Source organism: Nicotiana tabacum, chromosome 7 (genome assembly GCF_000715075.1).
Source record: "Nicotiana tabacum cultivar K326 chromosome 7, ASM71507v2, whole genome shotgun sequence".
Taxonomy (NCBI): domain Eukaryota; kingdom Viridiplantae; phylum Streptophyta; class Magnoliopsida; order Solanales; family Solanaceae; genus Nicotiana; species Nicotiana tabacum.
Genome location: NC_134086.1, coordinates 3,515,116 through 3,587,204, shown reverse-complemented (window position 1 = coordinate 3,587,204; position 72,089 = coordinate 3,515,116).

Sequence of the window (72,089 nt, the reverse complement as noted above, 5' to 3'; positions counted from 1 at the left end):
TCATCACTTGGGTCTATTCGTTGTTCCATATTACCGGGCATTGATTACTGATGTAATTGCTGTTGCATTATTGCTGACTGTTATTTCTACTCTTAATGTGTTGCATTTCTCCAGGTACACATTTGAACTTGTTCTTGGTGTAATTTCTCCAGTGGAATGAAAAGGCAGTTACTGTTTGACATTCATTAAGGTTTACTATTTTTTTAGTTTACTATGATACAATCAGCTTTATGATTTGTATGGTAAGTTTGTGCCTTAACACGCCTGTAGGGATTAGTTGGGTCATTACATGTTATATACAGCTTTGTAACCTGTGGACAATGGGTACCTGCATAATCAGGATTGTTGTTTGATCGATTTGAGTTGTTTTGAATGGTGATGGACTGTTAACTCTAAATATGTAACTCATTTCTGATAGAATCAAGTCCAAGGTGACAAATAGTAACTGTTCGAGTTAATTGCTCGCCCCACTAAAAATCAAAGGCAAATCACAACAAATAAGCACATATTCACGTTAGTCCAGGTCACATATGCTTGGTTTTCGAATGGGAAATTATCCATGACGCTGTATGTGATTTAAATCATTATTGGATAAGTGATTTGTTAGAGTGAGTTGTAGGTAATACTATTTCTACTCTAATAGGGATGAGCAAAAAATTGTGAGTTATGCAATTTCGGATCTTCAACGCACATTAATTAACTAGGACTACTTGCATTTTAGAGACGAACTAAGTAGAACACTATAGATTACTTTACGCTTGCCCTTTAATTAACGAACGAGATGAGCCTCGCCAAATAAAGCACCTAGATTGCGGGTCCCTCGACAATTTTATATATTAAATACTTAAATTCCGGGATGGGCCGTTTAGCGAATTTCCCGGCCTTATCCAAAATAACAATGCGTTAGTCTCTTTAGGCACATATTTTTAATAATTTACTTTCTTAAACTCGAGTGCACATTTATGTGACCCAAATCCACATCTCAACGAAGTCGAAATATGTCGATAATCATGGGTACATTGATTGTAACGTGGTTCGAGATGCATTTCCATGACGTTGCAATTCTTTTCTTAAATAATGAAATAAGACGAGTCTCGACAAACAAAATACATAAGCTGCGAGGCCCTCTATAAGTGTTTGTAAAAAATCCTTAGACTTCGGGATGGGCCATTTAGCAAAAGTTCACGGCCTTCCCCAAATGATGATACGCTAGTCGCTTTAGGCGTACCTCTAATAATTTACTTTCTTAAACTAGGGTGCACATTTGTGTGACCCAAATCCAAATCTCAACGGAGTCAAAATGTTTCGATAACCACGGGTAAATTGATGTGACGTGGTTCGAGACACGTTTTCACAATGTTACAATTCTCTATTAAAATAATAATGATAATAATAAAAGCGGTAAACAGTTAAAATTTGCACATAGGTTCAACATGTATTAAAATCAGATAAATAAGCCGAATATGACAGTTGAGCGATCGTGCTAGAACCACGGAACTCGGGAATGCCTAACACCTTCTCCTGGGTTAACAGAATTCCTTGCTCAGATTTCTGGTTCGCGGACTGTAATACAAAGTCAATCTTTTCCTCGATTTGGGATTCAACCGGTGACTTGGGACACCATAAATCTCCCAAGTGGCGACTCTGAATCTTAAAATAAAATCCCGTTTCGATTGTCCTTTAATTAGAAAAACTCCCTTTACGTCCCTTCACGGGGGTGCAGGTAAAAAGGAGGTGTGATAGCTCTAGCGACTCTGCTGGGGATTTAACCGATATTTCTGGTTCAGGGTTCAGAATTCGAGCTTAGATAAATTGTTATATTTGGCTTTGTTTATTATCTGATTTTTTACATGCTTGGGCCTAATGGGCTAAATGCTGCTTTTACCGGTTTGATATTATCTGAACTGTATATAAACTGTGCCGAAACCCTTCTCTTCTTACCTCCGGGGATGAGCTTGCTGGTCGAGACTCTCTACTCTGTTAGTGTCAATACCTGAAATAAGAAAGAGGCCGAACAAGTTACAAAGCCGGACGATCCCGCAGGTCCCTGGTACGTAGCCCCCTCCTCGACTCAAGTTGTCCGCTCGGGTACACAGTCTAGAACAAATACCCAGGTTATGAACCTAGAATAACTCAGCTTCATGCTGGATCCGTAGTAGGAACGTTTGTTTGCATCACGTGCATTTGACTTTGGAGGCTCAACACAGGGGTTGGGTTTGTCTAGGACAGGTGAACCAAAAATGAAAGCGACCATCCTGATGCATCTTACTTGCTTCTACTTGTGCATTTATTTGTTTCGGACTTGCATGTTGACCGGCTTTTGAGGAAAGAGAAATAGCAGTGTGAGGGTTAAAGAGAGTTAATCACCTGTTTTGGAAAAAAATCATCAATGTCCGAATAACGTCGAAACTCTGTCGAATTTTTGAGAAAACGAAAAAAAGAAAAGGGTTGTGTTTATGAAAAAAGGGTTTTATTTGCCATTGAAAAGAGTCTTGTTTTCAAAAGAAGTTTGTTTTATCTATCCGAACTACGCCGGTTTAATTCTCACAGGGTGCAGGATACGTAGGCAATCCTTATCGGGTCCAACCTCCCCTTTTACAAAAATAGCCAAAAAATGTCAAAATTTTAATTTTCGTCATAAATAAGTCGGGTGACGCCGTTTTTTGCCAAAATACCTGAATGTTCCCAAAGGGGACGCCGGAAGGCTGACTTTGCATAAACAGCCACTCATAGTCGTTTTTGGATTTTTGACCGGATAACTCACCCAGCTTTAAAATATTCGTTCCCGAAGTGCTGAAAAGCTGTGTGCGGAACCGGATTTTCCTTTTAATCTGTGAAAAATTAAAAATAGTCAATTTGCTGAGTCAAATAAATTTTATTTCTTAATCACCTTAATAAATGTGCAGGATGAGCACGATGTAAAATGAACCTTTTTCAATAATGACTAAAATCCCTTTCAAGTTGCGGTTATGGTGGGATGATTTAGGTGGTGAAGGGCAAGATGAGGTCAAGAAATATCTAAAAGGTCTTACGGGTTTATTGGAAATCCAACCTCGAAGGGATATCATAAGAGCTTTGGTCACCTGCTGGGACCCGACACATAATGTCTTCCATTTCTCCGATTTTGAACTCACCCCGACTTTGGAGGAAATAGCAGGGTACATCGAAAATGATGAAGTTCTGTTGAGGCAAAAATACCTGGTTTCTCCAAGAGCTGTCACTGTGCATCGGTTCTTAGATTCGTTAAAGATACCTAGGACGGTCCACAACCCAGATTTGACCGCATGTTTTTGTAATCCGCGCTTCATATACGATAGATACGGTCATGTCGGAGGATTCAACAACCCGGATAACAAGTTATGCAGCAAGAGTAACCGTCAGAAGTGGGACGAGCATAGACGAGTGGCTTTTATGATAACCTTTTTGGGCCTTTTGTTATTTCCAAGGAAAGATGGAAACATTGATCTGAAAATAGTCGGGGTTGTCAGTACTTTTCTCATTCAAGACGAAAGCACTCTTGCACCTATGATAGTATCTGATATCTTCCGAGCTCTCACAACCTGCAAGGCCAGAGGGAACTTTTTTGAGGGGTGTAACTTGTTGCTACAGATATGGATGACTGAGCATCTCTGCCACCGTTCCCAGCTCTTGAGTTATGGTTCCTTGAAGATAACTTCCATAGAAGAGTTCTACACAAGAATCAAGGGGGTCAGTCTACCCGAGGGAGTTATTTTAATTTTGATTTATTCTTTTCTTTTTGTACAGTTCTCTTTATACTGGTCTTAATTATATGGCGCGCATAAGGAATTCTCAGCCCAGTCTTAAAAATCAATCTGATTCTAAAATGATAGTTCAATAAGTAGATTGTGATTACGAATCAGAATATGATAATGAGAATGAAGACTTCGAAGAAATTAGTAAGGAGTTAATTCACTTCGAAGAAAAACCCAAACCCAAACCCAATTTGAATGACACGGAAGCCGTCAATTTAGGGGACACAAACAACGTCCGAGAAACTAAAATAAGTGTCCACCTCGAGCCAAAAATCCTGGAGGAGTTAATCAAAGCACTCATTGAGTACAAAGATGTTTTTGCGTGGTCATATGACAACATGCCAGGGTTAAGCACTGATTTAGTGGTCCACAAGTTGCCCACTGATGCAGCGTTCCCTCCCATCAAGCAAAAGTTCAGAAAATTCAAAACCGATATGAGTGTGAAGATTAAAGAAGAAGCTACCAAACAGTTGGATGCAAAGGTTATCCGGGTCACCCGATATCCTGTTTGGTTGGCTAATGTCGTGCCTGTGCCGAAGAAGGATGGCAAGATCAGAGTATGCGTCGATTACTGCAATATCAACAAAGCAAGTCCGAAGGATAACTTCCCACTACCCAACATCCACATTTTGATCAATAATTATGCCAAGCATGAGATCGGATCTTTTGTGGGTTGCTATGCTGGGTATCATCAGATTCTAATGGATGAAGAGGATGTAGAAAAGACGGCATTCATCACACCCTGGGGAACTTATTGCTACCGGGTAATGCCATTTGGTTTGAAGAATGCTGGGGCAACTTATATGAGGGCAATGACTACTGTATTTCATGATATGATACACAAGGAGATTGAGGTATACGTAGATGATGTGATCATAAAATCAAAGCATCAGGCCGACCACGTCGAGGATTTGAGGAAATTCTTCCAGAGGCTTCGCAGGTACAACCTCAAGCTTAACCCCGGCCAAATATGCATTTGGTGTTCCATCTGGAAAGCTGTTGGGATTCATCGTCATCCGGCGAGGCATTGAGTTGGACCCATCAAAGATCAAATCCATCCAAGATTTGCCACCGCCAAAGAACAAGACAGAAGTAATGAGTCTGTTGGGAAGGTTGAAATATATCAGTAGGTTTATTGCTCAACTTGTGAACCCATTTTTCGGCTACTGAAGAAGGATGCTGTGGTAGAATGGACGACAGAATGTCAGGAAGCATTTGACCAAATCAAAGGATATTTATCAAATCCACCTGTGTTGGTTCCACCTGAGCCGGAGAGACCGTTAATTCTTTATCTAACGGTCCTGGAGAACTCATTTGGCTGCGTACTGGGGCAACACGACATTACAGGAAGGAAGGAGCAAGCCATCTATTATCTCAACAAGAAGTTTACAGGCTATGAGGTTAAGTACACTCAACTCGAGAAGACGTGTTGCGCCCTAACTTGGGTGGCCCAGAAATTGAAGCATTATCTGTCATCATATACTACTTATCTCATTTCACGCTTGGATCCACTGAAGTATATTTTCCAGAAGCCTATGCCCACAGGGAGATTGGCGAAATGGCAGATATTACTCACAGAATTTGACATCGTCTATGTGACGAGGACGGCCATGAAGGCCCAAGCATTGGCGGATCACTTGACTGAGAATCCTATTGATGAAGAATACGAACCCTTGAGGATGTATTTTACTGATGAAGAAGTGATGCATATAGATGAGTTGGAAATGACCAAAGTACCAGGTTGGAAGCCTTCTTTGATGGAGCCGCAAATGCGAATGGAGTTGGAATAGGAGCGATACTTATTTCTGAAACAGGACATCATTATCCTGTTACGACTCAACTACGTTTCTATTGTACCAACAACATGGCTGAGTATAAGGCATGCATTCTGGGGTTACGGTTAGCTGTAGACATGGATGTCCAGGACGTCTTGGTCTTGGGAGACTCGGACCTCCTGGTGCATCAGATTCAGGGTGAATGGGAAACAAGGGATTTGAAGCTCATACCATATCGACAATATTTGCACGATCTGAGCAAGCGATTTCGATTGGAGTTCAGACACATCCCAAGAGTTCATAATGAGGTTGTCGATGCTTTGGCCACTTTGGCATCGATGTTGCATCACCCAGACAAAATTCATGTTGAGCCATTGCATATTCAAGTTCGTGATCAGCATGCTTATTGCAACATGATAAAGGAAGAAATGGATGGCGAACCATGGTTTTATGATGTCAAGGAATACCTCAGGATGGGGATATACCTGGAACAGGCCACCGGAGATCAAAAGAGAGCCATTCGGTGATTGGCAAATGGATTCTTCCTCAGTGGAGGAGTGTTGTACAAAAGAACCCCGGATTTGGGATTGCTAAGATGTATAGATGCTAGTCAAGCCACGACAGTTATGACAGAGGTACATGCTGGAGTTTGTGGGCCACATATGAGCGGATATGTGTTGGCGAAGAAGATTCTTCGAGCAGGGTACTATTGGCTCACTATGGAGCGTGATTGTATCAATTTCGTGCAGAAATGCCATCAGTGTCAGATACACGGAGATTTGATTCATTCTCCGCCGACAGAATTGCATACAATGTCAGCACCATAGCCATTTATTGCATGGGGCATGGATGTCATTGGACCTATTGAGCCGACAGCTACCAACGGTCATAGGTTCATTCTGGTGACCATCAATTATTTCACTAAGTGGGTTGAAGTTAAAACTTTCAAGTCGGTAACCAAGAAGGCAGTGGTAGATTTTGTTCATTCCCATATCATCTGTAGATTTGGGATCCCAAAAGTGATCATTACGGACAATGGTGCTAATCTTAATAGCGCTTTGATGAAAGAAGTATGTCAGCAGTTTAAGATTACACACCGCAATTCCACCCCATATCGTCCCAAGGCGAATGGAGCCGTTGAGGCAGCCAACAAGAGCATAAAGAAGATATTGAGGAAGATGGTAGAAGGGTCCATGCGATGGCACGAAACGTTGCCATTTGCATTGTTGGGATATCGCACTACTGTCCGCACTTCAGTAGGTGCGACTCCTTATTTGTTGGTATACGGAACTGAAGCAGTGATACCGGCAGAAGTAGAAATTCCATCCCTTCGGATTGTCTCTGAAGCCGAGGTTGATGATGACGAGTGGGTCAAAACCCATCTGGAGCAGTTGAACTTGATTGATGAAAAGAGATTGGCAGTTGTGTGTCATGGCCAGTTATATCAAAAGAGAATGGCCAGAGCATACAACAAAAAGGTGCATCCCCGGAAGTTTGAAGTGGGCCAACAATTGCTGAAACGCATCCTCCAACATCAGGCTGAGGCAAAGGGCAAGTTCGCCCCAAATTGGCAAGGGCCATTCATTGTAACCAGAGTATTGTCCGATGGCGCTTTGTGTTTAGCAGATATCGAAGGGAAATGCGTCAACATGGCTATCAATTCTGACGCAGTTAAGAGATATTATGTGTGATTTCTTTTAATTGTAATCGTTGTTTGTTTGTACTTGACATTTATCGGAGAATGAAATGACGGAGGCAATTCTTTCTTCTATCCAAACACTTTAACCTTTGCTTCCCCTTTTGAGCCTTATTTATTCTTTCATACCCCTCTTTTGGAATCAATAAATGAAATAAAGGAAAAAGAGAAGAGAAAAATAATGATAATAAAGACAAAAAAAAGTCACAAGAAAAACAAAGGAATTGGGAACTATGTTTGACCTGATTCCTCAAGAAAGGATACGTAGGCGCCTCATGGCTCGGTCATAGTGTAACAAAAAACAAAAAATAAATAAAAATTCCCCAAGCAAGAAAAACTGGGGCAGAAGTTGTGTTTATAATTTTGGGAAAGAAAGTTGATTCCAAGAGTTGTAATGTTTTATCCATCAAAATTATTTTGAACCTTTTACCCTTTTTCTTTTAGCCATACACAAAAACCCATATTGATGTCCAAAAAAGACCTCTCGATCAGTATCCGAGAAGTGCCAAATCATGCAAATGGAAGTCGGGAATAACACTCTAATCCCCAGCAGAGAAGAGGATCATAAGATGGAAATGAATTGGTAGCCGAAAGAATCCCCAACAGAGAAAGTCATATCGGTAACACTCCGATCCCCAGCTGGAAAAAATAAAATAAAATGAGAGAGTCTTATCGGTGAAAACCTTCACAAGCACCATAAGGCGATGAGAGTTGAGAGAAATGAGAGAGTATTATCAGTGAAAATCCCTCGAAGGGCGCTGTGAGGCGACAAGACAAGATTGGCGGAAAGGATCCGCATTTGGCAAAGAGTTGAGTGCCTGTTTATCCCCAGCAAGATGAGGCCGTCCGAAAGATTGATTGATATAAATAGACTGAGTTGATTAATCTGGAATGCACGACATGATCGTTGGGATCGGTTATATCATTTATATAAGTTCTTTTCTTTCTTTTTTCCCAGCATTTGTTCTGAAAGACTTCTTCTTTTTCTATCTTTTGAAATCATCATTTTTTTCATTTTTGGTCTAAAGACTTTATCTCCCCAGTAGTTTGTTTTTGAAAAGGATTTTCAGAGCTTATTACCAGTTGCCAAGATGGTGCAAAAACACAATGTGGATAGGACGGGCCAAAGATAATTCAACGGAACGAGAAAGACGTTCGTTGCAAGACCAAAAGATGGATGGGTCTAGGATTACAAGGGAAGTTGGAGAAAAATAGAAAAAACAACAGTGAAAAAGTTATGGATCAAACTCCAAGAGGATCCCCAGCAGATTTGCGAGATGCAGGAACAACTCCGACAGATTATCGACCAAGTTCTGCGATGGTCGGACAACACAGATTGGGGAAGTAAAAGAAAAGAAAAACTATCCCCGGCTGGAATATCATCCCCAGCAAATAATATCATCCCTAACAAGTTTTGTAATAAAGCGCAAAGCAGGGAAAGGAAGAAGGGAAAAACCATCCCCAATAGGAGTGGCACGACCACTCACCACATTTTAAACTAACAAATTTTTCTTTGATTTGAAGTAGGGAAAGGAAGTGTTATTGACAGCGGGAAGACATGGCCACAAAGAAGATTATCAAACTGGGGCAGAAAATTTTCTTTCATTGCGAAAATTTTCTTGAAATCAGATAGCCACTTGGGGAAGATGGAAGATAACACAAGTTTTGAAGGAAGTGGAATCCCCAACAGTTTACGGGAAAAGGCAATACAAGTTTTAAAGAAAGCAATCTTGGAAGAAGCAAGATAATCCAAGTTTTAAGGGTAGTGGTCCTTGAATCGGTGTCATCCCCACCATTGTTAAAGGGAGGAAAGTAACTAGTCTTAAAGAAGGAAGATGATTCCCCAGCAGTGTTATCCCTGGTAGGTTTCAGAGAAGTGAAAACACCAGCTTGAGGAAAGTAGTTCTAGTGGAAGGAAGGCACCAGATTTAAAGGAAGTAGTCTATGAAGAAGGAAAATAACATAGTTGTGAATAAAACACCGGTATTGCCCCCAGTAGTTTTTGGAGGAATAAGACACCAGTTTTGAGGGAAGTAGTTGAAAGAAGATAAATCAAGTTATTGAAGTCAGGAGCCCGCTTGGAGAATAGTGGTGTTATATTTTTAAGAAGTTGTTGAAGTCAGGAGCCCGCCTGGAGAATGGAGGTATTACATTTCAAGTTGTAGTTGAGGTCAGGAGCCCGCTTAGAGAATGGAGGTGTTATGTTTTAAGAAGTAGTTGAAGTCAGGAGCCCGTCTGGAGAATGGAGGTGTTATATTTTTAAGAAATTAGTTGAAGTCAGGAGCCTGCCTGGAGAATGGAGGTGTTATATTTTTAAGAAATTAGTTGAAGTCAGGAGCCCTCCTGGAGAATGGAGGTGTTATATTTTTAAGAAATTAGTTGAAGTCAGGAGCCCGCCTAGAGAATGGAGGTGTTATGTTTTAAGAAGTAGTTGAAGTCAGGAGCCCGCCTGGAGAATGTAAGTGTTATATTTTTAAGAAATTAGTGGAAGTCAGGAGCCCTCCTAGAGAATGGAGGTGTTATATTTTTAAGAAATTAGTTGAAGTCAGGAGCCCGCCTGGAGAATGGAGGTGTTATGTTTTAAGAAATTAGTGGAAGTCAGGAGCCCGCCTGGAGAATGGAGGTGTTATAATTTTAAGAAGTAGTTGAAGTCAGGAGCCCGCCTGGAGAATGGAGGTGTTATATTTATAAGAAATTAGTTGAAGTCAGGAGCCCGCCTGGAGAATGGAGGTGTTATGTTTTAAGAAGTAGTTGAAGTCAGGAGCCCGCCTGGAGAATGGAGGTGTTATATTTTTAAGAAATTAGTGGAAGTCAGGAGCCCGCCTAGAGAATGGGGGTGTTATATTTTTAAGAAGTAGTTAAAGTCAGGAGCCTGCCTGGAGAATGGAGGCGTTATATTTTTAAGAAATTAGTGGAAGTCAGGAGTCCGCCTGGAGAATGGAGGTGTTATATTTTTAAGAAATTAGTTGAAGTCAGGACCTGGAGAATGGAGGTGTTATATTTTTAAGAAGTAGTTGAAGTCAGGAGCCCGCCTGGAGAATGGAGGTGTTATATCTTTAAGAAATTAGTTGAAGTCAAGAGCCCGCCTGGAGAATGGAGGTTGTTATTTTTTCAAGTTGTAGTTGAAGTCAGGAGCCTGCCCGGAGAGCGAAGGGTTATGACAAAGATCCCCAGCATAGGTTAAAGTTCAGAAGTCGGAAGGAAGGAAACACTAGTCAGGAGAAGGCGGTTCAAGCTTCGAAGGAAAAATAATTCGAAGCTCACAAAAGGAAATAAGCAGTTCAAATTCGGCAATAAAAAGAAGACTACGAGTCAAGAAAGAAAGAAAGAAACGTCAAAGGAAACACCAATCACCAAGACGTCAAAACAACGAGAGACACAAGAGCATGGCTGAAGATCTAGATAAGATTTTGTAATTCATAGACTATAGTTTAGTCTAGCTTCTTGTTTCCTTGTAACATGGTGTAATAAGGAGATCAAAAAGCAGTAGTAATAGCATGCAACAGCAGTTACAGCAAAAGGAAGTCCCATGGTAGTCCCAGCTACCAAAACTTCCCGAACTACATTAACTTGATTCCTTTCTAGCCGGGGATATGTAGGAAACCTTTGAAGCAAAGGTTCGGTTACATCTTTTCAAAAATGCTTCACACGGAGTATCCCCAACGGGCAAAAATTGCTCGTATCCGCTCACTTTATCTTTGCACGAAAACCTTTTGTATTTTCGGACAAAGAGGGGTAGCTGTGAGCACGTGATTTTTGCCCTATGAGAACTACTCCCAAAAATTCAAAATAAAATGGTTTGGTGTTGTTTGTGATTTATTTATATTGTTGTCTGTACATGTTTATTTCTACTTTAATTAAGAAAAATACAAAAAATATGTGTTGCATGTGCATTTAGGAGTTAATTATGCATTTTTGGAATTAATTAAACCATGTCCTACTTTAAAGAATGAAAATCACAAAAAATATGAATTCCAGTAGTTTTGCCATTTTTATTGTTTAATTGTGCGATTTTATTTTTTGATATCGTGTGTTAATTGCTGTTAAGGGTTAATTAATATCTTTTAAAAATAATTTTGGTTTTACAAGTCAATTTAGGAATTTTTGGTTTTAGGAATTAAAAAAAAATAGAAGAGAAAGAAGAAAACAAGAGAAATTTCGGACTGGGCCAGTTTTGAAAAGGAAACATTCAGGCCCAACCGGCCGGTCCAAGAGGCCATACCAAATGACGCCGTTTCATCGCCAATCAATCTCGACCGTTCAATCATCCAATCCAACGGTCCAAGATTCCCCTCCCATAACCCGTCTCCGGCCCGACCCGCTTACCCCGAACCACACCCGCCCCAACTAAGCCTAAACGACCCCGTTTGGCTTAAAGTGGCTTAATTCAGACCGTTGGTTTCCATCATCCAATGGCCCAGATTAATCACCTGATTCTAATATATCAAAACACCCAAACCCCCTCTCACCCGCCTCATTTCCACCTCTTCATCTCCAAGAACCAGAGATCAAACGACCCTCCACCAAACCTTAGCTGCCCTCATACCTCATCGCCTGAAAGCCGGCGGCAACAATGTCGGTGACCACAAATCTAACACCAACGCACCCCCTGACCACCCTCGTTACGGATCTGTTAACCGTTTGCCTCGAATCAACCTCCAGCTTCTCGAATCTTCAATCGAAGATTCGAGCAGGACCTAGATCTACCCCAACCAGTCCCAAACTCATACAGGACATGTCCCTGACCCCCCTCGTCACCAAACCACCATTGGTTTGGTTCGAATAAGACCAGAACCACTCGAACCCCAAATCAAACCCCCAAGAACCCTAGAAAGCCAGAGGTTGAAATCTGTCCCAACTAAAGGATGGTTTGGGGTCTAATCGACTTTAGTCAAAGTGTTCTCAGTTGAGAACACTCGATTAAGGTCCGTTTGACCTCAAACAGTTCGAGTTTGAGTTCGAATCAGGGTCGTCTAGGTCCTGAGTTCTTGAGGTATTTTCCCTTTCCTGTTTGTTCCAGTTTGTGTTTGTTTATTCTGTTTATTTGTTTAGTTTAGTTTTATTGGTTTTTCAATTTCTTTTGTCGATTGATTCTGCCCATCTTCAATGACCCTTTATTTGGTCAAACTTTTTTTGGTCATCGTTAATGAATGTGATAAAACTATATAATCGATTTGAATGAGTGTCGCCGATCAGTTAAGTTTTATTATGAATCCCTGTTTCCATCAATACGATTCGAATCACATGTGTGCATGTTCGATTCTTATTTGCCGTATGTGTTGTAATTCGTGTAGTCGATTGAATAAGTGTCGTCGATTAGTTTTACATGCTTCAATTCTGATTAAATAACCTGATAATAATGTGATTCGTACTGCTTCAATTCTGACTGAATCAGGGTTCTTCTGTTGATGCCATTTGATCTGATTTAAATGCTAGTTTGAACGGTCATTTGAGTTCGAATTGAATTGGTTATAGCTGAAAGATGTAGTATAGATTAAAAGGTTTAAGGTAGGACATTAAGTCACAGGGGTTTTCAGGGGTATTTTGGGGTTTTAAAAGGGTTAGTGTTAGTGATCTGACCATGAGGGCACTTAATTGACCATTAAACTAATATTTTGTCTAGTAGTAGTGGCTTGGGAAATATAATAGCATGGGGATTAATGGAATATTATAAGTTGCTCATGCCTTTGGTTCAAGACACATGATAATGGTCTGTAAGAGAATATCTTGGGCAAAAAAATGGTGGTGGTATTAGTTTAATTGCTTTTGAGAGGGGGAAGGATATGTTTTTTGGCAGATAAATAGAGCAAGGTTTAGACATTGAGGGGGACAACCTTTTTTGGGAATAGGCAGAAAAGGTGGAGAGTCAAAAACAAATAGAAAAGTCCAAAGATTGGCACACACTGTTTGACTTTGAAAAAGATTGAGAAAACCTATTGTGGCATTAGTTTCCTGAAGTCAAATTAGAATTCTAGTTGATGAGTTGCATGTTTTCTAGCTTGATTTCTGATTGTGAGAGTCTCAGAGGTTCCCTGGTTGGTCTTCTAGTGATTTTGGGTTGATTTAGGCTTGGTTTTGAGTCAGTTCTGGTAACTCTGTTTGGTTTTACACACTTCTGGATTTCTGGTTCATCACTTGGGTCTGTTCGTTGTTCCATATTACTGGGCATTGATTACTGCTGTAACTGTTGTTGCGTTATTGCTGATTGTTCTTTCTCCTCTTCCTGTGTTGCATTTCTCCAGGTACACATTTGAACTTGTTCTTGGTGTAATTTCTCCAGTGGAATGAAAAGGCAGTTACTGTTTGACATTCATTAAAGTTTACTTTTTTTTTTAGTTTACTATGATACAGTCAGCTTTAAGATTTGTATGGTAAGTTTGTGCCTTAACCCGCCTGTAGGGATTAGTTGGGTCATTACATGTTATATACAGCTTTGTAACCTGTGGACAATGGGTACCTGCATAATCAGGATTGTTGTTTGATCGATTTGAGTTGTTTTGAATGGCGATGGACTGTTAACTCTAAATATGTAACTCATTTCTGATGGAATCAATGCCAAGGTGATAAATAGTAACTGTTCGAGTTAATTGCTCGCCCCCACTAAAAATCAAAGGCAAATCACAGTAAATAAGCGCATATTCACGTTAGTACAGGTCACATATGCTTGGTTTTCGAATGGGAAATTATCCATGATGTTGTATGTGATTAAAATCATTATTGGATAAGTGATTTGTTAGAGTGAGTTATAGGTAATACTATTTCTACTCTAATAGGGATGAGCAAACAATTGTGAGTTATGCAATTTCGGATCTTCAACGCACATTAATTAACTAGGACTGCTTGCATTTTAGAGACGAACTAAGTAGAACACTATAGATTACTTTAGGCTTGCCCTTTAATTAACGAACGAGATGAGCCTTTCCAAATAAAGCACCTAGATTACGGGGCCCTCGACAATTGTATATATTAAATACTTAGATTCCGGGACGGGCTGTTTAGCGAATTTCCCGGCGTCATCCAAAATAACAACGCGTTAGTCTCTTTAGGCGCATATTTTTAATAATTTACTTTTTTAAACTCGGGTGCACATTTATGTTACCCAAATCCACATCTCAACGAAGTCGAAATATGTCGATAATCACGGGTACATTGATTGTAACGTGGTTCAAGATGCATTTCCATAACGTTGCAATTCTTTTCTTAAATAATGAAATAAGACGAGCCTCGACAAACGAAATACATAAGCTGTGGGGCCCTCTATAAGTGTTTGTAAAAAATCCTAAGACTTCGGGATGGGCCGTTTAGCAAAAGTTCACGGACTTCCCACAAAATGATGATACGCTAGTCGCTTTAGGCGCACCTCTAATAATTTACTTTCTTAAACTCAGATGCACATTTATGTGACCCAAATCCAAATCTCAATGGAGTCAAAATGTGTCGATAACCATGGGTACATTTATGTGACGTGGTTCGAGACACGTTTTCACAACGTTACAATTCTCTGTTAAAATAATAATGATAATAATAAAAGCGGTAAACAGTTAAAATTTGCACATAGGTTCAACATGTATTAAAATCAGATATATAAGCCGAATATGACAGTTGAGCGACCGTGCTAGAACCACGGAACTCGGGAATGCCTAACACCTTCTCCCGGGTTAACAGAATTCCTTGCTCGGATTTCTGGTTCACAGACTGTAATACATAGTCAATCTTTTCCTCGATTCGGGATTCAACCGGTGACTTGGGACACTATAAATCTCCCAAGTGGCGACTCTAAATCTTTAAATAAAATCCCGTTTCGATTGTCCTTTAATTGAAAATACTCCCTTTACGTCCCTTCACGGGGGTGTAGGTAAAAAGGAGATGTGACACAGTCATCTAAAAAGTGTTCCCACCCCACTCTCATTCTAAACTGTCTGTGCACATTGGGGTTTAGGGGTAGAAGAACTCTGTCTATGAAAATCCTCTCCAAAATTAGTTTTCTTATCAGCCACCACTCCCTGAATTTGTGGTATGCCACCTGGCTCACGAATCTATCCTCCCATACTTCGGGTTTCCTAGTTTGAGAAATCCCCCCAACCTGAGGCTCAACCCCATCAAATATCTCCTCATCTCCTTGTACCTCCTCCTCACCTCCGTCTGCACTCTCCCCGGATAATGAAGCTATGGGGGAGGTAGAGTAATCACCACTGCCAGCTGCTGATCCCTCAGAAAACTCAGTGGGGACATGATCTGCTGCTTGGGCAGTGGGTGATGGTGGTGGAGTGTCATTAGTCAATCGGAAGCTGGAGACAAAATGAGTTGGAACTAAGTCGGAGTGGATCTCTTGGGAGGGCACATACTCAGTCCCCGACTGATCACAGGCTCTATCAGCTGCCTTGATTTTCTTTCTCATGTTCTTTATGTTTTGTCGAGCATGGGGAGTGGGTTTAACCAATCTCTGCTTCCCTCGCCGGGTTGTTTTGAGCCTTTCCCTCGTTGTTTAACCATTGTCTGCAAACACAATCATCTTACATTGTTAGTATCAACAGAAGCAGTGGAAGCATTGGTGCAGGAAGAGTTGTAGAATAGAAGCAGTCAGTTGCAAAAATAGTCAAGTGAGGACTACACAAAATGGAGTGCGGCCGCACAGGGACCACTGCGGACCGCACAAAAACAACTGCGGTCCACACAAGTGTGTGGCTCAGAATACCCACCCTCTGAATCTGACCAGTGCGGACCACACAAAATGGTACCAAGTCCGCACTAGGAAAAGACATCTTGCAGAATTTTATCACCGTGGTATGCACAAAATGGTACTACGGACCGCATTAGAATACCACGAACCGCACAGAATGGATCGCGGTCCACACAGGGTGCCTAGTCTTGACACTAAGTTATGGTTCTTAGATTTTGCAATTAAGTCCAATTTTCACCTAATTAAGGTCCCTACTCAATTACCCAGTTCATTCTATTCACCAAGCACACAAAAATTAACATTTAAACTAACCTAATCTATCAATCAGAGAAATACGGGAAGAAGAAGAAGTTACAGTCTATTAGAAATGAAAATAGAATGAAATTACAAAATTAAACACTTAGGAGTTGGGTAAAATGTTACCAGAATATGTGATAAAGTGTAATTGATCAATGCTAAGCAAGAAATACGTCAAGAGAGAAGATGAACATTAGTCTCGGGTCTCTAAAAGTTAAATTTTCGAAAAAGGTAATGATAAGTTAGGATTTTAGCATGTTTTATGCCCATACTTGCCTATGCTTTGATCATATATTGTTACAACATAGTCCTAAAAGGCTCACAAGTTGTACTTGATTGCAGGTTTGATTGACAAAGTGACGAAATGTCAAAGATCGGCTCAAAAAGGAGTGAAATCTTCTCAAGTATCAAAAACCAAGAAGTCTAAGGAAAGAAGGCCCAGTGCGGACCGCGCAAAGTCGAATGCGGCCGCACTGGGTGGTTCAAAGAGTTGGTAAATCAGTCCAGAGGTAGCGCGACCGTGGTATACATCTCGCGGTCCGCGGTGAAGGCTCCGCGGCCGCACTACTCTTTTGTGCGGTCCGCGGTCATGAGATTCAGAGAGATGAAGTTTGCAAAGCCAATGCCATGCGGTCCGCGGTCGTGATTGCGTGGATCGCACTAGCTAACTCCACGACCAAAGTCCATATTACGCGGTCCGCAGAGTCCAAGATCAGAGAAGCCAAAAGTCACAGTCTCAGAGCCCAGTGCGGCCGCGGTCCATTTAGTGTGGCCCGCACCGCTCAGGGGTATTTTTGTCCAGTTTTTCCAACCTAGTATAAATAGCACATTTTACCATTTTTTAGGTTATCATATATATTAGAAGTTGAGTTGCGCTCGTGGGAACATTTTTTGTATCCATTTTTGGCATCTTAGCTTCAAATTAACAATAGATTATTGTAGTTTAATTTCAGCAATTAACTAATATGTTTAGTTCTTCATCTATTTCTTCAATTTCTTTATCTAGCATGAGTAGCTAAAACCATTAGCTAGGGTTGTGGCTCAACCCTAGTGTGGGTAATTGATGGGTGTTGCCATCTAGTATTAGATTGAATATGGGTGTTTGCTATTTGGGTTGAATTTATGTTTTAATCTAGAATTGGTGGTTGCAAACACTGATTCAAGCTTTGTGGGTTTAACTCTTCTTGAGAAAGAGAGTCTATGACCCCAAAATTGGCCTAACAAGGAATGGGGATGGACTCATGAGAAATGATAGTCCCAATTAACGGGTTAAACCTCGAGAGAGTAATTACCCTACTTGAACCCTAGTTGCTTGATCTAATTTGCCTACCAATTTGGTCTCAAGAGAGTCAATTGGGCAAAATCACTCTCTTTACCGAGAGGTGTGAGAGTGGGTAAAATTGTGCAACGGTTATAGCATAAGCCCCAATTATGTCAATCGAACCTTAGTAACATCTACCCGTCAATTAGCCACGTAGATAGTGTCACGACCCTAGTGCCCTTCTTCCCATTAGATACAACTTAGCAAAATTCTCGTAGCATAAAGTAGTGTTAATCAATAGTTTCATAAAAATAGTGATAATTCAAAAACCCAAAAATGTTTGAAGTGACATTAGGAGTACAAGCACATCTCTAGGCTAGACAGACTATCCAAATCCACTACTAGCTCCATGAGAAAATCGATCTCGACCCTCATATTGGGTAAAAGCTATTGCGACCCGCTCTTCCTACCTTAGTGTAGCGTCGAGTTGGAAGCGATCACTTTTTGGCGACGTTGTCGGGCAGCTTACGGTGTTAACTATTTGTTTAGTTAGTTTTGTGTTTTGCTTCTCTTTCCTTCTTGTTTACTAATTTTTTTATGTTGATCAATTAGGTACCAATGGCTCTTAATGCAAATGACCCTCTCGGAAACGTGATAGCGGGGGAGGAGGTAGAAGATCTTGAGCAAGATGAGGTGCCTCTTGCACCTCAAGGACTACGGAGAGGCCGAAATGCCAATGTAAATGCAAATGAGAACAACAATATTCCAGACCCTTGTCCGCCACCGCCGAGAGTGGTTCCCAGGGTTTTACCAAATCAAGGATACGCCAGTGCTATTGTCCCTCCCCGAATTCGGGCAGGGAACTTTCAAATCACAAATGTTATGCTGACCATGATCGAGCAAAGAGGGTATTTCACGGGCGCCTCCGATCAAAATGCCTACAAGCACTTGAAGGGGTTCGTGGATACATGCTGGGGTAGTAAGCAGACAAACGTGTCTAAGGATGCATTGAGATTGAGGCTTTTCCCATTCTCTCTTCGGAGTAAAGCATTGGATTGGTTAGAAAGGCTCCCCAACCATTCCATCACAATTTGGGATGAGTTGGCGGATAAATTTATTGGGAAATATTTCTCACATAGTCATATGGCAGCTCTTCGGGATGAAATATTAGCCTTCAAACAAGGACCAACGGAACCATTACATGAAATTTGGGAATGGTATAGGACTATGTTGAAAGAGTGCCCGAATAACGATATGACCGAGGCGATGATTCAACAAACCTTTTATCGGGGCATCAACACCACAAATCAATTTGAACCAATTGGCCGGGGGAAATTTTATGAAACTTTCTTATGACGAGGCATGTGACATACTTGATGAAATGGCTGAGATTTCTTCGGCATGGCAAAGTAGAGCGAATATGCCCCAAGGTGACCCTACGGTTATCCATTTACACAAGGAATTGCACGATCATGGCCAAAGTATTGCCGACCTTACAACAACTATGAATCAATTGGCAAAGGCGCAATTGCAACAAGTCCAAAACCTATGCCAAGTCAATGCAATGGAAGGTGTTTCTATGTTGAAAAGGAGGCAAAGAGGACAACAACCTCAAGGTAATTGTGAACAATATGACAACAACAATGATGGTGGTGGTTATTCAAATGAGTATTATGATGATCAAAGAGAAGAGGTCCAATATGTCAATAACTACCAAGGGAATAGAGGCAACTCTCCGAATCAATAATAGCGTCCCCAAGGAAATTGGGGCAATCAACAACAAGTAGGCGGCAATTGGAACAACAATAATCCAAACAACAATTGGGGTAATCAAGGTAACAATCAAGGCAATTGGAACGAGAACAACAATAATTGGAGCAACAACAATAATCAAGGAGGGTGGAACAATAGCGGGAACTAAGGCAACCAGGGGCAAGGCTTTCAAAGGTCCCCCCATGTACCAATAACCGAGCAATCCACCCCCTTTCCCTTCTCAAGGTCCTAGTTCTTCCGGGTGTGATATGGGAAGAATTGAAAGCATGTTCAAGCAAATGATGAAAAAGAACCAAGATTCCGATACCTAATTGGCTTCTCATAATACATCTATCCGGAACTTGGAGGTGCAATTAGGCCAAATCTCTCAAGCGTTGAACACTTGTCCAAAGGGTGCTCTACCAAGTGATACAGTAGTGAACCCGAAGGGTTGGAATAATAATCATGTGATGGCGGTTACAACAAGAAATGTGAGAGGCAGTGATGTGAATGCCTAAAAGCAAAAGCAAGTTGTGGATAAATATGTTGAGTTGAGGGATGATGATGTACCTTTGGTTGTTGATGATGTGGTTAATCAAAATGTGAACAATGATGTGCATGTTGATATTGATGATGAAGCCAAGGTAGAGACTCAAGATGACGTGAACCTGTCTAGGGAACACGTGATTGTCATGCCCAAGCCGGTTGTACCAAAGGCCAAGGCACCTCTGCCTAGACCTCCTCCACCTTATCCTCAGAGGTTAGCAAAGCAAACGAGTGACAATCAATTCAAAAAGTTCATTGACATAATGAAGAGCCTAACAATCAATGTGCCTTTAGTGGATGCACTTAAGCAAATGCTGGAGTATGCTACGTTCATGAAAGATTTGGTAAAAAAGAAGAGGTCGATGGAGTGTGAAACAATTAAAATGACTCATCAAGTGAGTGCCATAGTGCATTCAATGGCACCCAAGCTTGAGGACCCCGGAGCTTTTACTATCCCTTGTACTATCGGAAGTGCGGATTTTGCCAAGGCTCTTTGTCACTTGGGAGCTAGTATCAATTTGATGTCGTACTCGGTCTTTCAAAACATTGGGTATCGGGCAACCTAGGCCAAATTTAATGAGACTTCAAATGGCGGATCAATCAATGAAGCGACCTTTGGGTATTATTGATGATGTGCTTGTCCGGGTGGACAAATTCATATTGTCGGACGACTTTGTCATATTGGATTGTGAGGTGGACTTTGAAGTACCGATTATTCTTGGTAGACCTTTCCTAGATACGGGGAAGGCATTGGTTGATGTTGAAGTGGGTGAGTTAAACTTCCGAGTGGGGGATGAGAAGGTGGTATTCCATGTTTGCAAATCAATGAGACAACCCAATAGTGTAAGCACGTGATTTTTGCCCTATGTGAGAAATACTCCCAAAAATTCAAAATAAAACAATTTTTCTTTGTGTGCAATTTTAAGAATTTTCGTGGCATTTTTGGATAATTATTTGTATTTGTCCGTGCATGTTTATTTGTTAAATTAATAAAAAATACAAAAATATGTCGCATTTGCATTTAGGATTTAATTCTACAATTAGGAGCAATTAAGTTTGTTTTACAAGAACAAAAAATCATAAAAATAATGTACGTTGCATTTTTAGCATTTAATGTCCAAATTGTGTGATTTTATCGTAATTGCTATTTAATTGTGTGTTAATTGTTATTAAGAGTTAATTTGCATTTTTATAAATTAATTTAGTTCTATAGGATAATTTAGGATTTTTAGAATTTAGTTTTAGTTTAAGAAAAAATAAAAGAAGAAAAAAGAAGCATTGGAAATAAGAAGAAAATCGGATTGGGCCACCTTTTAATTCAAATCAACCAGGCCTAAACCAAATAACCTCCACCGGGTCGACTCGACCCAGTCCGCCCCATAACCCAAACGAATCCCAACCCCCCCATTTTCATTTTATCATTTTCCCAACCTCAAAACCCTAAAAAAAACACCTGCCCCCCTCTTCTTCTCCTTCCCCAAACAAACCCTCCAACCAACGACCTCCCATGGCTGCCCCTTCCTCCTTCATCTTCTTCTACCTCTCCAACTCCAGCTCCAAACGACGTCTCCATCCATGCTGCCCTCCCCATCGTCCATTGCTTTTTCTTCTTCTTCGTTAGCTCTACAGCTCCCATGGCTGCCCTCGCTGCTTCTGCTCCCCCGCACGTCCCATGGCTGCCCCTTACCACCATTTACTCCAAACGACCACCTGCCACATACAGCACCAACCCACGACGAACAACACCCCGTCCCCATTGTCCCAAACGACCATATCCTAAACGACCCCTCCACCTCAAGCTCCCATGGCTGCCTTCGTCGAGCTCCAACCAAACATTGTTGCTTCTTCTTCTTCGCCATGGCCGCTGCCTCGTCGACCTCCAGCATCGCCCAACCAGCAGCAACCAGTTTGTCACGTCCAAACGACCATCGTCGCCTCCATCGCCCCAAACCAGTAGCAACTTCCACGACCAGCCACCAACAGCCAACTGCTATTTCCCCGTCGTCTCTGAGCTTTGCCATCATCGTCGCTTCTTCTTCCGCTTCCCATTCACAACAATGTAGCAATGAAACCACTCTTGAGGTTCCCGTTCAGCGTTGTTCGTCGAGTTTCTGTTCGAACCCGGACTTCAAACTAGTAGGTTTCCGTTCTCTTTTCTTTTAGTTTTCGTTCAGCGAATTCATCTTCCGCTCCTTTTCTTCTTTATATGATTGTGTTTGTGTTCCGATGGGTTGGTTTGAATTCAAACCCAGGTCTTTGTTTGTGTTAGAGATAATTCGTATTCATTTTTGTTTGAAGTTCGTTAGTTTTTCATCAAGTGATTTAATGTCGAGTGTTTATGTGCTGGTCTTTAGTTTTTGATTTAGTTTGAATCATTCATCTTTGTTATGATGTTGTTTGATTTAGTTTGAGTTCAACTGATGTTTAGTTTACTTATTTAAATCTACTTGTTTGTCCTGTTAAGTTTATTGATATGAATCTGACTCTGTTGTTAATTCATGAATGTTGTCGATTAGGAGTTTGTTTGGCGAGTTCGTTTATTGTAACGACCCAACCGGTCGTTTTGAGCTCCGACACATCATTCAGCAGTTTGAGGCCATGAGAGGCTTCATCTCAGGTATATTGACTTGTGTGTACGGTCAAAATTAAAATTCAGGAAGTTTGGAGTCAAATCTAAATGGAAACTCTCATTTTGAAAGCTTAAAATTGAAGAAATGAACTAGGATTAGAATTTTGAGTAAACGACCTCGGAATTGAGATCTGAAAGTTCCAGCATGTTCGTATGATGATTTCGGACTTGGGCGTGTGTCCGGATTTGGTTTTGGATAACCCGTGAGCATTTCGGCGTATATTGTGGAAGTTTGTATTTTAGAAGAATTTCATAAATTTGGGTTGGAAGGCATTTCAGAGTTATATATGTGTGTTTGGGATTCCAAGTCTGGGAATAGCTCCGTATGGTGATTCTGGAGTTGCGAGCGCGATCGGAAGTGAATTCGGATGTCCGGAGGTCATTTTGAAGTCATTTGGCTAAATATAGAAATTTGAAGGTTTTTGAGAAAATTCGACCGGAAGTGGAAATTTTGATATCGGGGTCGGAATGCGATTCCGAAAGTTGGTGCAAGTCCGTAATGTCGAATATGACTTGTGTGCAAAATTTGAAGTCATTCGGACTAGTTTTGGTAAGGTTTGAGACACTTAGTCTCTTTTAAGGAAGCTTAAGTTGGAAAAGTCAACCGGATATTGACTTATGTGTTAGAGGGCTCGAAATGTGAATTTTATGGTTCGGATAGCTTCGTTAGGTGATTTGGGACTTAGGAGTGTGTCCGGAATATTTTTGTGATGACCGGTGTAGAATTAAGCTTGAATTGGCGAAGTTAGTATTTTGGCGAATTCCGGTTGATAGGTGAGATTTTGATCCGAGAGTCGGAATGGAATTACGAGAATTGATGTAGCTTTGTTATGTCATTTGTGATGTGTATGCAAAATTTCAGGTCATTTGGACATCGTTTGGTCGGGTTTTTGATCGAAAGTGTATTTTCGGAAGTTTTTGGAAACTTAGGCTTGAATTCGATGATGATTTGATGTTTTAATGTTATTTTGGGTGTTTCGAAGGTTGGGACAAGTTTGAATGATATTGTGGGACATGTTGATATAATTGGTTAAGGTCCCGAGGGCCTCAGGTGGATTTCGGAAGGTTAATGAAATGAAATTCGGACCAAAAAGAAAAGAAAAAGCTGCAGAAATTTCTGCTGCAATTTTCTGATTCGGGGAGCCTACTTTAGAAGCTCATATCTCGGGATATATAAAGAGTTATATGGTGTACAACCTATAGAATTAAAGATCTTCGAGTATAGTTTCTAAATCTTCAATCCGTTTGTCATTTGGATACTTATACAAGACGTTATGGGTGTTTAAACAAAAGGTGTCCGACAAGGAAAATTTTTAATAGGATGTACAACTTGTATAGCACAAGTGCAAGGTACAACTCGACGAAGCATGGACAGATTCTTTTAAACACGGATTTGGCTTATTTCTTTCATTTCTTTCATTTGGCTTGGATTATTTTGGAGAGAATTTCAAGGGAGATTTCATCAAGCATCAAAGGTGAGTTGTTTCTACTTATTTCCAAGTTAAATACATGAATTAGAGCTGAAAACTCAAGTAAATTATGGACAAAAATGGTGGTTTAGGGCTTGAAACTTAAGAGAATTAAATGGTGATTTGAGGGGTCAAATGAACTCCGATTTTTGTGAATTTGGTATGTATAGACTCGTGGCGAGATAAGGGTCGTATTGATGTAAAATTTCTGAATTTTGAGACGTGGGCCCGGGGCTCGGGTTTTGCTAATTTCGGGATTTTCGACATTTTTCGAGTCTTTTCGATTGGGTTATATTCCCTTAGCCTATTGTAACGTATTTGTTGTGGTTTTGACTAGATTCGACGCGCGAAGAGGTCGATTCAAGAGGAAAGGGCATTGCGGACTAGTCTACGACCGGTTAGAGGTGAGTAATAAATGTAAATGCTGTTCTGAGGGTTTGAAACCCCGGACTTTCACATCGTAACGCTATATTGAGGTGTGACACGCACTCCATGGCGAGTGCGGGGTCGGATACTATTGGGGATTGTGACTTGGTCCATCCCGCGTGATGTTTATACTATACTGGTGATTGATACACATACTTCATTGATATTACCGGGCTTGATGCCATGTTTAGGGTCTTGTGCCGATTTGTAAAATCCTTAGAGGATTGATATTACTGCTTAGCATAATTTGCATATCATTTAATTTCAGTCCAAGGTTTTAAATGTTGTTTTGCAAACTCAGCCACAATTCTAAGTGTTGAAAACTTAAATGATATTTTTAAATGTATTCCGGGCTGGGAACTTCTGTTTTGTAAATGCCCAAGGGGCTTATTATATTATTTTCTGGACTGATTATAAAGTGACTTGAAACAGTGGTAACAATGACACTGTGTGATATACTTGAAACAGTGGTAACAATGACACTGTGTGATATACTTGAAACAGTGGTAACAATGACACTGTGTGATATACTTGAAATAGTGGTAACAATGACACTGGATGATATACTTGAACAGTGGTAACAATGGCACTGTATGATATAAATTGGTCAGGTAACAATGGCTGACCGATCAGGTAACAATGACTGACCAAGATATTGCGCTTGGGCTATAGGAGCCCCTCCGGAGTCTGTACACACCCCCAGTGAGCGCCGTCGACGATAAATAAATATGAATGGCTCGGGCTGCACGTCGCAGTGGGTACTGGAATGTACCATCATATGCATTGCATTGCATTCATTCATTTGTTCATTATTTGTCGTTGTGATATTTCTGGAGATATTTATCTGCTTTTGCTGGTGCTATCTGATCCTTGAGTGTTGGGGCCCGAGTGGCTGACCAGGAACGAAGATATTGCCCGAGGGGCGGGTTTCTGTGCATAGTGACACCGATGGCTGGAATTATTTTGCAACTATTAAAAAGATTATTTTCAAAAGAGGTTTAAAATTGAGTCAGATATTTTATAAAGGATTTTCATGGAATTACTGTTTTCAAAAAGGGTTGTACCGTCTTAGATAGCATGATGAAGTGTTCTTACGTGATTTCTTATCGCTCAGTTATTATTTACTCTTATTACCACTGAGTTGGAAGTACTCACTTTACTCCCTGCACCTCGCGTGCAGTTGCAGGTACTGTTCACCCGGTAGCGGGTTATTAGCGGACTGAAGGTATACTATTGTAGCTGAGCAAGGTGACCGTCAGCGTTCACGGCACCGTATTTCTTCATTGATTCTAAATTCCATTCTGTATATTGCTGGTCTTGTATTAGTATTTAGATCTTTAGATGCTCGTGGCTTGTGACACCCCGATTTCGGGCTGAGTCGGGATGGTTTCCATTATTCTATCATGTTTACTTCACACTTGTGATTATATTATCTGCGAATTAGACTTATTCCTACTAAGTAATTATAAATAGATGTATTGTTTTGTCGTTGGCTGGCCTTGTCCCCACGAGAGGCGCCATCACGACCGGGTTGGGATTTTGGGTCGTGACATTTATTCAGAGTTTGTTTGTTAATTGGATCGTTGATTAGGTGAATTGGTTATAGCTGATATGGTTTTGGTACAGTTTGAAAGGGATGGGGATAGAATGGTAAATTTCAGTAGTTTCAGGGGAATTTTTGGGATTTTAAGTTTTAAAAAAATGATTAATTTGAGTGCTCTGCCCACTAAGTACTAATAATATTAAATTAATACATTGTTTAATACGTAGTGGGGGACAAGACATGTGGTAGTGGGAATTAATGTATTTGTTTAATATAGTGGGGGACAAAGCATGCGGTAGTGGGGAATAAGGGAATTAAATAAAGAAAAGACATGTGGTAGTGAGAATTAATGTATTTGTTTAATATAGTGGGGGACAAAACATTAAGTAGTGAGATTCAAAAGGGGGATGGTGAGAAGATGATGTGATTAATTTAAGTGCTTCAAGTTTGGCTATAAATAAGAAGAGGTTGACACAAGTTAAGGGGGTCAGAATTTAAGGGTAAAACATTAACTGATCTTTCAATCTAAAAAAGGGTGTTGCTGGAATTCTGCTGGTTTTATTAAACACTATTACTGGGTTGTTCTGTTTCCGTTACTGTTGTTGTTGCTGTGTTGTTGCTACTGCTCCTGCTGATCCTTTTCGTTGTGGTCCCTTTCCAGGTACACATTTCTGAGATTAGTTCTGAGGTGACTTCAAACTACAAAAATGCTGAATTAAAAGGCTTAACCGATTGCCTATCAAAGTGTGTTCAATTAATGTACTAGAATGTACATTAGGAAATATTATATATGTTTATGCTCATCTTAGACATGTATTTACATTGTACAACTATACTGAAAATTGGACTGTACTTAGAACTATTCTAAGTAGTTTGAACTGTTTTCTATATGCCTATGGGTAGTTGAATTGATAGATAGTCATTACTAGAGATTATTTTGATTTAGTTTAATTAGTGAAGTATAACTCTGAATTCATGCAAACCGGAATAGAAATGAGTCAAAGCTTGTGAATTTTTAATCACGTTAGTAATGGAGATCTATAAATATTAGGCAGAATAAAAAATGGCCAGTAATTTCGTAGAATCAGTAGGCCCACTATATTTTAAGTTAGGATCGTAGTAGTAATTGCTAAGATCATTAGTCCAATAAGCATGAGTTGAGTTCAAACAATACGAGTTAACGATTAAGTTTAACAAACTTTCGAATAAGCATTAGTGATTAAGGTTAATTCCAGTTTCAAATAGTTGTAAACAATTAATTCCAACGGTTCAATTCATGGGTCTAAATTAGTTAGAGGACAATTAGTTTATTTTGGTAATATTATTTGTAAATTCCGTATTCTATTTATAATTTCAATTTTAGTAATATTCAATTATATTATAAGGCATGAAACAATCTCCCTTTGTCTTGATTGCAATTTTCAGTTTGCACTTGTCTTAATCTGATAAATAAGTAGCGGAATGTAATTAATTAGAATTTTTCTCTTTTTTTAGAGACGAACTTAAATAGAAAAATGTAGTCACTTTAGGATTATCCTTTTAAAATAAACGAGATGAGCCTCGCCCAATAAAACGCACAAGTTGCGGGCCCCTCAATAATTGGTTAAGAATTGTATAGACTTCGGGATCGGCCGTTCAGCAAATTTCACGGCCTTACCCAAAATAATGATACATTAGTCGCTTTAGGCGCGCCTTTAACAATTTACTTTCTTAAACTAGGGTGCACATTTATGTGACCCAATTCCAAATCTCAACAGAGTCGAAATGTGTCGATAACCACGGGTACATTGATGTGACGTGGTTCGAGATACGTTTTTCATAATGTTGTAATTCTCTGTTAAAATAATAATAATAATAAAAGCGATAGAGAGTTTAAAGTTTGCACATAAGTTCATAATTGTATAAAATCAGATAATTAAGCTAAATACGACAGTTGAGCGACCGTTCTAGAACCATGGAATTCGGGAATGCCTAACACCTTCTCCCGGGTTAACAAAATTCCTTATCCGAATTTCTGGTTTGCGGACTGTAATACAGAGTCATTCTTTTCCTCGATTCGGGATTAAAATCGGTGACTTGGGACACCATAAATCTCCCAAGTGGTGACTCTGAAATAAATAAATAAATCCCGTTTCGATTGTCCTTTAATTGGAAAAAACTCCCTTCCGCGTCCCTTCACGGCGGCGTGGGCGAAAAAGGAGGTGTGACAGCTCAGGCGACTCTGCTGGGGATTTTACCCAGAACCACTGGTTCAGGGTTAGAAATTCGAGCTTAGAATAATTGTTATTATTTGGCTTTATTTACTATCTGATTTTATTACATGTTTTGTCCTAAAGTGCTAGAAAGTGGCTTTTTACCGCTTTGATATTATCTGAACTGTATATATAAACTACTATGAAATCCCTCTCTTCTCTCTCTTAAGGAGTGCACGCTGGTCGTGACTTCTTTCTGTTAGTGTCATATCCCAAAATAGAATGAGGATTCGGAGGAGTTGCAAAACCGGATGATCTTTTGGTTACCGGTACGCAGTTCCTATCCTCGGCTCGAGTTGTCCGCTCGGGTAAGCCAGGTCTAGAACAAACACCCAGGATAAACCCAGTATAACAAAACCTCATGCCGGATCCCTAGTAGGAACGCTTATTTGCATCATGTACACTTGACTTAGGGGACTCAACACAGGGGTTGGGTCCGTCTAAGACAAGCAACCTGAAATGAAAAGACCATCCTGCTACATCCTGTTTGTTTTACGCATTTATTTGCCCTAGACTTGCATGCTGACCGGCTTCTAAAAATACTGGAATAGTAAAAAAAAAAAGAAAAAAAAAAAGAAAATAGCAGTGTAGAGAGATAATTACCTTTTTTTAAAAAAAATTAAAAAATAGCAAACTCTGCCAAAATTTTGAGAAAATGAAAAAATGTTTTTTTTTAGTGTAATTTATTTAAACAAGTATTGTTGTCAGAATTAGTTTATTGTCATGGCCTGAACTACGCCGGTTTGATTCTCACAAGATGTGAGATACGTAGGCAGCCCTCATCGGGTCCAACTTCCCCTTTTGCAAAAATAGCCAAAAAATGTCAAATTTTAATTGTCAACATAAATAAGTCGGGTGATGCCGTTTTTTGCAAGAATAGCCGAATGTTCCCGAAAGGGACGCCGGAAGGCTGACTTTGCATAAACAACCACTTTTGATCATCCTTTAGAGTTTTGGTCGGTTGACCCTCACAGCCTTAAAATCTTCATTCTCGAAGTGCTGAAAGGTCGTGTTCAGAACCGGATCTTTCTTTTAATCTGTGAAATTTTTTTTTTTTAAAAAAATAGCCAATTGGTTGATTCAAATAAATTTTATTTTTGGTTAGTCACCTTAATAAATGTGCAGGATGAGCACAATGCAAAAGGAACCTTTTTGTTTTCAATAAAGATTTATGTCCACTAGATCATGGAAGATTTGAAGGATCTGCAAAGGGGCCTTGCACCGAAGCCCGCGGCAAGGCCGAACGATGCCTCGCGGTCACCAACCTTTGGAGCTTTAATGTATTCATAGTTCGAGTCAATGTTTTGTTTTTAGAGTCTGTTGTCTGTCTGTATATTCTCTTTTGCATCAAAATGTGTGAGTAGTTTTTTAATCCATAATTGGTTTTACTTCGGGTTTGTTCTCCTTTCCAACAAAAATGTCTAGTTTGTATTATAATGTTTCAATAAAAAAAATGGAAAATTCCCAAAATTTGCTTTCGCATTTATGTGGCAGAACTACGCCCGGTCTGATTCATGCGGGGACATGATATGTAGGCAATCCACATAAGATTCGACCACCACTAAAAAAAAGAAAAGGCCAAATCTATAAAAAAAAGGACATAAGCCGGAATGACGCATGCAGTCGAAGCAAAGACATGTTAGAAATGGTTAAACTGCCTAGGAACATTGCATTCCCCAATGTGAAATTGCAATATGTGTTAAACTCTAACGCTAACAAGTTTGTTGTTTATACCAAAGAGATATTTCGAAACAGTTAGCTCGTTAGAACGTTCTGACAGATTACCATTACCACACAAGATCTAAAGGGCCAATTCCGGAAAGTATGTCTGGTTCGGACAAAAGTGTTGAGGAGGAAAAGACGAAGATGCAAATGATGAAGGAGGAAGTAGACAGGTTGAGACAAGAGATAGCTGGGATGCACTTAGCTTGGGCTAGGGGACAACATCACCAACCCTTCCCCTACTCCTACCCTCTCACCAACTCGGACTCCGGAACACCCTTCCACTAGTCCATCAACGAGCTTCCCCATCGCCCAATACTATCAGGGAGAAACTTCCTATAATCCCCAAGCTCCACCACCCAAACAAAACCTTCCTCCACCAACCGTTCCTATTTTTGTGGCGCCTCCACCCGCCACATAGCAAAAATCATCCGATGAACCAGTGTTTCAGGTTCACGACAATCAATACTATCCTCCCGAACTCACCTTCAAAGCACCCGAGCAATACACTTACACCCTTCCCCTTCAGCTCCCGATAGAAACTGAGAGGCCAGCTAAGAATTCGGAGCAGGACGAAGTGCTCCGTAAAGTGAAAAGCCTGGAGCAATCCTTCAGGAATATGCATGGATTGGGCAACCAAGTTAGTGTAGCCTACAAAGATCTGTGTCCTTTCCCCGATGTTCAATTGCCGGCATGTTTTAAGATGCCAAAGTTTGATCTATATAAGGGACATGGTGATCCCATGGCACATTTACGAGGCTTCTGTAGTAAGATGAGAGGGGCAGGTGGAAAGGATGAGCTGCTGATAGCTTATTTTGGTCAAATTTTAAGCCGATCCGCACTAGAATGGTGCACGAGGCAGGATCCTAGCAGGTGGTATACCTGGGACGATCTAGCACAAGCATTTGCAGGTCACTTCCAGTATAACCTTGAGATCGTCCCTGACCATCTCACACTGTTGAAACTTGAGAAAAATCCCGGAGAGAGCTTCAGGGAATTCAGATTCCGTTGGAGAGAACAAGCAGCAAGAGTCGATCCACCAATAAGGGAAGGTGAAATGGTGGACTACTTCTTACAAACTTTGGAGCCAACTTACTTTGGTCACCTGGTGACGTCAGTTAGTAAATCTTTCAACAAAGTAATAAAAATGGGAAGTATGATTGAAGAGGGACTCAGGTCCAACAAGATAATGAGCTATTCGGCAATCGAGTCCATAACTCAGGCTATCCAAAGTGGCACGGGAGGTGCGCTCGGAAAGAAAAAAAGGGAAGATGTCGCAATGGTCGAGGCAGGTACTTGGTCCAGATTCGGAGGTTCCCCCCCCTCACTACCAGCCCAGACCCCATCACTCAAATTACCCACACATGCCATATGGCCTTCCATAGCCCTACTACCCACCATCAGAGCCACTCTTTTCCGCCCATCACGCCCAAACCTGTCCCCGAGCTCCACATAATCCACCTCAGTATTATCCTCCGAACAATGTCCGGTCATATGTCTAACCACCCGGTCACTCCCTATGGCGAGCGCCAGTACCACATAATGCATTCTTGCCTTCACAACGTTTTCGAGCACCCAACGACCCTAGAAAACAGGGGCAGGGAGGGGAATAAAGGCAAAGAAATAGTTTCACGCCAATTGGGGAGTCCTACACAAGCTTGTTTGAAAAGTTAAAGCATTCTGGCCTGATTGAGCCGCTCCTCGGCTATACTCCAGACCCATATGCAAAAGGCTTTGATCCTACTGTACGATGCATGTACCACTCTAATGTCCAAGGACATAGCATTGAAGATTGTCGTTCTTTGAAAAGGTAAATAGAAAGAATGATTCAAGAAGGGGTAATTGTGATCAATGACAATGACAAGGAGCATGCGAATCCTCTTGGGAATTTGCGGACTGAAGTTAATGATATTGAAGTTGTTAATGGTTTTGGCAATATTGATGTGGAACCCAGTGGTTAAGATGTCGTGCTTGGTATTTGGAAAGACGCTTCATCTCTTCGCTAGCTGGAGAGAAGTCTTGGTGGTTCATTTTGTTATCACTTCTCTTGTTCGGATTATTTGCAGGGTTGCAATCCAGGCATTGTCTTGTGTCAAACCCTCTTATCCTTCCATTTTTTCATGGTGGTTTGTTTAGTGTTGTCTAGGATTGTTTTAGGTTTGTTCCAAAGTTGTACCGCCGTTGTTTTGCTTGTTTCGTTATACGAACCGTTTTACCGCTTGTCTAATGCAAATTCCGGTCTTTTGTTACCTCCAGTCATTTTCTTTGTTTAGTTCTTTTTATCCTTTTGTTTTGTCCTTCTTCAACGTCAATTCTAGTGACATGACATGCGCGCATAGTTTGGGCCTAATCTTAAGAATTAATTATAAAGCCATTGGGAGATGATCGGGACACTTAAGGGAAATAAGAATAGCTTGAGATCATTTGAAGCCCGAGCCATGTGAAACTGGGGCAAGTAAAACATAAAGAAAAAACCATAAGAGCAAGTTAGCCATATTGACAAGGGGGCCGTTCATGGTAACGAAAGTGAGAGTATTGCCCAACGGTACTTTTAAAATAACAAATAAAAAGGCGAATGTGTGGATATGGTTATCAAGTCCGACACAATCAGAAGAAGTGGCGAATATTTTAATGGTGTTGTTTGTGCTTGACATGTTTTGAAGATTGGAATGACGAAGGCATTTTATTCTTCTATCTAAACACTTTATCCTTCGTTAATACTTTGAGCCTTATTGGTTTTCTTTCATACCCCTCATTCGGAATCAGTAGAAAAGATTAGAAAACACAAGCATGAAAGATAAAGAAAAAGAAAAAGAAAGAGGAAAAGAAAACAACAGAAACAACGAAACGACAAAAGAGAATGGAGAAACGAGAAAGAAAAAGAAAAGAAAAGAAAATAATAAACAAGTGGAAAAAAGGGAATTGGGAACTACGTTTGACCTGATTCCTCAAAGAGGATACGTAGGCGCTTCACGGCTCGGTCATAGTGTAACAAAAAATCAAAAATCCCTAAGAAAGAAACTAGGGCAGAAGTTGTGTTTGATGTAAAGAAATCTGGTTCTGAATGTTGTAAATTTTGAACCCAAATTGATTCGTTTTGAGCTGCTAATACCCTTTCTTTCTAGCCCTATCCAAAACCCCACGTTACGGTCCAAAGAAAGACATTTTGACCAGTCTTCGAAAGATGCCAAGTCGTGCAAATGGAAGTCGAGAATAACACTCTGCTCCCCGACATAAAAGTAATAAAATGAGAGAGTCGTATCGGTGAAAACCTTCACGGGCACCTTGAGGCGGCTATAAGTTGAGAGAAAAACCAAAATGAGAGAGGCTTGATAGTAAAAACCCTTCGGGCACTACAAGTCGAATAAAGATTAAGAATCATACAGGAAAGCACCAGACGAAGATTGTGAAAGGCGATTAACAACGAAGGATAGGCCACATATGCATGTCATGGCCAATGGAGTTGGCATACACATCTGATAGGTTTTACTTTGTAGTTTTTCTCGTTAGGAGTCATCTTTTCCTTTGTCTTTTACTCTGTTCCTTTTAGCTTTGTCATTTCCTTTTCTTGAGTCTCTTTGGTCAGAACAAGTGAGAAATGATTTCAAAATTTGCCATCAGCTTTCCAATTATGCAAGACGAGATCTGACTAGTACATCAAAGGGGTATAAGTCAGGAAAGAACAAGCGCAATGAGCTGGTAATAGTCAACGTGCTTTGAGGTTCGCGCAAAATACCCAAGATTGGTCCATATCAATTCAGGGACAGTGCAACAAAAAGAGGGCCATGGGGATTGAACCGAGGGTATATTCGATGATGAGATTGATAAAAGGATGGACCAGCGTCAAGAAGGATATCCCCAGCAGAAATCGAGGGTTATAAGGCCAAGGCCAGCGGAAAATCAAGAAATAACAATGTGGAAAGCGGTGGACAGAATTTGGAAATTCATAGGAGACTCAATGGTTGGGGAAATGCCAGTTCACGGACAGTACCACAAAAAAAGATATTGGGTCCGCACCGAGAAAAGGTATTTCAGTAACACAGACGATGGAGGGAGTGGTTAATCAATGAACATGCAAGATCTTCAAATGAAATCGGCTGTCATGAAAATACGTGAGATCAGATAAGGAGACTGGTAAAATGGTTAAGAGGTTTGTGAATAAGGATTCGTCAAGAAGGTCGGAAGGTATCAGCCCAGTTCAAGATGGTCAGACAACGCATAGATGGAAAATGGTTGATGGCATCCCCAGCAGAAGTATCACAACCAACCACCACGTTTTAAACTGACCGAATTTTCTTTGTTTGAAACAGGGATGGAAGCTATGTTCATATCAAAGCTTGGAAGGTTGAAATTTTCAGGTGTAATGCCCCAATTCGGCTTATGCAAAGGCTATTGAGAAGATCACACATCACCACCAGGAAAAGCATTTCCTAGTCTGGGTTTTCAAGTTATATTTTGTTGTAGGAGATGCACTTCCTAAATTGAGATTTTACCCTTAGGAGACGCACTTCCTAGTTTGGATCATATGAGTTTTAGTCACTGAAGTTCTCACTTCTAGGACACGCACTTCCTAGTTTCGGTCATTTAAATTCATTCCTAGGAGATGCACTTCCTGGTCTGGTTCATTTAAGCGCATTCGTAGGAGACGCACTTCCTAGTTCGAATCATTGAAGTTTCACCCCTAGGAGACGCACTTCCTAGTCTAGGTCTTTCGGGTTATATTTTTGCTTTAGGAGATGCACTTCCTAAATTGAGATTTTACCACTAGGATACGCACTTCCTATTTGGTTCATTTAAGTTCATTCATAGGAGACGCACTTCCTAGTTCGAATCATTGAAGTTTCACCCCTAGGAGACGCACTTCCTAGTCTGGGTCTTTCGGGTTATATTTTTGCTTTAGGAGATGCACTTCCTAAATTGAGATTTTACCACTAGGATACGCACTTCCTATTTGGTTCATTTAAGTTCATTCGTAGGAGACGCACATCCTAGTTCGAATCATTGAACTTTCACCCCTAGGAGACGCACTTCCTAGTCTGGGTCTTTCGGGTTATATTTTTTCTTTAGGAGATGCACTTCCTAAATTGAGATTTTACCACTAGGATACGCACTTCCTATTTGGTTCATTTAAGTTCATTCGTAGGAGACGCACTTCCTAGTTTGAATCATTGAAGTTTCACCCCTAGGAGACGCACTTCCTAGTCTGGGTCTTTCGGGTTATATTTTTGCTTTAGGAGATGCACTTCCTAAATTGAGATTTTACCACTAGGATATGCACTTCCTATTTGGTTCATTTAAGTTCATTTATAGGAGACACACTTCCTAGTTCGAATCATTGAAGTTTCACCCTTACGAGATGCACTTCCTAGTCTGGGTCTTTCTGGTTATATTTTTGCTTTAGGAGATGTACTTCCTAAATTGATATTTTACCACTAGGATATGCACTTCCTATTTGGTTCATTTAAGTTCATTCATAGGAGACGCACTTCCTAGTTCGAATCATTGAAGTTTCACCCCTAGGAGACGCACTTCCTAAGAGGTCTTTCGGGTTATATTTTTGCTTTAGGAGATGCACTTCCTAAATTGTGATTTTCTCCTAGCAGACACACTTCCTAGTCTGGTTCATTTAAGTTCATTCATAGGAGACGCACTTCTTAGTTTTAATCATTGAAGTTTCACCCCTAGGAGACGCACTCCCTAGTCCGGGTCTTTCAGGTTTTATTTTTGCTTTAGGAGACGCACTTCCTATATTGAGATTTTCTCCTAGGAGACGCACTTCCTAGTCTGGTTCATTTAAGTTCATTCGTAGGAGACACACTTCCTAGTTTGAATCATTGAAGTTTCACCCCTAGGAGACACACTTCCTAGTCTGGGTCTTTCGGGTTATAATTTTGCTTTAGGAGACGTACTTTCTAAATTGAGATTTTCTCCTAGGAGACGCACTTCCTAGTCTGGTTCATACAAGTTTTACTCGTAGGAGACGCACTTCCTAGTTTGGTTCATTCAGGTTTTTAGCAAACGCATTTGCTCGTCAAAATTTTGGGTTTTACTCATAGGAGACGCACATCCTGGCCTAGTCATTAGTTTACTCTCACCATTGCATCAATAGTATAAGTGGTTTACAATATTGCTAACAATTCACAAATCTTCCTAGTGCAAACTGGGGCAGAAAATTTCCTTTGTTTTGTCTATTTTGTAGCAGTCAGGAGCCCCCCTGAAGAATGGAATGACACTTTATTTTCAAAGTTGTTGTTGAGGTCAGGAGCCCCGCCTGAAGAACGGAATGACGATTTATTTTCGAAGTTGTTGTTGAGGTCAGGAGCCCCCCTGAAGAACGTAATGTCGATTTATTTTTCGAAGTTGTTGGTGAGGTTGGGAGCCCGCCCATATCACAGAGGAATGCAATTGAGTCTTTACATTTTGAGTTGAAGAAGTTGGGAGCCCGCCCATATAACAGAGGAATACATTTCAGTCTTTACATTTTAAGTTGAAGAAGTTGGGAGCCCGCCCATATAACAGAGGAATATATTTCAGTCGTTATATCTCAAGTTTTGAAGTTGGGAGCCTGCCCATATAACAGAGGAATACATGGAAGTTTGAAGTCAGTAAAGCGGAGGAATACAACCGAAATCCCCAGCGGGAAACAACAAAAATTCCCAGCAGAGGAAGGAAGTTCAAGATTCGATGGGAAAATAATGCAAAGCTCACGAGAAGGAAGTAAGCAGTTCGAGATCGACAGTCAAGGGAGAATACAAGACAAATCAGAAGTAAAGAAATACCCGAGGAGTCGCCGAGACATCAAAGCAACAAGAAACACAAGAGCACGGCTGAAGATCTAGATAAGATTTTGTAATTCATAAACTATAGTTTAGTCTAACTTCTTGTTTTCTTTCAGCATGGTGTAATAAGGAGGTCGGCAAGTAGTAGTAACAACATACAGCAACAGTAACAACAAAATTGCAGTCCCATGGTAGTCCCAGCTACCAAAACTTCCCGAACTACATTAACCTGATTCCCTTTTAGCCAGGGATATGTAGGAAACCTTCGAAGCAAAGGCTCGGTTAAATCTTTCAAAAAATTGCTTCACACGAAGTACTCAGATGGGCAAAAATCGCTCGTATCTGCTCACTTTATCTTTGCACGAAAACTCTTCGTATTTTCGGACAAATAGGGGCAGCTGTAAGCACGTGATTTTTGCCCTATGTGAGAAATACTCCCAAAAATTCAAAATAAAACAATTTTTCTTTGTGTGCAATTTTGAGAATTTTTGTGGTATTTTTGGATAATTATTTGTTTTTGTCCGTGCATGTTTATTTGTTAAATTAATAAAAAATACAAAAATATGTCGCATTTGCATTTAGGATTTAATTCTACAATTAGGAGCAATTAAGTTTGTTTTACAAGAACAAAAAATCATAAAAATAATGTACGTTGCATTTTTAGCATTTAATGTCCAAATTGTGTGATTTTATCGTAATTGCTATTTAATTGTGTGTTAATTGTTATTAAGAGTTAATTTGCATTTTTATAAATTAATTTAGTTCTATAGGATAATTTAGGATTTTTAGAATTTAGTTTTAGTTTAAGAAAAAATAAAAGAAGAAAAAAAGAAGCATTGGGAATAAGAAGAAAATCGGATTGGGCCACCTTTTAATTTAAATAAACCAGGCCCAAACCAAATAACCCCCACCGGGTCGACCCGACCCAGTCCGCCCCATAACCCAAACGAATCCCAACCCCCCCATTTTCATTTTATCATTTTCCCAACCTCAAAACCCTAAAAAAAACACCTGCCCCCCTCTTCTTCTCCTTCCCCAAACAAACCCTCCAACCAACGACCTCCCATGGCTGCCCCTTCCTCCTTCATCTTCTTCTACCTCTCCAACTCCAGCTCCAAACGACGTCTCCATCCATGCTGCCCTCCCCATCGTCCATTGCTTTTTCTTCTTCTTCGTTAGCTCTACAGCTCCTATGGCTGCCCTCAATGCTTCTGCTCCCCCGCACGTCCCATGGCTGCCCCCTCACCACCATTTACTCCAAACGACCACCTGCCACACACAGCACCAGCCCACGACGAACAATACCCCGTCCCCATTGTCCCAAACGACCATCTCCTAAACGACCCCTCCACCTCAAGCTCTCATGGTTGCCTTCGTCGAGCTCCAACCAAACGTTGCTTCTTCTTCTTCGTCATGGCCGCTGCCTCGTCGACCTCCAGCATCGCCCAACCAGCAGCAACCAGTTCGTCACGTCCAAACGACCATCGTCGCCTCCATCGCCCCAAACCAGTAGCAACTTCCACGACCAGCCACCAACAGCCAACTGCTATTTCCCCGTCGTCTCTGAGCTTTGCCATCATCGTCGCTTCTTCTTCCGCTTCCCATTCACAACAATGTAGCCATGAAACCACTCTTGAGGTTCCCGTTCGGCGTTGTTCGTCGAGTTTCTGTTCGAACCTGGACTTCAAACTAGTAGGTTTCCGTTCTCTTTTCATTTAGTTTTCGTTCAGCGAATTCATCTTCCGCTCCTTTTCTTATTTATATGATTGTGTTTGTGTTCCGATGGGTTGGTTTGAATTCGAACCCAGGTCTTTGTTTGTGTTAGAGATAATTCGTGTTCATTTTTGTTTGAAGTTCGTTAGTTTTTCATCAAGTGATTTAATGTCGAGTGTTTATGTGCTGGTCTTTAGTTTTTGATTTAGTTTGAATCATTCATATTTGTTATGATGTTGTTTGATTTAGTTTGAGTTCAACTAATGTTGAGTTTAGTGATTTAAATCTACTTGTTTGTCCTGTTAAATTTGTTGATATGAATCTGACTCTGTTGTTAATTCATGAATGTTGTCGATTTGGAGTTTGTTTGGCGAGTTTGTTTATTCAGAGTTTGTTTGTTAATTGGATCGTTGATTAGGTGAATTGGTTATAGCTGATATGGTTTTGGTACATATTGAAAGGGATGGGGGTAGAATGGTAAATTTCAGTAGTTTCAGGGGCATTTTTGGGATTTTAAGTTTTAAAAAATGATTAATTTGAGTGCTCAGCCCACTAAGTACTAATAATATTAAATTAATACATTGTTTAATACATAGTGGGGGACAAGACATGTGGTAGTGGGAGTTAATGTATTTGTTTAATATAGTGGGGGACAAAACATGCGGTAATGGGGAATAAGGGAATTAAATAAAGAAAAGACATGTGGTAGTGGAAATTAATATATTTGTTAATATAGTGGGGGACAAAACATTAAGTAGTGGGATTCAAAAGGGGGATGGGGAGAAGATGGTGGGATTAATTTAAGTGCTTCAAGTTTGGCTATAAATAAGAAGAGGTTGACACAAGTTAAGGGGGTCAGAATTTAAAGGTAAAACATTAACTGGTCTTTCAATCTAAAAAAGGGTGTTGCTGGAATTCTGCTGGTTTTATTAAACACTGGGCTGTTCTGTTTCCATTACTGTTGTTGTTGTTGTTGTGTTGTTGCTACTGCTCCTGCTGATCCTTTTCTTCCTTTTCCTTGTGGTCCCTTTCCAGGTACACATTTATGAGATTAGTTCTGAGGTCACTTCAAACTGCAAAAATGCTGAATTAAAAGGCTTAACAGATTGCCTATCAAAGTGTGTTCAATTAATGTACTAGAATGTACATTAGGAAATATTGTATATGTTTATGCTCATCTTAGACATGTATTTACATTGTACAACTATACTGAAAATTGGACTATACTTAGAACTATACTAAGTAGTTTGAATTGTTTTCTATATGCCTATGGGTACATGAATTGATAGATAGTCATTACTGGAGATTATTTTGATTTAGTTTAATTAGTGAAGTATAACTCTGAATTCATGCAAACCGGAATAGAAATGAGTCAAAGCTTGTGAATTTTTAATCATGTTAGTAATGGAGATCTGTAAATATTAGGCAGAATAAAAAATGGCCAGTAATTTCGTAGAATCAGTAGGCCCATTATATTTTAAGTTAGGATCGTAGTAGTAATTGCTAAGATCATTAATCCAATAGGCATGAGTTGAGTTCAAACAAGACGAGTTAACGATTAAGTTTAACAAACTTTCGAATAAGCATTAGTGATTAAGGTTAATTCCAGTTTCAAATAGTTGTAAACAATTAATTCCAACGGTTCAATTCATCTAACAACGTGGGTCTAAATTAGTTAGAGGATAATTAGTTTATTTTGGTAATATTATTTGTAAATTCCGTATTCTATTTATAATTTCAATTTTAGTAATATTCAAGTATAGATTAAAGCATGAAACAATCTCCCTTTGTCTCGATTGTAATTTTCAGTTTGCATTTGTCTTAATCCGATAAATAAGTAGCGGCCTTTTCAAGCACGTAATTAATTAGAATTTATCTCTTTTTTTAGAGACGAACTTAAATAGAAAAATGTAGTCACTTTAGGATTATCCTTTTAAAATAAACGAGATGAGCCTCGTCCAATAAAACGCACAAGTTACGGGGCCCTCAATAATTGGTTAATAATTGTATAGACTTCAGGATCGGCCGTTTAGCAAATTTCACGGCCTTACCCAAAATAATGATACGCTAGTCTCTTTAGGCGTGCCTTTAACAATTTACTTTCTTAAACTAAGGTGCACATTTATGTGACCCAAATCCAAATCTCAACAGAGTCGAAATGTATCGATAACCACGGGTACATTGATGTGACGTGGTTCGAGATACGTTTTTCACAATGTTGTAATTCTCTGTTATAATAATAATAATAAAAGCGGTAGAGAGTTTAAAGTTTGCACATAAGTTCATAATTGTATAAAATCAGATAATTAAGCTAAATACGACAGTTGAGCGACCGTGCTAGAACCACGGAATTCGGGAATGCCTAATACCTTCTCCCGGGTTAACAAAATTCCTTATCCGAATTTCTGGTTTGCGGACTGTAATACAGAGTCATTCTTTTCCTCGATTCGGGATTAAAACCGGTGACTTTGGACACCATAAATCTCCCAAGTGGTGACTCTGAAATAAATAAATAAATTCCGTTTCGATTGTCCTTTAATTGGAAAAAACTCCCTTCCGCGTCCCTTCACGGCGGCGCGGACGAAAAAGGAGGTGTGACAAATAGCACGGATGTGTGTTCATTTGTGGACATTGTCATAGCTGTGATAGTGGATGACACATGTTCCATGATCCATGTTGAAGATCCCCTTGAGGCCGTGCTTCTTAATATGGATGTCAATGATAATGCTAGTAGAGTGGAGTGCGTGAATCCATTGCATGGTATGGGTTCATATTCATATGAGCCTAGGAAGCTATCTTTGGATCTTGAAAACCGCAAAACTCCACCAACAAAGCCATCAATTGAGGAGCCTCCGGTGTTGGAGTTGAAGCCACTTCCTTCACACCTCAGGTATGAATTCTTGGGTTCAAATTCTAATTTACCAGTTATTATTTCTTCTTGCCTGACTAACATGCAGGTTGAGGCCACTTTGGCGGTTCTTCAAAAGTGAAAAAGGGCAATTGGATGGACTCTAGCTGATATTCGGGAAATAAGCCTCGCATTTTGCATGCATAAAATCATCTTGGAGGAGGATACAAAGCCTTTTTTGGAGCATAAAAGAAGATTAAATGAGGCGATGCAAGAAGTGGTGAAGAAAGAGGTTATCAAGTGGTTAGACACTGGTGTGGTTTATCCTATCTCTGACAGTTCTTGGACTTCTCCTTGTAATGTGTGTCGAAGAAGGGTGGTATGACTGTGGTGACCAATGACAACAATGAACTCATTCCTACTCGCACAGTCACCGGGTGGAGAGTATGTATGGATTACCGGAAGCTAAATAAGGTGACCCGAAAAGATCATTTCTCATTGCCATTCCTTGACCAAATGCTAGATCGTTTTGCGGGGCGGGCTTTCTATTGCTTTCTGGATGGTTACTCGGGGTACAATCAAATTCTAGTTGCCTCGGAGGACAAAGAGAAGACCACCTTTACATGTCCTTATGGCACATTCACTTTCTCTAGAATGCCATTTGGATTGTGTAATGCTCCGGCGACCTTCCAATGTTGCATGATGGCTATTTTCACCAACATGGTGGAGGATATCTTGGAGGTCTTCATGGATGATTTCAGCGTGGTTGGGGATTCTTTTGAGGAGTTCTTGGTAAATTTGGATAGAGTGTTGGCCTGATGTGAAGACACCAACCTTGTTCTCAATTGGGAAAAGTGCCATTTTATGGTAGAAGAAGGTATAGTATTGGGTCACAAAATCTCGAAGCGAGGAATTGAGGTTGACAAAGGCAAGATAGAGGCAATTTCGAGGCTCCCTCCCCTACTTCTGTCAAAGGGGTGAGGAGTTTCCTTGGGCACGCGGGTTTCTATCGGAGGTTCATAAAGAATTTTTCTAAAGTGGTACATCCATTGTGCAAGTTGCTAGAGAAAGATGCAAAGTTCTTGTTTGATGAGAGCTGTATGCAAGCATTCGAGCTTCTTAAGCTCAAGCTGACTTCTACCCCCATCATTACCGCACCAAATTGGAGCTTGCCTTTTGAGATCATGTGCGATGCTAGTGACGTTGCGGTTGGGGCTGTTTTGGGCCAAAGGATCAACAAAATGTTTCATCCGGTGTACTACACAAGCAACACCATGAATGAGGCTCAAAGGAACTACACATTCACCGAGAAGGAGTTATTGGCTATTGTTTTTGCTATGGAAAAGTTCCGTCCTTACCTTATGGGGGCCAAAGTTATTGTGCACATCGATCATGCCGCCCTTAGGTATTTGATGACCAAGAAAGATTCAAAAGCAAGATTGATGAGATGGGTTCTTCTTCTTCAAGAGTTTGATTTAGAAATTATTGACCGAAAAGGGAGTGAGAATCAAGTGGCGGACCACTTGTCCCGTTTGGAGAGGAGGGGAGGCCTTCCGATGGCCTTGAGATCAATGATTTATTTTCCGATGAACAACTCCTTGCGGTGTCAATGAAGGATATATCATGGTTTGCCGATGTTGCTAATTACCTTGTGACTGGAATAATCCTGTGTGAGCTCTCTTCTAACCAAAGGAAGAAGCTCAAGCGGGATAGTTTGGATTTCTATTGGGAGGAGCCATATTTGTTCAAAATTTGCACGGATGGTGTGATTCGTAGATGTATCCCGGAGGAAGAACAATTGAGTATCTTAGAGGCTTGCCATTCTTCACCCTATGGTGGCCATCATGGTGGGGTGAGGACCGCCTCGAAAGTTCTTAGTTGTGGATTCTTTTGGCCCTCCTTGTTCAGATATGCGGGCGATTTGGTTAAGAGATGTGATGAATGCCAAAGAGCCGACGGAATTTCTAAAAGGGATGAGATGCCTCTCAATATAATTCTCGAAGTGGATATTTTTGATGTTTGGGGCATCGATTTCATGGGTCCTTTTGTGAGCTCTTGTGGGAACACTTACATTCTCGTAACGGTGGACTATGTCTCAAAATGGGTTGAAGCCATGGCTTTGCCCAATAATGAAGCCTGGAGTGTTGTGGCATTTTTGAAAAAGAGTATCTTCACAAGGTTTGGCACTCCTCGTTCTATCATTAGTGATGGGGGTCTCACTTTTGCAACAAGGCTTTTGACACGTTGGTTTCTAAGTAAGGTGTTAATCATAAGGTTTCAACCCCCTATCATCCTAAAGCTAGTGTCTAAGTGGAAGTCTCCAACAGAGAAATTAAGTAGGTGAACTAACTTGAACAATTGTGCAAAAAAATAAACCCTAACTCAGTGCCTAAAAAAATTTACCTTCACGACGTTAAATCAGGCGCTGCTTGGGAGGCAACCCATGTCTTTTTCTTTTTGTTTTCTATGTTTTTCTTGGTAGTGTAGGTTTGATTTTTTTTGAGCTAACTGATTGTGAGATATTGCAGGGATTGAGTTGATGCAGTGCAAAATAGTTTGAAAAAAGTTGAACAGTCTCTGAAGTTTGCCAGTGCGGCCGCATCGCACTTTGTGCGGTCTGCACTAGTGATGGTCAAAAAGTGGTGCTCTCTGAAGTTTGCCACTGCGGCCGCATTCCATTTAGTGCGGTCCCCGGTGCACCTCCGCGGACGCGGTCTGTTTTGTGCGGTCCGCGGAGGTTGCCTACTCAAGCTTCTCTTGGAAAAACCCAGTGTGGTCCGCGGTCCGTTTTGTGTGGACGCGCTGGTAGGTAAGGCTGGGTCCCATTGCTTTTTATAAATAGACCCCAAGGGTCTCCATGTACCCTTTTCGAACTCTTTACACTCAGAGACATAAAAATATTGTTCATAACATCTTGTGACCATGCTTCTTGCTTAAGATTGACTAATTACATTTCATCTTCTCATCTGATAATTTTTCACTCAGTCCTTGTGCATTTACTTGATTAATTTTATTTTATTTTATCACCTTTAGCATATAATTTCTTTTTCTTCTCGTTAGTTTCTTCTTCTTTATTTAGTTGTTAGCTTAGGATAGTTTTAAATGTTGGGTTTGTTTGCTGGATATGCATAATGGTTGGGCAAGTTAGTAGGGACAAAGTAGGTGAACTAACTTGAACAATTGTGCAAAAAAAATAAACCCTAACTCAGTGCCTAAATGGAACAACCACCGCGGACCGCGGTAGCTTTTATGCAGACTGCGGTGCTTTTGTGTTTGAAACTTGACTAGTACCCAGTGCGTCTGCATTGCATTTTATGCGGTCCGCGCTGGCCCACCGCGACCGCGGTGCTTTTTTGTGCGAGCCACGGTAGATTCATAGAGGTAGTGTTACACGTCTCACCTCAGCGCGAACCACAGTTGCGTTTATGCGGTCTGCAGTACCCCCAATGCGACCGCATTAATTTTTATACGGGCCACGGTGGGGAGATTTAGAGAGATGCTTTTCAGGGCCTTGTCCCTATGCAAACTGTGGTCGCCTTTGCGCGGTCCGCGGTGCCCCTAGTGAGGCCGCACTCTTGTTTGTGCGGGCCGCGGTGCTCTGTTCTGCAACTATTTCTGCAACATTTAATCTGCCGTCTGCAATTCAATTTTAACACTTGTTTCATTGCCTGTGCTGATACTAACCATGTTAGATGTGTATGCTTGCAGATAATGGTCAAACAACGATGCAAAGGCTCGAAACAACCTAACCGAGGTAATTCCTCCTAGGGAGGGAAGCAAAGGATGGTAAAACTCACTCCCCAGGCTAGGAAAAACATAAAAGAAATGAGGAAATCAATCAAAGCAGCTGATAGAGCTATTGAAAACTCAGGGAGTGAGTACGAGCCCTCCCGGGGGATCTCTTCAGATTCAGTCCCTTTACACATCCCGTTTCCAGAGAGCGCCATACATAGAGACATTCCTCCATCTTCACCCAATGCTCGAGCTTCAATCAACATTTCTTCTGGGTCATATGAGGGCTCAACGGCAGGTAGTGGGGGTGAATACTTTACCTCTCCTACAGCGTCACTATCTGGAGAGGGTGCTAAGGGTGATAAGAGAGATGGGGAGTTACCTGGGGGTGGTGTGCCTCAGGTTGGGGGTGTTGAATGGACTAGGAATCCCGCTGTTTGGGAAGATAGATTTGTCAGCCAGGTGGCATTCCACAAGTTTAGGGAATGGTGGTCATCACGAAAGTTTATTCTTGAGAGGAGCTTCATTGACAGAGACCTTCTACCCCTACACCCCAATGTACATAGATAGTTTCAAGCTCGAATGGGTTGGGAGCACTTCAAATATAATTGTGTGAAGGCAAATGAGCACATGGTCAAAGAGTTTTATAGCAATGTGGCCCACATATTGAAGGGCACTAAGATGACCAAAGTGCGAAACAAAAATGTGGTATTTACCGGGAAGGCACTAAATGAATACCTGGGGTTCAATGACGAAGACGAGTCCCTTTACAATGAAAAGTTGGCAATGGGCGAGGAGGTTCGTCCGTGGTTAGCTTCATACCTGGCAATCCCGGGTACGGTTCCAGAGTGGTTGCAAGCAGGGGCCAAAATATTACAGAAGACCTTCAACTTTGAGGCTAGAGGGTGGTTGACTTTTGTGTGCAGTCGGCTTGACCCCACTACCCATGATCAGACTATTCCATTTTCCCGGGCTGCTCTTGTTGCATCTATTATGGCGAGATACCCTAACAATATGGGCAATGTGATGTCCTGTGTGCTTTCTACGGTGGGGTTTGAGCACGACTGGAACTACCCATTTCCCAACACCCTTACCATGTACTTTCGGGACCTAAAGGTGGAATGAGACCTTTTGATATCAAGGTCAACCATGTGGCTCCATTTTCCTGGTACATTTTGAAGGGGTCAGACAACCCCAAGGACAAAAATACAAGCCGCCTGCTTCTTCCCCAACCGGCTAGTCTGAAGAGCCGGTTGCAGTAGAGGCCTCCACTGAGCCTACCTCCACAGTTGCTAACATACCTTCCGGACCTTCCACTACTGCTGGTCCCTCTACTTCAGCTAGCTGGGGGATTCCATCTTTCCGGGCCCATCCTATCAATGCCCACCAGCTGAGCCAGACACTTCATAGTTTGAACAACTAGATGTCAGGTGCGTCGTTCAAGTTGTCCACCTTGACTTCTACCATTGCGGCTCAGTTAACACCTCAGACAGCTCAGTTTCCACGGTCCATTGAGGACACACTGAAGAAGATCATGGACAACCAGGAAAAGATTATGAGCACTCAGTCTACCTTGTCTAAGGTAGTGGACTCACATGACAAGGCTTTGAAGGAGCTTGCCGGGGAGCACAAGAAGATGAGAAAGATAAGGGCTTCCAAGGAGTCAGTGAAAGAGCTGAGGGAGGATGTTGACAAACTGAAGGCAGACCAGCTGTCTTTAGACTTTCTATTTGGGGATCCAGCCCCAGCAGCAGCACCAGTAGCAAAGCCACAGCAGGAGCAGACTTAGAGGCTTACTAAGAAGAAGAGGAAGCTGCCTAGTGCAGACGAGGCGATCATCCGGTTGGCAGACCCATAGAAGGTTTCCTCCAGTCAGCCATAGGTTGCTCCAGATATTCAGCCCGTACAGGTCCAGGCCCTAGTCCCAGCAGCTGAGCAGCAGGAGACCGGGAACCAATCTGAGGTTCCCGTACATACAGAGGACCCAGGGACCACTCATGTTCCCATGCATACAGACGAGGCTTAGGGAGCTCCTATATCCTTTCATCTTGATTTTTGATGCTTATTTGTTTATTTGGCATTGGGGACAATGCCAGCTTTCATTTGTGGGGGTGCGCCCTACTTTTTATCTGGATGATTGTATATATTAATTGACTTAGTTTTTGTTTCTGTTGATTTTCTATTTGGTCTATATATAACTTTACATTTAGTTACTTTTATTGTACTTTTTATCTTCTCTTTGGTCTGTATATAATGTTACATTTTTGTATATATTCATCCCCCATTGTATATTCTAACCCCCTATTGTAAATATTCACTCTATTTTCTATTTTCGTACAAATTTTTCATTTTTTAGCTTAGTGGATAGGCTCGCAACCTTGTTATTTCGTTTTTGGCGCTTTTAACAAGCCCTTGGTTTTCTTAATACCACGGTTCTTTCCAAGGGTAGAGTATTGTGCGAACCGGGTGGCTCTTCCCGATGATGGATGGCGTGACACCTTTCTTAAGAGTTTGAGTCCGTTTTTGATAATGATCCATTCTTATTGAGGGCAATTGTTAGTCTCGATTGATGCTTGTTGAGGTTACTTTAGGACAGCTGGAATTACTTGAATTTTCCTTTAAGGGGTAGGTCTTATTTTGTTTGCTTGAGGACAACCAAAGATTTAAGTTTGGGGGAGTTGATAAGCTAGGATTTTAACATGTTTTATGCCCCTACTTGCATATGCTTTGATCATATATTATTACAAAATAGTCCTAAAAGGCTCACAAGTTGTACTTGATTGAAGGTTTGATCGACAAAGTGACGAAATGTCAAAGATCAGCTCAAAAAAGAGTGAAATCTGCTCAAGTATCAAAAACCAAGAAGTCTAAGGAAAGAAGGCCCAGTGGGACCACGCAAAGTCGAATGCAGCCGCACTAGGTGGTTCATAGAGTTGGTAAATCAGGCTAGAGGCAGCGCGGCCGCGGTACATATCTTGCGGTCCGCGGTGAAGGCTCCACGGCCGTACTACTCTTTTGTGCGGTCCGCGGTCATGAGATTAAGAGAGATGAAGTTTGCAAAGCCAATGTCATGCGGTCCGCGGTCGTGATTGCACGGACCGCGCTAGCTCCCTCTGCGGCCGCGGTCCATATTACGCGGTCCGTAGAGTCCAATATCAGAGAAGCAAAAAGTCACAGTCTCAGAGCCCAGTGCGGCCGCGGTCCATTTAGTGCGGCCTGCACTGACCCCACAAGGGTATTTTTGTCTAGTTTTTCTAGCCTAGGATAAATAGAACATTTTACCATTTTTTAGGTTATCAGATATATCAGAATTTGAGTTGCGCTCGTGGGAACATTTTTTGTAGCCATTTTTGGCATCTTAGCTTCAAATTAACAATAGATTCTTGTAGTTTAATTTCAGCAATTAACTAATATGTTTAGTTCTTCATCTATTTATTCAATTTCTTTATCTAGCATGAGTAGCTAAAACCATTAGCTAGAGTTGTGGCTCCACCCTAGTGTGGGTAATTGATGGGTGTTGCCATCTAGTGTTAGATTGACTATGGGTGTTTGCTATTTGGGTTGATTTTATGTTTTAATCTAGAATTGGCATCTAGGATTCATGCTTTGTGGGTTTAACTCTTCTTGATAAAGAGAGTCTATGACCCCAAAATTGACCCAACAAGGAATGGGGATGGACTCATGAGATATGATAGTCCCAATTAACGGGTTAAACCTCGAGAGAGTAATTACCCTACTTGAACCCTAGTTGCTTGATCTAATTTGCCTACTCATTTGGTCTTTACAGAGTCAATTGAGCAAAATCACTCTCTCTACCGAGAGGTGTGAGAGTGGGTAAAATTGTACAACAGTTATAGCATAAGCCCCAATTATGTCAATCGAACCTTAGTAACATCTACCCGTCAATTAGCCACCTAGATAGTGTCACGACTCTAGTGCCCTTCTTCTTATTAGATACAACTTAGCAAAATTCTCGTAGCATAAATTAGTGTTAATCAATAATTTCATAAAAATAGTGATAATTCAAAAACCCTAAAATGTGTGAAGTGACATTAGGAGTACAAACACATCTCTAGGTTAGACAGACAATCCAACTCCACTACTAGCTCCATGAGGAAATCGATTCCGACCCTCATATCGGGTAAAAGCTATTGCGACCCGCTCTTTCTACCTTAGTGTAGCGTCGAGTTGGCAGTGATAAGGTAACAGGAGACCCTTGAGGTCTATTTATAGAGAAGCCCCTGGAGCCTAGCCTCACCTACCAGTGCGGACCGCACAAAACGGACCGCGGTCCGCACTACCTTTGTTTAGAACAAGCTTGAGAAGGCAACCTCTGCGGTCCGCACAAAACTGACCACCGCCGCAGAGGTCCACCGCAGACCGCACACAATGTAGTGCGGACGCGGTGGCAAACTTCAGAGAAGCCTAATCTTAACCACACCAGTGCGGTCTACACAGAATGTACTACAGCCGCACTGGAAACTTCAGAGACCTGTATATTTTTCCATCATGCCTTACACTGCATCAATATAACCCTGCAACATCTCATAACCAATTAGCACAAAAATCAATTCTACACTACAAAGAAAATCAAATAAAACAAGACGAAAAAAATATGGGTTGCCTCCCAAGAAGCACCTAATTTAATGTCGCGGTACGACGCATGTTACCATATCACTTGAGATGAAGAAGCGCCACCACGTAGCTGTCATAAAACTTTTCAAGATAATGCTTGACCCGGTGCCCATTAACTCTGAAAACTTCACCATTTTTGTTCTTTATATCAAGAGCACCAAAGGAGGTCATGAACACAACTTCAAATGGCCCACTCCACTTTGATTTAAGCTTTCCCAGAAATAGACGTAACCGAGAATTGAACAAGAGAACCAAATCACCAACTTTGAACTCCTTTCCATGAGCATATTTGTCATGAAAGTACTTCATCTTGTCCTTATACAAGGATGAACTAGAGTAGGCATGGAATCTAAACTCATCAAGTTCATTGAGTTGTTCAACACAAAGATTGACTGCAACATCCCATTCCAAATTCAACTTCCTCAAAGCCCACATGGCTTTGTGCTCTAACTCAACCAGTAGATGGCAAGCTTTCCCAAACACTAACCAATACGGAGACATACCAATCAGAGTCTTGTAAGCCGTCCGATAAGCCCATAGAGCGTCATCCAACTTCTTCGACCAATCGGTCCTATTAGCATTGACTGTCTTTGACAAGATACTCTTAATTTCCCTGTTGCAGACTTCCACTTGACCACTAGCTTGAGGATTATAGGGGGTAGAAACCTTATGATTGACACCGTACTTGGAAAGCAATGTGTCGAAAGCTTTGTTGCAAAAGTGAGACCCCTCATCACTAATAATTGCACGATGAGTGCCAAACCTTGTGAAAATGCTCTTTTTAAGAAATGCAATAACCCTCCAGGCTTCATTGTTATGCAAAACCACGGCTTCAACCCACTTTGAGACATAATCAACCGCCACTAGAATGTAAGTGTTCCCACAAAAGCTAACAAATGGACCCATGAAATCGATGCCCCAAACATCAAAGATATCCACTTCGAGAATTGTATTGAGGCATCTCATACCTTTTTGAAATTCCACCCGCTTTTTGGCATTCATCACATCTCTTCAGAAATCATCCACATCTTTGAAAAAGGTTGGCCAATAGAATCCGCAACTAAGCACTTTAGAAGTCGTCCTCGCCCCGCCACGATAGCCACCATAGGGAGAGGAATGATAAGCCTCTAAGATACCCCAATTATTCTTCCTCCAGGACACATCTATTAATCACACCATCCGTGCAAATCTTGAACAAATATGGCTCATCCCAATAAAAATCCAAGCTATCCCACTTGAGCTTCTTCCTTTGGTTAGAAGAGAGCTCATACAGGATTATTCAGGTCACAAGGTAATTGGCAACATCGGAAAACCATGGCATACCATTCATTGACACCGCAAGGAGTTCCTCATCAGGAAATGAATCATTGATCTCAAGGCCATCACAAGGCCTCCCCTCCTCCTCCAAACGGGATAGGTGGTCCACCACTTGATTCTCACTACCTTTTCGGTCCACAATTTCTAGATCAAACTCTTGAAGTAGTAACACCCATATCATCAATCTTGCCTTGGAGTCTTTCTTTGTCATCAAATACCTAAGGGCGTCATGATCGGTGTGCACTATAACTTTGGCCCCTATAAGATATTGTCGAAATTTTTCCATTGCAAACACTATAGCCAACAACTCTTTCTCGATGACTGTATAGTTCTTTTGAGCCTCATTCATGGTCTTGCTTGCGTAGTACACCAGATGAAACATCTTGTTGATCCTTTGGCCCAAAACAGCCCCAACTACAATGTCACTTGCATCACACATGAGCTCGAAAGGCAAGCACCAATTTGGTGTGGTAATGCAGTGGTCAACTTGATCTTGGGAAGCTCTAATGCTTGCATACAACCCTCATCGAACACAAACTTTGCATCTTTTTATAGAAACTTGCATAAAGGGTGTACCACTTTAGAAAAATCTTTTATAAACCTCCGGTAAAAACTCGCGTGCCCAAGGAAACTCATCACCTCTTTGACAGAAGTAGGGAGAGGAAGTCATGAAATCACCTCTATCTTTGCTTTATCCACTTCAATTCCTCGCTTTGAAATTTTATGACCCAATACTATACCCTTTTCAACCATGAAATGACATTTTTTCCTAATTGAGTACAAGGTTCGTGTCTTCACACCGGGCCAACACTCTATCAAAATTTCCCAAACACTCATCATAGGAATCCCCAACCATATTGAAATCATCCATAAAAACCTCTAAGATATCTTCCACCATGTCGGTGAAAATAGCCATCATGCATCGTTGGAAGGTTGCTGGAGCATTACACAATCCGAACGACATTCGAGAGAAAGCGAATGTGCCATACGGATAGGTAAAAGTTGTCTTCTCTTGATCCTTCGGGGAAATTAAAATTTGATTGTACCCCGAGTAACCATCCAAAAATAAATAAAAAACACGCCCCACAAGATGATCTAGCATTTGGTCAAGGAATGGTAATGGGAAATGGTCCTTTCGAGTCACCTTGTTTAGCTTCCAGTAATCCATATATACTCTCCAATCGGTGACCGTCCGAGTAGGAATAAGTTCATTGTTGTCATTGGTCACCACAGTCATACCACCCTTCTTCAATACACATTGCACCGGAGAAGTCCACGAGCTATCAGAAATAGGGTACACAACCCCGACATCCAACCATTTGATCACTTCTTTCTTCACCACCTCTTGCATAGCCTTGTTCAATTTTCTTCGATTCTCCAAGGAAGGCTTTGCATCATCCTCCAAGATAATTTTATGCATGCAAAATGCGGGGCTTATTCCCCGAATGTCAGCTAGAATCCATCCAATTGCCCTTTTCCGCTTTTGAAGAACTGTCAAAGTGGCCTCAACCTGCATGTTAGTAAGTCAAGAAGAAAGAATAACTGGTAAAGTAGAATTTGATCCCAAGAATTCATACCTGAGGTGAGGAGGAAGTGGTTTTAACTCCAACACCGATGTCTCCTCAATTGATGGCTTTATTGGTGGAGTTTTCCAATTTTCAAGATCCAAAGATAATTTCCTCGGCTCAGAAGAATAAGAGCCCATTCCATGTAAGGCATTCACACACTCCATTCTACTAGCATCATCATGGACATCCATATTAAGTAGCACAGCCTTAAGAGGATCCTCCACATTGATCATAGCACTGGTATCGTCCACAATCACAGTTGTGACAAGATCTACAAATGAGCACACCTTGGTGCTATTGGGTTGCTTCATGTATTTGCAAACATGGAAGACGACCTTTTCATAACCCACTTGGAAAGTGAGCTCACCCACTTCAACATCAACCAATGCCTTTCATGTTGCAAGGAAAGGTCTACCCAATATAATAGGAACCTCGTAGTCCACTTCACAATCCAAAATGACAAAGTCGGCTAGCAATATGAATTTGTCCACCCGGACAAGCACATCATCAATAATTCCCAAGGGTCGCTTCATCGATCGATCCGCCATTTGAAGCCTCATTGAAGTTGGTCTAGGTTGCCCAATACCCAAAGTCTTGAAAACTGAGTACAACATCAAATTGATACTAGCTCCTAAGTCACATAAAGCTTTGGCAAAGTCTGCACTTCCAATAGTACAAGGGATAGTAAAAGCTCTGAGGTCTTCAAGCTTCGGTGCCATTGAATGCACTATAGCACTCACTTGATGAGTCATCTTTATTGTTTCACAAACCATAGATGGCTTCTTTGTCACTATATCCTTCATGAACTTGGCATATCCCGGCATTTGTTCAAGAGCTTTCACCAAAGGCACATTTATGGACAAGCTCTTCATCATATCAATAAATTTCTTGAATTGGTTATCATTTCTTTGCTTTGCGAGCCTTTGAGGATAAGGTGGAGGTGGCCTAGGCAAGGGCACCTTGTCTTTTGGCATAGTCGGCTCGGGCATATCAATCACGTGTTCCTTAGACGGGTTCACGGCATCTTGAGTTTCTACCTCGGCCTCATCAATATCAATCCTCACATCATTGTTCATGTTCTCTTCAACCACATCTTCAACAATCAAAGGTACATCATCATCCCGCAACTCAACATCATCATCTACAATTTGCTTTTCTCTTGAGGCATTCACATCACCGCCTCTCCCACTTCTTGTTGTAATCGCCATCACATGATTGTTGTTTCCACCCTTAGGGTTCACTATCGTGTCACTTGGTAGAGCACCCTTGGGGCGAGTGTTCAAAACTTGAGAAATTTGGCCCAATTGCACCTCCAAGTTCCGGATAGATGTATTATGAGAAGTCAATTGAGCATTGGAATTTTGGTTCTTTTTCATCATTTGCTCAAACATAATTTCAATTCGTCCCATATCACTTCCAGAAGAACTAGGACCTTGAGAAGGGAAATGGGGTAGATTACTCGGTTATTGGTACATTAGGGGCCTTTGAAAGCCTTGCCCCCGGTTGCCTTGGTTCCCGTTGTTGTTTCACCCGCCTTGATTGTTGTTGTTTCTCCAATTATTGTTATTTCCATTCCAATTGCCTTGGTTGTTATTTTGATTAACCCAATTGTTGTTTTGGGTTGTTGTTGTTCCAATTGCCACCACCTTGTTGTTGATTGTTGTTATTTCAATTATCTCTGCCTTGTTGTTGATTGCCCCAGTTTTCGTGGGGTTGCCATTGTTGGTTTGAAGAGTTGCCTCTATTGCCTTGATAGTTGTTAATATATTGAACCTCTTCACTTTGGTCATCATAACACTCATTTGAAAAACCACCACCATCATTGTCATATTATTCACAATTCCCTTGAGATTGTTGTCCTCTTTGCCTTCTTTTAAGCATAGTGACACCTTCCATGGCGTTGACTTGGCACGGATTTTGGACTTGTTGCAATTGCGCCTTCTCCAATTGGTTCATAGTAGTAGTAAGCTCGGCAATATCTTGACCATGGTCATGCAATTCCTTGTGTAAATAGATGACCGTAGGGTCGCCTTGGGGCACATTTGCTCTACTTTGCCATGCTGAAGAAGTGTCGGCCATCTCATCAAGTACATCACATGCCTCGTCATAAGAAAGTTTCATGAAATTGCCCCCGTCCAATTGGTTCACAATGCATTGATTTGTGGTGTTGATGCCCCGATAAAAGGTTTGTTGAATCATTGCCTTGGTCTTATCATTATTCGGGCACTCTTTCACCATAGTCCTATACCATTCCCAAATTTCATGCAGTGGTTCCGTTGGCTCTTTCTTGAAGGATAAAATTTCATCCCGAAGCGCCGCCATATGACTCAGTGAGAAGAACTTGGCAATAAATTTATCTGCCAACTCATCCCACGTTGTTATTGAATGGTTGGGGAGTCTCTCGAGCCAATCCAGTGCCTTTCCCCGAAGTGAGAACGGGAAAAGTCTCAATCTCAGTGCATCCTCGGATACATTCATCTGTTTTCTCCCCCAGCATGTATCTACGAACCCCTTTAGATGTTTGTAGGCATTTTGAACCGCAGCACTTGTGAAGTACCTACGCTGCTCAAGTAAGGTCAACATCACATTGGTTATCTGAAAATTGCCCGCCCAGATTTGGGGTGGGACAATATCACTTGCGTAGCCCTGGTTTGGTAATACTCTGGGAGCCACTCTTGGAGGTGGTGGAGGAGGGTCTGGAATATTATCATTTGGAATAGCATTTGCATTGGCATTCCGGCCTCTCCATTGTCTGTGAGGTGCAATAGGCACCTCATCTTGCTCAAGATCATCTACCTCCTCCCCCGCTATCACGTTTCCAAGAGGGTCATTAGCATTGTTTAAAGCGATGTTGGTACTTGAGTAATATCACAAACAAGTAAGTAATGAAGAAGGAAAGAAGAATAAAACACAAATATAGCCAAGACCGTTAGCTCACCGGCAACGATGCCAAAAAGTGATCACTACCAACTCTGCACTACTATAGAGTAGGAAGAGAGGGTCGCAATAGCTTTTACCCGATTTGTTGGTCGGGATCGAATTTCACAGGGAGCTAGGAAGGGAGTCGAGTATCTGTCTAGTGTAGAATTGAGTAATTGCTCCAAATGTCACTTCCAATCATATTTTGGTTTTTCTTTAACAAATTACTATTATGAACTACTAATTATATCTAATTATGTTAAGTGAAAATTGCTAAGAGTTGTATCTAATGGATAAAAAGGCACTAGGGTAGTGACTTTCACCTAGGTGTCTAATTGACGGGTAATTGCTTCTAAGACATGATTGACATGATTGGGGAAATATGCTATAACCATTGCACTATTTTACCCACTCTCACACCTCTCGGTAGATAGAGTGATTTTACCCAATTGACTCTCTCAAGACTAAATGGGTAGGCAAATTAGCTCAAGCAACTAGGGTTCAAGTTGGGTAATTACTCTCTCGAGGTTTAACCCTTTAATTGGGGCTATCATTCTCTTGAGTCCATCCCAATTCCTTGTTTGGTCAATTTTGAAGACTTAGGATCTCTTTCTCAAGAAGAGCCAAGTCAACTTAGCACAAACCAGTGTTTGCAACCACTAATTCATAAATTAAACCATAAAATTGACCCAAATAACAAATACCCATAGTCAATCTATCCCTAAATCACAACACCCATCAATTATCCATACTAGGGTTGAGCCACAACCCTAGCTAATGGGTTTAGCTATTCATGCTTGAAGATAAAATAGAGAAATAGATGAAGATAAAGACATATGAATTAATTGCTAAAGAAAATACAGAGAATCTATCTTTCAAGCTAAGCTAAAATGCCCAAAATGGTTACAAAATCGCTTCTCACGAGCACAACCGTGTTCAGAAAAATATCTGATTCCCTAAAAATGGAAAAAGGTTCTATTTATACTAAGCTGGAAAAACTGAACAAAAATGCCCCTGCGGGGTCAGTGCGGACCGCACAAAATGGTGTGCGGCCGCACTAGGCTCTGAACTCTGTAAAATCAACTCTATGAACCAGGGCTCCGCGTACCGCACAAAGTGAACCGCGGATGCGGAGGCATCTAGCGCGGTCTGCACAAAGTCGACCGCAGACCGCATGGGCTTGAAGCAAGCGACTTGACATCTCTCTGAAGTTGGCTTCCGTGGACCACACAAAGTGTTACTGCAGTCACAGTGTCTCTAGTGCGGACTGCACAATATGTACTACAGCCGCACTGCATTGATGCCTTCAATTTCCAGCTCTCTGAATCTCCCTAGTGCAGACCGTACAAAGTGTAGTGCGACCGCACTAGGCCTATTTGCCCTGAGTTGTCTTGTCTTTGGTGCTTGTGCAGGTTTCACTCCTTTTGAGCCGATCTTTGACATCTCATCACTTTGTCGATCAAACCTGCAATCAAGCATGACTTATGAGCCTTTTGGGACTATTTTATAATAATTTATAATCAAAGCGTAAGCAAAAAGAAGCATGAAACACGTCAAAATCCCTAGTTATCATGAGGTCATACATGTATTATTAACATCAAGGGAGGTAAAACACATTCACTTGAACACTTAGAGATTTCACTCAAGCTCACTCACGTGAATATCCAGCAAGAGTGTTTTAAGTGCTTCAATAACAAAGAACAAAGCAGCTACGGATCAATTTCCATATCAAGTCATTATATGTCCTTAGTTGAGTTGTAACTTTGTAAAAGTTCTTCACTTGTATTTCCTACTTAGCTTGTTTAGAAGCATTTTGTAGGAACCCCTTTGTAAACGTTAAACCTGTATGTTTGAGTCTTGGCTAGAGTTAGTCATGTTGTACATTATTTGTAATACAATTATTACAAAGTAGCTTGTAATAGATGTGTTATAAGTTAGTGAAGAATTAAGAGGTTAATTCCTAGGTTGCATAGGTTGTAATCTAAAAGTTTCTCAGTAGTGAAGTTGAAATTCTACAAGGGTAGGTCATGGGTTTTAATCCCGTTGAGCTGGAAGTTTTTCACGTAAAATTCCTCTTGTCATTTATTTACTGATGTGTGTGTGTGTACTTTTGAACCAGATAGAAAACCTAGTTCTCTATAGAGTTTGGGGGACCCTTATATTCTATCAATTGGTATTATAGCAGGTTCTTTCTATCATGTTAACACCTAGAAAGGATCCTCATGGTTGCTCCTCCAAACTTCAAAGAATGCCAGTCTACTTAGAGACCACCTAGGTTCAATCGACAGTATTATGGATGGTAGAAAACTAGGATGCATGACTTCATCATGGCTGAACATTCTGAGCTATGGGATGTCATATGCGATGGACCCTTTGTTCCTACCAAAAACCTTGGTGACCTAGCTGTAGCCGTTCCCAAGACAAGGAAATAATTCAATGATGATGACAGAAAGGCCATAGAGAAGAACTTTCGTACAAAGAAAATTCTGGTTTGTGGCATTGATCCTGATGAATGCAATAGGATATCGTCATGTTAGTCAGCTAAAGAAATATGGGAAGCCCTTCAAAAAGCTCATGAAGGAACAACACAAGTTAAGAAATTCAAAATTGACATGCTCAAAACTGAATACGAGATGTTCAGGATGAAAGATGATACATCTATACAATATATACATACCCGGTTCACCTCCATCATTAATGAGCTTCACTCTCTCGATGAAACTATTCAAAGAAACAAGCTGGTTAGAAAAATCCTTAGTGTGTTGCCCAGTTCTTGGGAAAGCAAAATTAACGCTATTACATAGGCGAAGGACTTGTAGGAGCTAACTATTGATGAGCTTGTTGGAAATTTAAAAACATATGAAATGAAGAAGAAGAAGAAGGACAGTGAAAGAAGATATCCCAAGAGGGAGAAGAACCTGGTCCTCAAGACAGAAAGCAATGATTCAAGTGGTGAGGATGGTGATATGGCATACCTAACAAGAAGATTCCAAAAGATGGTTCGCAGGAATAGAGTCATTCCAAAAAAGGAAGTTCTAGCAAGCCAAAGAATTATGACCTCTGTCATAAATATGGGAAGCCAAGACATGTCATCAAAGATTGCCCTCTCCTAAAGCAGGATAAGTACAAGAACAACTCTGACAAAGCAGCCTAAAGGAACCCAGTTCCTGATAGAGGCTTCAATAGAAAAAATGCCACTGACAATGTCGTGAGACAAGCTCTTGTTTCATGGGAAGATTCATCAAGAAAATCTGGAGAAAATGATATGATGGCAATAGAATGTGAAGCAACCAAGTATGATTCAATTTTTGCTTTGATGGCCCAGTCAAATGATGAAGATGAAGATGATGATGAGGTAAATTTTCTGGATGTTTAGATAAATATGAAATCTTATTCTCCTAAGAAACTCATGTCTTTACATTTGTGTTAATCGACGCTTATCATAGCCTTATAAATGATAAATATATCTTAATAGTTGAACTAGGAGAAGCAGAACAGTCTAAAAATGACCTAGCAGTAGTTGCAGTTGGTTTAAGGGAGACAATTGAGAACTCGAAGAAATAAAACGATGTTGAGAAAGTTATTAGTATTGAGCATGAGAGAGATGACCTCCTAGTGGTGGTAATGGATTTGAAGAAAACAATATGGGAACTTGAAACAGAGAGTAGGTCTGAAAGTTCTCAAAAAGGAAAGGAAGTTGCAACCGAGTCACACATTAAGCTTGAAAGTGAGTTAAATTCAATGAAATCTAGTTAGTGTGCTGAATTTGAGAGAAATAAACAACTTCAGGAAGAACTAGATAGAGTAAAGAGTGATCTTGAAAAATCACTCAAATGGACCTGGTCCACTGATGCTATCACTGCCATATATACCAACAATGGGGGAAAAAGGTAGGGGATTGGGTTTTAAAGGGAAAATATTCCATACAACCCTAATAACAAGTATGTTACTATACCTGACAATTGGCTTTGCACTCACTGGTAACAATGGGCACCTTAAAGAAAACTGTAAGGCCATATTTCAGTCACAGCAGAAAAATAAATCTTTTGGTGTAAAAGTAACTACTAGTAGAGAACTTGGTTCTTCATATAAGAAACGCATAATGCCTGCATGGACCAAAAGATCCCTTATTCACCCTTTTCTTCATTACAAAGGACCCAAATTAGTTTGGGTTCCTAAAGCTAACTCCTACAATGGTATATGGACAATGGCTGCTCAAAGCATATGACTGGAAGTACAAATAATTTCCTTTCACTTAAGGACTTGCAAGGAGGGAGTGTATCCTTTGGAAATGGAAATAAGGGATACGTTCTAGGAGTTAGAAGGATTGAGAAGTCTCTCTCACTCAATTGAAAATGTGTACTACGTAAACAGATTGAAGTACAGCCTGCTGAGTGTTTCCCAAATCTGTGACAAGGGAAACAAGGTGGAATTTGTGTCAAAAATCTGTATAGTCACAAACCTGGTAACTGGTGAGGTGGTGCTAGTGGCAAAATGATACAAAAATATCTATATAGCTGATTTTGAGTCTCTAGAGAATGGTGATCTCAGATGTCTAAGTATTATTGATGATGATGATGAATTATGGCATAGAAGGCTGGGTCATGCAAGTTTTACGTTGTTGAACAAATTAGTCAAGAAGGACCTGGTTCGTGGTCTGCCCAAGTCAAGCTTCAAGGATCACAAAGTATGTGATGCATGTGTAAAAGGGAAGCAAGTCATATCCTCATTCAAGCCCAAAAAGGAAGTCAGCACCACAAGGCCACTAGATCTCCTTCACATGGATCTATGTGGACCTTTTAGGGTGCCAAGCAGAGGAGGAAAGAAGTACATCATTGTGATAGTTGATGACTAGTCCAGATTCACCTAGACTTTTTTCCTTAAGACCAAATATGAAACCTTTGAAGCGTTTGTTGATTTTGTCAAAAAGATCAAAGTGAAAATGGGTAATAAAGTAGCTTGGATCAGCTCTGATCATGGGACGTAGTTTGACAATGTCAAATTCGATGAGTTCTGCATTGAAAATGGCATCACTCATAATTTTTCAGCTCCAAGAGCACCTCAACAAAATGGTGTTGTGGAAAGAAAGAATAGAACTCTTGAAGACATGGCAAGAACAATGCTAGTTGACAGTGGGATCGCAAAGTATTTCTAGGTAGAAGCTATCAATATTGCGTGCTACTTGGTGAACAGGTGCATGATCATGTCACTTCTGAACAAAACTCAATATGAACTACTCAATGGAAGGAACCCCAAGCTATCACATCTAAGAACTTTTGGGTGTAAATGCTTTGTTCACAACAATGGAAGAGAAGCTCTTGAAAAGTTCGATGCCAAAAGTGTTGAAGGAATTTTTCTGGGATACTCATCTTAAAGCAAAGCTTACAAGGTATACAACAAAAGGACACAATGTGTCGAAGAAAGCATACATGTGATCTTTGATGAAGCTCACCTCTCCTATGAGAAGGACAAACTTGTTGATCAAGATGGAGAACCCTTATCTATTCCAAGTGAAGTAATTGACATGGCAAATGGAAAGGCAGACATGATGATCCATGTCAAGGAATCCAACGAAGATAATGCAAATACATCTCCGTCCATTAGAGAGGAACCTGGTCCCCCGATTACAACAACTAAAGCTGAAAATAGAGTTGTTGATACAGTCCAAGAAACTCTACTTTATGAAATAAGAAGTGCCCAAGAACCCCGGTCAGACATACCTAGTTCCTTTACCAATGAGACTCAGGCACCAAATTAGAGATTCAAAAGTTCATATCCTCTTGACAACATAATCACTCCTCTTGAATTAGGAGTTCAAACCGGATCAAAAGCAAAAACTCACTTGCTTTCTCAGCCTTTATCTCCCAAATAAAGCCCAAAAATATAAACAAATCATTGTAAGATGCATATTGGATCATAGCAATGCAAGAGGAGCTGCATCAATTTGAAAGGAACAAGGCATGGCATTTGGTTCCTCGACCTGCAGATCGAACCATCGTAGGAACCCGATGGGTATTCAGGAACAAACTTGTGAGTTTGGAAATACAACAATAAATAAGGCAAGGCTTGTAATTCAAGTCTACAATCAGGAAAAATGGATTGATTATGATGAAACATTTGCTCCAGTAGCTCGAATGGAAGCCATTAGAATTCTAATTGCTTTTACATCTCATATGGAGTTCACACTGTTCCAAATGGATGTCAAAAGTGCATTTTAAATGGCTATCTGAAAGAAGATGTCTATATCAAGAAGCCTCCTAGCTTTGAGTTTCATGAGCATCCTGAGCATGTGTTCAAACTAGACATGACATTGTGTGGGTTAAAGTAGGCTCCGAGGGCTTGGTATGAAAGGTTGTCAAAATACCTTCTAGAAAATGGGTTTACAAGAGGAAAAATTGACAACACTCTTTTTTAAAGAAATGAGGGAGGAACCTGCTCATTGTGTAGGCATATGTTGATGATATCATCTTTGGAGCCACAACCGACTCTCTTTGTGAAGAATTCACAAAACTCCCGGGGAGTGAATTCGAGATAAGTGTGATGGGTGAACTGAATTTCTTCCTATGACTTCAAGTGAAGCAATATCATAAGAGAACATTGATAAGTCAATAGAAGTACATCAAGGAGCTGCTGAAAAAGTTTGATATGGAAGTATCAAAAGTCATCGACATTCCCATTGTCACATCCACATGTCTAGACATGGATAAACCTGGGTTCCCTGTAAATCAGACCATGTATAGAGGGATCATAGGGTCACTCATGTATCTCACTACAAGTAGACCTGACATTATTTTCAACGTGGGTCTCTGTGCAAGGTTTTAATCCAATACAAAGGAATCTCATTTGAAGGCTGCCAAGAGAATACTGAGATATCTCAAAGGAACGCAGTACCTGGTCCTTTATTATCCCTCAAGTGACAGTTTTAAACTTATTGGATATGTTGACGCTGATTATGCAGAATATCTGGTAGACAGAAAAAATACTTCTGGAATGGCAAATTTCCTGGGCTCCTGTTTAATCTTATGGGGGACAAGGAAGTATAACTCTGTGGCACTCTCCACTGCAGAAGCTGAATATGTAGCAGCTGCCTCTTGTTGTGCTCAACTTCTATGGATCAAGCAACAGTTGGAAGACTTTGGAGTATTCTCAGACTGTGTGCCTCTCTTATGTGACAATACAAGCGCACTATGCATCGAAAAAAATCCAGTTCAACATAAGAGGACCAAGCACATTGATGTACGTCATCACTTCCTCAGAGATAATGTTGAAAAAAGGCTTATATGCTTGAAATTCTGCAGCATTAAAGATCAAATTGCAGATATATTTACCAAAGCCTTTAGCCGAGAACACTTCAAGCAAAATCATCTAGCATTGAGGTTGATAAAACCCAATTGAGAACCTAGTCCCTCAATGATTGACTATGAAATAAATGTTCAGGTAAACTCAGCTAAAAGATATTTTCTGGCAAAGTCTAACTCATTTTTATACGATTACAGGTAGACACGTTTGATGCTTACAGAGAAAATGAGCAGTCGAGGCTCTATACACTGGTAAAAAGGGCAAAACTTGCAGATAAGAGATCAGTCAGGGAACTCGGTTCTCCTGACACAAGTTAGTAGTTTCTTTGTTCTCTCATGCACAATTTTGAACAATTAAAACAAGTGCCATATCATCAGCATGTCAGTTTTTAGTTGTGTCTTTTGAACCCAAACGTCCCACCGGTTATTAATCTACCTAACTCCCTAAAACCTGCCTCCCTTTCTAAACGATCCCTCTTTTATCATAAATACATCTATCTCTGTCATCACACTCCACACATCAACACGTCAAAACTTGTTTCCTATTCTTTCTCTCTTCAATTCACCAAATCTTCTCTCTTATTCTCACCATGGCTGAAAATCTATAAAGTCTGATAAAAAGGAAAAGAGTGCTTACAAGACTGCTAAGAGAAAGGTTGATACTGATGAGGAACTTGGTTCCTCAAAGAAGGACAGAGTTGGTGATCCGGGGAGTGCTGGGAAAGAGAGATTAAGAAGTCAAAAGGTACTTTGGGGATGCACATTTACCTCTGTTGTCTTGGAGAAGGTTGGTATGAGATAGTTGGTTCAAATTTGTGATTTCCAACAATGGACACACTTGTTCACAAGTGATGCTGCTAGGGTATATGAGGAGGAAGTTCAAAGTTTTTATGCCGACTTGTTCAAGGGTGAAGATGGTCACATTTTTGGTTTGGTGAACGGAGTTGATATGGTAATGGACTCTGCCTTGCTGGGATCTATTCTTGGTATGCCTACTTAAGGGCAATCTAGTGTTCAGGTAGCTCGTACTCAGAACTTCAGAAATGCAATCTTGAAGGACAAAGCAGTTCAGCAGGGGGAGCAGGTTCAGAAGAAGGCTTTCCTTCCTGTTTACCAACTGCTATTTGAGATGGTAAACAAAGTCTTACTACCTCGAGCTGAGCGAAGATCCATCACCTCTCGTGCAGACCTGTTCCTCATAGAAGCACTGGACAACTTCACTACCATCAATCTACCTGGGATCATGATGGAGCACATGAATAAAGTGGCGGACTTTAAAGATGGTAATCATGGGTTGTCGTATGGGTTCCTTCTTACTAAGGTTTTTGAGCACTTTAAAGGTTCCTCTCGGACAAGTTAAAGTGGGCACCAAGATGCACACTCTTTAAAAAGGCACTCTTGAAGAATGCTAGTGTATAGAGAAATTTGGAGGGGTTGAAAGCACTTCTACCATATCTCAGTTAATAAATGCTCAAAACAGTGCTACTACTGAGATAAGTCAATTAAAGGAAAGTAATGCTATCCTTGAGACTTAGTAAGTTAGTTGCAAGAGGCATCCGGTTCGAGTAGCTCTCAAAGTGAAGAAGTTGCTCGCCTAACAAAGGAGAACGCTGAGTTCGGGAAACAAGTGGAGGACATGAAAGAGAGACTGCTCAACGAGAAAATGTCAGCAAATGCTCGATTGAATTTAGTTCTCCAAACGGTTGATACCCAATTTTTCCCTCAAATATATATATATATATATTCAAAATAGTATACTTGCATCATCATTTAATTTATAAACCTATACAAGTATTTTTCATAATTCTTCATAATTTTAAATGCTTTAAAATTAATTTCTTTCTGCGTTTTATTATATAAATATCCAGTAATTATCCTTCAAATTATTTTTTATGATGATTTAATCATCCAAACCCATTATTTACACCAACATGTATGTTTTAAATATTTATTGCATTTTTTCATAATTACATTTTCATTTGTAGGCTAATGGCCTATATTCATATACAAATGCTCTTTATTTATACTATTTGTGTCAAAAACAATACTTTTATATTTTTATAATTTTAAATCATTATTCTTAATCATTTTAGTGCATAAAAAATATTTCACTCATTTACTAATTATTTTTATAAATTATTTTTTTGCTAAATTACATGTGTTTAAAAGGCTGGCCCAATTTCTAAGTGATTTTTCTGACTAAATTAGCCCACCATACACCAGCCCAATAACCCGAGCCCAATCCCGTCTAAATAGACTTGACCCAACCCCATTTTTAATCGTGGCTGTTGATCTTTGAGATCAAGGGTCCATATTTATTCCCTCTCTTTAATTGACCCAACCCACCCTGAACCCAACCATTCCATCTCACACGCCGCCTTTGAATCCCCTCCCCTTTCTTCTTCAAACCTTAGCCTCTGTATCTCTCAACCTCTTCAAATCACTGATCTTTCTGCTATTCTGTCCATGTTCATCCTTTATTCTCTTATGAGTACGAATATTTGTGTATTTTGTTAATTCTTACTTACCCTAAAACTAGGGTTTACAAACCTCTTCAAATCGAACCAAAATTGGTTCAAATCTCTGATTTTGAGTGTTATTTTGTATATATTCATCCTATTCTATGTGAGTTTGATTTGTTTTTAGATTTTATCAATTTTTCACTTTCTTTAAAAGTTAGGGTTTTCAGATCTCTCTCTTAAAACTGATTTTCAGATCAATTTGCATGATTATTTACTTTGTTAGTTGCTTAAATTACTGGGTTTCCTTGTTTGTTGCTCGATTTTTACTACTATATAAATCTTTCCGTCATTCCCTTTTAGACAGACCTGAATCGTTAAAGTGTTTACCAAAAACTGAAGTTATTCCTCTTTGCTCTCTGATTCCCTTGTTCTATACTCTGGATCTTGTCCTGCTGAAAACCAAGGCCACTGAAATTTTGGGTTCTTGTTCTTGTTGATATTCAGAATATTGTGGACTTTTATTCTTGTTCTTCACTTAACTGGTGAGTTAACGGACTTCGTAATTTCATCCCTATGTGTCTTGATTTACATGTTTGAAATTCCTGACTTAAATATGTTTTCTAGATTACTTTTGTGCACGATTTTGTTAATCTCACCTTGTTCTAAGCTTGTTAGCATCTGACTTTCCTCCTAATAATACTAGTTATGCGTTTACCTAAGCCTTACTTAGGTAATCTGAGTACAGGGGTGTCTGGATGTTTCCCTAATTCATGCTATTTGTTTGTCTTTAACCTCTATTGTGAAGGATAGAATGCTCATGTTAATTATTACATGTTCACTTGCTATTTTGTCACTCAGCATGATTGATAGCTTATATGGGTCCACCAAACAATAGAGTACCTGGTCCTCTATAAGACTGATATGTAGAAAGTAGTAAAGGCTGAAAGTAAAGGAGGCCAGAGATTTTTTTACGTGGAAAAATCCCACACAAGGGGATCAAAAAACCACGACCTACTCTTGTAGGCTTTTAACTCAACTAACTTGTAATCTACCTATTACAATCCACTTTGCAATACTACTGATTGCAAAGACTTCAAACTAATTTGTGATGCAACCACCACAAGCCACTCTCTAACTCTCCAAGTTACAGAGGATTTAACTTATGACTGTTCCTAGTCACAACATAAACTCTAAAGTTTACGAATTTGATTTGTTCCTAAAGCAGTGCTTCTAATAAAGCAAACTAGGAATTACAATGTAAAGCAATTAACAAGATTACAACTCAGCTATGGATGTACATAAGACTTGTTTAGAAACTGATCCTTAGTGGAGTTGTCTTCTTGATCTTGACACACCAGTGACTTTAATATTGGATAAAAATGTTTCTTCTTCTTGAGAGAATATCACTGAATGCACACCCCATGGTGTGTCTTGCACCAGGTTGTTTTATCAGAAAGGATATCACAATAGATAGTGGTGTCAACTTTTGGTGTACTTCTTATCAGTGAGAAGTGACTGTTGTACTGTCTGCATAGCCACTTCTGGGCAGGTGCATTCCAGCTGGACTTTGTGCTTCTGTCAGGACATACCAATGAACCAGGCCCTAGGATATGCCAATGGATCAGGTCCTAGTTGTGTTCCTCTTTTGTAACAGTTGCTTGATGGACTTTCTTCTGCTACGTTCCAACTATGCACTTTGGCCTGTACTTCTGTCAGAGAACCCCAAGCGAGCAGGTCCCTATTGTGTTTCTCTTTATCTTGGATGTGTACAGTCACTGACTTGTGATTTTGTCGGAGAACTCTAAGGGACCAGGTCATCAAGTCCCTGTTGTGTTCCTCCATGTGGTCGTTGATCCATTTGCTGATGTTCAAGTTTTGACCAGTTCATATGAGATGTGTATCCTGTGGAGCAGATTCTCTATCTGGTTCTTTACGATAAGTTTGTTATATCATCAAAACATAAGAGGCATAAGGTTAAGTATGACCCATCAATTTCTCCATTTTTGATGATGGCAAACTTAAGTATGGACAGCATTTGTTTAGAGCAGAAATAACCAGATGAGATGTAGGAGCTACACGAGTTCCCCCTTAATCTCAGATCTCCCTACACAACCCATGTTTACTTTTTCCCCCTTTTAGCATCATTAAAAAGAACTGCTAGGAAGGAGAACACAAGCAGGTAATAAGCGTAAAAAAGTCTAACATAGCTAGCTCATGCCACATATGTGCACACAACATGACAGAAAACAGAAGCCAAAGGAACACAATGTTGTACATGCAAGAAAAGGGGAGCTGTTTCATTTATGTTTACATTGGACTGACCAAGTCAGGAGCAGTAATGGTTTAGATCAACATGCCATCACAAAACAAAAACAAGTAAACACAAGTAAAACAGCAGTCATAGGAAGTTGGAGCAAACATAGCTAGATATTAAGGAGGATCCAAGGGAACACTAAGGAAAGGAGGCTTGGAGGAAGAGACAACAATGGTTTTGATAACCAAGTCCAGTCTAGCATTTGCAGCCAGTTGTTCTTCAAGTAGTTAAGCCCGGAGTCTCTCATTTTCCTTTCTCAATTGTGCAATCTCCTCATGTACAAAATCAAGTCCCTTAGCTGCTTGGCTAATCTGAGTTTCTAGAATGGCATTTCGAGCCCACAACCTTCGTATTTCCTCAAAGGCTATATTTTTGGCGTTTATCAGCTAAGAAATGGTCGAAATGCTTCAACCAACCTTTTCTATACATTTATATTCTTCTAGAGTGGTCTTAGAAAAGGTTTTCTTGCGTGTCCCCACTCTAGGATTTCCCAAGGGAACATCATAGAATCTGAAAACTCGAGTGAGAAGAAAACCATAAGGTAACCCATGATTACCACCCTTAAAATTTGCAACCTTCTCCATGTGATCTATTATGATTGTTGGCAGGTTGATTTGTAAAAACTCATCAAGCGCTTCCATCAGGACCAAATCTGACTTTGTGGCAATGGAACGTCTCTCAGAGCGGGGTAAGAGAACTTTATTAACCAGTTCAAAGAGATGTTGGTCCTCAGGAAGCAACACCTTCTTATGGACCTGTTCCCCCTGTTGAATAGCTTGCTCTTTCATGATGGCTCTCCGAAAGTTTATTCCACAGACATCCTTAACTGAGGACCGCTTTCACATGGAACTCTGAGAATCTTTCCCAATGTTGAAGCATCGAGTACAATGTCCACTCCATTTATATGCGCACAGATGCGATCCCCCTCAACTGTGAAAAGAGATACATAGAAGGTTTGCACTGCATCCTCATACAGCAGAGGCATGCTCTTTTCAAACAAGTGTTCCCATTGTTGAAATTCCACAATCTCTAGAATTTGTCTCATGCATGCCATATCCGAGATTGCTGGATCAAAAGTACGTCCCCACCTTTTGAGTTCTTAATTTCTGCTGCCACAAAGCACCATCACAGGTCATGGACCTTGTTGAACCAGGTTTCGTTACATTAGTTTCCCCTTTTTGTTTGCTAGACCCTTCATAAAACTTTCCTTTCCAGCTTGCCATTACCACAGTATTGTTTTCAGACACTGCTAGTTTAGTTTGACTCCGTTTAGACTTGTTGTTGTTCTTCATGAATGACCCTTTCAGTTCCTCAACAGTTCCCTCAACTGTCATGGATTTTTGTACTAAGGAACCAGATTCCCTGGAAGCATCCATGTCTATTTGGTTTACTGACACACTCTTGATGAAATCCTTTGGATTCATTTTCCTTTTTTTCCTTATCTTGACACTTATCTTACTTTTCTGTAGTGAAGATTCACGACTTTCTTCCTGTAGTGACCTGGTGATGGGATATTTGGAAGAAGACTCTAACAGCTTAGAGTGAACTGGAGGTTCAGAAGTGAGTTTGCATGGAAGAGAATCAGGTTCATCAGAAGGCTTTTCTAAGGATATCTCATGAGCTAAGGACTCGAAGAGTGTTGTGTTTCTTACATCTTATAGGAAGGAAATTTCTTCCCCCTGGTATTCAGACAAGAGATATTCTCTTTTTTTATCAATCTCTCAGCAGTTATAGCCATGATGCTATGAGCTGCTTCCTTTTCTGGTGACTCTTTGAGATTCGCTGAGTCTAACATAGAAGAGTTCAAATACTGATCAGGATCATCCTCAGGGGCTTTTGACAATTGAGGAGTAAAACTCCGTGTGTAGTCTTTGATAAGATCGTAGGATTGACTAGTCATAGGATTCCTAAAGTAATGGTAGACATGATTTATAAAAAATGGGAAAATTGTAGGAGTAGAGGAGGAATCAAGAGTAGATAATGTGGTAGAAGACGTGAAGTAGTGGTGTTCAGGTAATGGTTTCAGAGGTGATAGTGAAGTGGGAGCGGTGTTAATGGTGGAAGAATGAGATGATTGTTCAATCACCATTAGATGAACGTTTGGTAGACAAGAAAGGAGAGAAAGAGAAGGATGAGAAGAGGATCCTAGTTCTACAAAGAGGATGAAGGTTCATGACTTTCCGTGAGAGAGAAAGAAAGTTTTATTGGAGGAAGGGATAATGATGAGTGGAGAGCGAAATAGGTTTTGAATAATTCTGAAATCGGCGGCAGGTTTGTGGGGAAGTGTTACTGTGCAGAGGGGATGAAAGGATATGACGGACAAGACATGACACTCAGACATTTGAACAATCACATGATGTGGCAGATGAATTAGCTTTGTAAAAATTTTGTTTGGTGAGGACATGCAGAATTTAAGCAAATTACTACTAACCTGAGGTACAGGAACCTGATGCCAAAACAAATTTTGAATAAGTTTTTAGCAGCTCCTCTCTCTTCATATTTCACACCTGTGCCTTTAGCTTCTATGATCGACATGTGTGTTTACCTGCAATGGTATTGATGTGAGCTAGGCTTGGTCAGAAAACACTTTAGCTGTCTTTACCTGGTGCTATTTTACATAGCCAACTAATGGAGGATCAGGTTCTTCATTTGGCCCTTGTAACTCCATCTTCATTTTGGATTGATCCAGAGTTCTCTACTTGAGGCTTTGATACAGATGTCTAGAATTTTGTATTCTATTTCTCAATATGCTTAATCTTTCTCCCCCCCCCCCTTTTTATTTGAAAACCTTCTTCAGTTGTTGATGAAGCCATTTGAGTTCTACTTCAATGTTTCCCAAGGGTTGAGGCATACGTCATGACAAGAGAACCATTCCAAAAGTGTTTTCCTTTTCCATAGAAAAATCTGCACTGTTAACATTTTCATACCCCAACAGGATTAATAAGAATGTCACCTGAGGGGTAACACAAGACCAGGTCCTGAGTTTCTATAAGGTATTTCAACTCCTTTGTGGATACCCAACAAGTAGGATTCCTATAGACTTGCACTTTGGATTCTATTCAGGAGCGAAGAGCGAAAGAAAACATGTTTATCTGACTCTTATAATAAAAGAGTGATTGACTTTTGATTAAAGAAGGAGATGTGGAGATTAATTTGATTTCTCACACTTTGTGTTCTGCTACTTGTGTCGTGCCATGAGTTGTATCCTTGCTCCTCTCTCAGCTTCAGTGGTAAGGGGTGACATACCAGGTTCTTTGTGAGGCATGAAAAATGATGTTGCATTGCATTTCACCAATCCCCTTCATCTTACTCATTTTATCATCGTTTCTTTCTTGGCAAGAGGAAGTGTCTTGTTGTATACCCCATGAGCACCCCCATCATTTAGTGTGACCTTTATTGGAGACATTCTGGCCTTGTTTCGTGGATTGTATTCCAGAGGAATTCCTTTGCTCATCCCTTTTCATTGAGCTTCCCTGGATAATCCTTCTTGTTGTTGAGAAAACTTTATTCTTGTCTGTTCACTTCTTTCTTTCAGCAATATCACTTTATTGTGAAGTTCTTGATTGTTGGGAATTTGTGCTTGAACCCTTCTCCCCCAACCTTCTTCCTTTTGTGAACTCATGTCTGGGGACACTTGAGCTGACAAACCATGGGCCAGGTCCTACTGAGTTAATTTATTCGGAGGTGAGAGGTTTGCATCTACCAATCCTTCGTGCCAAGGTTGCGAATTCACTCATCTCATACCACCAGCTTGTGAGAATTCACACTTGTTTGGAGTGGATGTTCTTGTTTCCTTTGTCAGCTGAGACCACTTGGCGAGTTATCAGATTGGTGACTGCACTCTTTAGGACATTCACATAGCGCACATTCCCACTTAAGTGCCACAAGAACTTATCCACCTTTTCATTCACTTGAGAATGTACCCTTTACTTCCTTCTTAAGGGTATATTCCCTTCCTGTAGGGCTATCAACGAGAAGAGATTCATGTTGTTTTTAGCTGCATGCTTTACGTATCTATTGTATCCATAGCAGCCCGCTTCCTCTCACTGTTCCCTGCTCATGCAAATCAAGGGTTAGATTTAGGAACCCAAACTAGTTTGGATCCTTTGTTACTATAAAAAGGATGAATGAGGGATTTCTTGGCCCACGTTGGTAGCATCCGCTTTTTGCGAGTGGTACCTGGTCAGTAGTCACTCTATTAGTAAATGCTTTATTCTTCTGAGCAGACTGAACCCTGGCCTGGCAATTTTCTTTAAATTTCCCATTGTTTCCTCATTGGGTGCATAACCAGTTATCAAGTACAGTGACATACTTGATGTGTTGTAGGGAGTTTTCTCCCTTTAGAACCCGATGCCCTGCTTGTTCCCACTATTATTGAGATACATGGCAGTGACTGCATTTGAGGACCAGGTCCATTTCAAGGATTTTTCAAGATCATTTCTTACTTTCTCCAACTCAGCTTGGAGTTGCTGATTTCTCTCGAGTTCATTTCAAAGACTGGTTTTTACAGTAGTTAACTCCTTTTCAAGCAAGATGTGAGACTCACTGTCACCTTCTTCCCTTTCCCAAAACTTATATTCATATGTTCTCTATTGAGTCCCTCAATTATTTCCTCTAGATCAGCGCATATCACTAGAAGGTCATCCCTTTCCTCGTCAGTGGAGGCAATATTTTTTTCTAAGG